The sequence below is a fragment of the Cryptomeria japonica genome, chromosome 3 (assembly GCF_030272615.1).
Source record: "Cryptomeria japonica chromosome 3, Sugi_1.0, whole genome shotgun sequence".
Taxonomy (NCBI): domain Eukaryota; kingdom Viridiplantae; phylum Streptophyta; class Pinopsida; order Cupressales; family Cupressaceae; genus Cryptomeria; species Cryptomeria japonica.
Genome location: NC_081407.1, coordinates 610,393,828 through 610,465,916, shown reverse-complemented (window position 1 = coordinate 610,465,916; position 72,089 = coordinate 610,393,828). Strand labels below are relative to the sequence as shown.

Sequence of the window (72,089 nt, the reverse complement as noted above, 5' to 3'; positions counted from 1 at the left end):
AAATTAAATGAATAGTCAAATATGAAATAATAAATGCAAATTAGACAACCCATAAGCTCAATTTTAGAATTAAAAATTAGAGTTTTTTTGAATTTAGCCTCTAAAATTTTGAAATTAATTTGAAAATTAAACTTGTAAATATAAATTTGAATTTGAAATGCATAAACACTCAGATATGAGAACATCAATTAGAAAATTAAAGTGTAAGATGTCAGGCTCACCAAAAACAATTGTGAAAATATTAGGGTTTCCACCATTAGATGTATGAAAACTACTAACATTTAGACTTAGGGACCATTAAATTAAAGGAATAAACCTAATAGATCCAACCACAAATGAATAAGGATGGGGTTAGAGAATTATTATTAGATTCACTTTGGGGATGGTCCTCTTTTAAGTTGAATTGTGAAAATGTTGAAATTAGATTAAATGTGTTGGAATTGAAGTGAGAATGCATTAATAGTGAGTTATAGTCATTAATTCAAGCCATGAACCTATATCTGAGCAATGTAAGAGGGTTTGGATCTATTCTCAGAGGGAGATCTTGAAATGTTGAGACTAGAATGCAGAGCACTCTAGTCCTCTGGACTTTACACTGTCCAAAGGGGAACTTGTTCATCTCTGTGAATAAAGCGACAACCAAATGTCATAGATCTCTACTTATTCTTGTACACACCAGAGAAGGGAAATAGGTTAGGAATAGGGGTTTTCCTTAGGTCAAACCCCGATTTGGGAATTAAACATGAAATAGAAATGAAATGTAATTGAATTGCAGTAATAATGATCTCCTTTTGAGTGAAATGTTGAATAATGTCTAAAAATACTAATGTTATACCTTTTAATGGAGTTTTGTTTGTCTCCACAAGGAATTAGGATTTCATGAAGTCTTCATAAACATAGAACATGAATGTCAACTCCAATGCTTGAAAAAATATTGATTGCTTGAATTGACTACATTAATCCCTTATGTGGTTATCAAAATGTGATGCATCCATAACTGGTGAAACCCTCAAAGAGAATCAACTGACTTATGCAAGAAGAGTAACACAACCAAAGCAACAAGAAAACATAACAAGATTGCATAAACATATCATATTATTTATTTAGAACTTCCAGCAATCGTCCAACTATCCTTATATAATCATCACAAAACATCCAACAATTAACCAGTTACATGCAGGCTATCATCTAGATATAATCCACCAGGACTCTAAGAATCAACCAGATCACAAAATGCGAATCTTAATCCTTATTCTCAATTCTACTTCCTCTACCCATGCAAATGACTACATAATAACATATTTATACCCACTGAAACATATCTGAGTCAACCTCACAAGATTATATTTACCAATGCAGGAAAATGTAACGTGTAACTAGGTCGACCCTAAGTATTAAAGAAATATTTCTAGAAAATAACAACCAAGAGATGTGTTTCATCAGAAAGATCGACCACATGCTAAAGAACATTGGAAAAGACTTGAAATAGATCCACACACCAAGAATCGTGCTAGTAATGTGTTAGGATTCCCATAGATACTGAGAGGGGGGGGGGGTGAATCAATATCTAACCGGTTATTAGATTTTCTTAACTTAAAACATGTAGAACATATTAATATTGAATACTGGTAAACAAGAAATAATGCAATCAACAAAGATAACAACAACCACATGAAAAACACACCATAACATAGTAGTTTAATGAGGAAACCCAGTGTGGGAAAAACCTTGGTGGGATTTGTGACCCACAATATTCACTTACTGGCCAATAAGAGAATATTACTCCTACAAGAGGGGCCTGCACATGCAGGAAGGCCAAGTGCCTAGAGCTCACTGCTCAATTACAAAAATGGGAAGTCTCACTGACTTACAAAATGGATTATATAAATCCAATGTCTTGTACTACTTCAAAATAGCATCTACTATGCCAGATCCAGTACCGGTTTATAGCTCTGCTTCGTACATAAACCCTTAACCTATAATTCGCATAATAGGTCTGCCTTATTTTGCCTATATATTTTCTTCCCTCTTATTCAAAATGTTCTACAATGATCTCTTATATATAAGAGTCATTTTACAACTTGCCAAGTCGACTTACAATGATTTTACAATAATAAATAAAATATGTTACAAACAAAATTCCTGTCAGCTTTTGTGCTGGTATGCTTCCTTTTTCTGCTAGTGGTCTATGTGCCAGTGTAAAGTCTGTCTTTGCTAGTGCTAGTGAATTATCTTTGCCGGTGTCATAGGATTGTAAGCTTGCCATCAATGAAAAAACCCTCAATCACCTAAAATATCTCATTGGAGTGTGCATTTTCCAACAATCTCCCTCTTTGGCATTAATGGCAACACTAATTGAGAAAAATTTAAAAGTGTATCCAAAAATTGAAGTCCAAAAATTGTTACCAAAAATGTGTGCTCCCCCTGAGCAGATGATCCCTAAGTTATTGGATTTTTCTCATACCACTACTCCCCCTTTGGCATCAATGACAAAGGTTGTCAAAGTGTCAATAGAGTGTGGTTTCCTGCTTCATCCTTGTAACCAGTTGGTTACAATCTGAAAAAGATCTACCAAAACCAGATTCAAGCTCTCAATGAACTTTTTGTTGTCTTTTATTGTGGCCTCTATCCTCTAAACTATACCGGTGAGGTGTTGCATTTGCTCTGCTGGTGTTTTCTGTCCTTGAACCAAGGCATCGGATATTTATTTCCTTAAGGAGGTGAGATAGTCCAATTTTGGACTAAGTCTCCATTTAAGATCTTTAGCCTTTCCTTTTATTCTTCCTTTGTCTCTTTCCAATTTTAGTAGTTCTTCCTCAAAACTTGTTATTTTCTGCTCAAAAATTGATAATGAATTAGATGAATTGATGAAATTGTTAGCTAGTTGATCTATTTCTTCTTGTATCTTGCTAATTTTCTTATCTATATCAACTATCAAAAAGTTAGTTTTACATGTATCCCTGTACAAAGTTTTGAATTCCTTCAATGTGCTACATAGTTCTGGTAGAAGTGTGTCGAATTGCCTTGTACACTTCTTTATTTCTTCCTCAAAAGAATTGTGTTTTTCCTTGTCTAATCTCTCCTTGAATGCTTCCTCTTTTATTTGTTCAACTGTCATAGTGTTTTCAGTAATATACTTAGACAAAGTGTCAAGTTGACTCAAAGAATCTTTATTATCTACATTACATTTTGGTGCTATCATTTTCAAAATTGGAATGGTGTCATCTATTGCCTTGTAAGCCTATGAGCTACAATCTGTTATCTTCTTTATGGAATCCAAAAGAACTTATCTTACATTAGTTGGTTTGAATTTTGTACTTGAAGAGCCAACACTCTGTATTTCACCAATGGGAGCAATATCCTTGCTTATGGTGACCTTTGGTAGGTTAGTTTATGTTTCCATTTCTTTAAGAAAAGGTTTGGTTTTCTCAGTTGATGCCGGTAGCATTGTCTTTGTATGAACCTATTGCAGTGATGGAGCTTGTTGCTCTGCTTGTTGCTCTATGTTATCATCTGCCAATTTACCTTTTGTACCATCAGTTACCGGTTGCTCATTAGCCATATCTATCTTCTTAGTTGTATCCTTGTCTACCACCATATTGACCTTTTGAGTATCAATGTCCACTGTGTACAATACCTCAGAGTGAGGATTGGTGTCCTCATGTGGTATGTCCATACTCTCACTATCTGGTTGATTATCAGTAGTCACTACTAGTGGAGTATTAAGAGGTGGCGGGGATAAGTTATCTTTTATTTTGATGCTAAGTGGTCCACCAACCTTGCCTTTTCCCTTACCCTTATCCTTCTGATATACTTTGATGTGTTTGGGTTTTCTATATTCTTCCTACTTTTCCTTCTCTATAAGGAATATGTCGCATGCATTGCCAGTTTCCTCTGCAACCTCATTTACTCTACCAACCATAAGTGCTACATGCCAGTGTGCAGTTGAAAATACTAATCGGTTAGCCTCTAAGATCAGATCATCTATCTCTTTTGGTGATTTGATAGGATAAACAACAAGTAGTTTTTCAATTTTCATTTTCTTATCAAGTTCTACAATAGCTTGCCTTCTAGCTTCAAGTCTTTTAAATATTTCTGCCAGTAATTCATCTACAACTTGCATTAGAAATTTCTTGTAAATGTCGAGGTGTAGAATTACATTGTCTTCAACTTTCTCCTTGTCATCAACTAATAATGAATCATATAATTTATTGATGTTTTTTAGTTGTCCATCCTCTGTTATTTCATCTAGTAGTTTGTCAATTGGAGCAATGTTTTGTTGAGACTTCTTTTTTGGTGTTAACTTCTTCTTCTTAGGAGTTATCTTCTTAGCCAGGGGCCTTACTGCCTGTTGTTTCTATCTAGTTCTTCTAGGAGAAGGTGTGGATACTAGTGAAGGTTCTCTTTTCCTCACAACTCTTTTAAATGTAGCTGGCATGTCACTTTCAGAAGAAGTTGCTACCGGTGAAAGGTGAGTTTCTAGCTGTTGCGCTTCTAACTCATCTTCAGTGATACCAGTTTGTTTAAGTACATCTTCTTTGATAGCCTTTGCTTGCCTAGATCCTCTTCTTACTGTTGCTTCTACCTTCTTTACCCTTTTCTTAGATTGAATTTGATTCTTAATAGCCTCAACACTGTTAAATACCTCTTCTTTAGGTTCCTTGGGTGCTTCCAGAAGGGCTTTTGCGTATGTTTCAATTATGTTGTCATCAGTTTCATAACCCATTTCAGTAACCCAAATGGTTCTTAGGACAACTGCCTCCATCCAAATCTCATCCTTCTTAATAACAAAGCATATTTCATCCTTATACTTATTTACATTTTCTTGTGAAAGTCTGACTCTAGTATTCATCTGGGCCTTCAATGCCTAAAAGTACTCATTTATATTCTTTTCTTTGTTTTCACCCATGTTATTTAGTAAATCAAACAATTGTTTGCCTACCGATATATCAAAACCAAGATTCTTATTACCGATATAGGGCACCTTGTTTTGTTAAGTGCAACATTAAACAAGCAAGTAGGTTTCCAAATCTAAATGCCCCCTTTTTGTCTTAAGCAAGTAGGTTTCCAAATCTAAATGTCCCCTTTTTGTCTTTCTTAATTTTTTCAAGATTATCAATAAGCTCATCTTTCAACCATTCACACACATCTATTTTTGCATTATCTTTGATCATATCATAGGTACTTTTTATGCATAGGCTAGAGACTGAGTTTAACCTATTTGCATGTGTGGTTTTGTAGCCTAGAATCATGCTAATGAATCTGACATTGATGTTAGTTACATCATTTACTCTTAAAGATCTCTTGTCAGATGATGCACTTGTTAGGTTAGTCACTAGGTCATTTGAGACCTTCTTTGTTTTATCAGGCCTGTTATCGGTGGAGGGTAACCCTGTCACAGCCTTTACTGCCTCTTTAGTAATTTTGTGAACTGAGTCTAACCAGAAGAATTCACCATGAACCCTTCTTAAAACTATCCTTATAACATCCTTAGGGAAATCTGGAATACTGAGAATTTCAGTGAATCCTGGGGTTTCAACTATTTTGTGTTCAGGTTTCACATTACTAGAATCGTCACAAATTACAGTCTTATAGATGCTCTTGATTTCCTCACCACCTAATTCTTCTATGTGACAATGAGTGTACATTCTAGGGTCTTCTGCAAAAACTACTCCTTTGGGAATTTGAGAAAATGCACCAACATTATCATCCTTCTTAGCAATTTTGGGAACTAAATGAAATACGGATCTAGGGCATTTAATCACTTCAACTACAGTAGGGTTTGCTATGAATTCAGGAATAGATGAAGAAGCCATGGATATAAATACCTTTATCTACCTTAGGAAAGATTGTTTGTTGAATTGCTTTTCTTCTTTGCTCAAAATGTCTTTGCTCAGGAATTTTCATGCTCTTTGATTGTTTGAATGCTTGGTGAAATGAAATTGGAGCCAAAACACTAGTTTATAATGTTATTTTTGCCAACCACCACATTTAATGCTTGTCGGTTAAGTAATGACTTAACTTATCTGCTGGTATAGAAGTAATTTTAACTTCTCACCATCAACCGAGGGAATAATAGCATGTTTCACATTTGATTGCTAAACCCTCAAGGAAATTTCTTTAGTTAGATGAAGAGTCTCCTACCGGTGGAGGAGTATTCCTATCAACATTTAGTTCTGATTTTTTTATCCATTGTTTTGAGAATTCCTGCTTTACTTCTTCAACTTTTTCTTTACCTTTCAAACTAGGGCCTTTGTTATTTACTGGTGAGGACTTGCTTCTACAAAATTTTGCAATATGTCCAAACTTGTTATAGGCATAACAAGTCACATTATTTTTCTGAATAGTTTTTCCATATCCTATGCCAGTTTGTGTTCTGCATTGATTAGATAAGTGTCCAAATCTTCCACAAACATAACATCTTACATTCATTCTACAATTCTCAAAATTATGACCAACTTTATTGCATTTTGAACATTGACCGATGGGTGTATTGGTATTCTGATAATTTCTAGATCTACATTAATTTTCTCTATGACCATACTTGTTACAGTTAAAGCATTTGCCATTAAATTTGGAAGCAGTAGGTTGTCTTACTAGTTTACCATGACCCTGTGTGTTTGCAGCACTAGAGCTTTCACCAGTTTCAAATCCAAGACCATTAGTGTCACCATTAGGTTTCTGATTCTTCAACAAGTCACCAAGTTCTTCTGAGCTTTTCTTGAATTTTTCTTTATGTTGATTTGCAGCAGCCAGTTCTCCTTCCAAGATACCTTTTTTTCTCATGAGTTCATTTGAGTCATTCTATGCATGCATCAGATCTATCTTCAACATATCATTTTCATAACTAAGTCTTGTGTTTTCATGTGTAGCTTCATTCAGTCTTCTAGTCAAGCCTTCTTCATTCTTCTTTCTATCTTCAATTTCTTTACAAAATCTCATAGTCATATCCTGCATCTCATTCTTTGTTGTCATGTTTTCTTGTTTCAGCTTATTCATCAGATCACTAAGAGTTTCCTTTTCATCATTCTCATTTTGCATCTTTTCACAAAGTTCTCTTCTCTTGTTTCTTGAAATGGTAAGATTTTCTTGAAGTGCTTGAATAATATCCTATGCAACTTTTAGATCATCTTCAAGTTTGATATTTTTCATTTTTTTTTATATCATAGTTTGAGAGAGCTGCTTCAAATTGCTTCATCAAGTTTTGCATCTCTACCAGTGTCAAGATCTTCCTCAAGCTGTTAAGCTTCTAAAAATAGAGGACCAAGCTTTGATACCAATTGTTAGGATTCCCACAGATACTGAGAGGGGGGGGGGGTGAATCAGTATCTAACCAGTTATTAGATTTTCTTAACTTAAAACATGTAAAACATATTAATACTGAATACCGGTAAACAAGAAATAATGCAATAAACAAAGATAACAGTAACCACATGAAAAACACACCATAACACAATAGTTTAATGAGGAAACCTAGTTTGGGAAAAACCTCAGTGGGATTTGTGACCCACAATATTCACTTACTGGCCAATAAGAGAATATTACTCCTACAAGAGGGACCTGCACATGTAGGAAGGCCAATTGCTTAGAGCTCAGTACTCAATTACAAAATGGGAAGTCTCACTGACTTACAAAATGGATTATATAAATCCAATGTCTTGTACTGCTTCAAAATAACATCTACTATGCTAGATCCAATACCGGTTTATAGCTCTACTTTGTACATAAACCCTTAACCTATAATTCGCATAATAGGTCTACCTTATTTCACCTATATATTTTCTTCCTTCTTACTCAAAATGTTCTACAATGATCTCTTATATATAAGAGTCATTTTACAACTTGCCTAGTCGGCTTACAATGATTTTACAATAATAAACAAAATATGTTACAAACAAAATTCTTGTCGGCTTCTGTGCCAGTATGCTTCCTTTTGTTGTCGGTAGTCTTTGTGCTGGTGTAGAGTCTATCTTTAATGCTACTGGTGAATTGTCTTTGTCGATGTCATAGGATTTTAAGGTTTCCATCAATGACAAAACCTTCAATCACCTACAATATCTCATTAGAGTGTGCATTTGCCAACATAATGAAGGAAAACTAATTAGCAAGCTCAAGAAGAGTCCCAGAACCTAGAAATAGTTAATGAAAAGTGATAAATGATCAGAAAAGAAGCCAAATGAATTGAAAACCTAGAATTAAGCACATGAACCCACCTCAAAACTGTAAATAAGATCTGCCAGGAAAAGAAAGCAACTACCAGTACCAACCGATAAGATCACAAAAAATTGCATAAAGAACTAGACAAGAACAAAACCGAAAGGAAATATTTTTGGTTGATCCAAGATTGCTCATTGACTGGGGATCATGGTACTGCATCAGAAAACATAGGTAGAAAAATATTTTCCATGAGAGGCAACTCATGAACATATAAAAGGATTCTGAATAAAGACCCCATGCTCATTTCTGAGCCAAACATCTTCTTTATCTACCAACCTCTGCTTTAGCTCCTTTGGCGCTTGAGATAGCTTTGATAACTCAATGATGTGAAAATAGTACCAAACCGGTACTGAGAGGGGAGGGGTGAATCAGTACAGACAAAAATATAGTCCTAAACTGGTTTGACAACAAACACTTCAAATTACTGGTAGACAGTGACACCAGTTTGAAATAGAGTGCAACCGGTAAAGATAAGAATGTCTTAGACAAGCATTAACCGGTTACTCACTTAGCTCTTCACTCAACTTGAGACTACACTACCATTTCACCCTTATGCATAAACAAGTAATCTATCATGAGATCATAATAACAACTAGTTCAACATGTTTTATTGACAGACATAAAACACAGAACCATCATATGCTTGATAAACAATAGCAAAGCATCACAAGATAAAAACATCACACATGACACACATATTTTTCATGTGGAAACCCAACTAGGAAAAACCACGATGGGGATGAATACCCACAAGCTATTTTTTGAACTCTTTAGAGGTTTGCTCTATTAGGAGCCTTGTCCAGTTAGAGACATTACAATAGGTTTTGCTAAGAACAGATCCTGTTAGAGATCACATGGTTAAGGGATGGCTACAATACCCAATTGAGGGTTAAACCCTATTAAAGGTTACCTTGTTAGAGGATTTCAAGAACTCAATAGCTAAAGGACTTCGAACTCAGTTGCTTAGAGTTACCCTATTAAAGGATTTACAACAAGCCAGTTAAGGCTACCCTGTTAAGGGATTTTCCAACTATTGAGGTGGTTAGAGATCAACAGGTATTGCAATGATCTGGTAACAACACTCAATGCCAATGTAGATCCACTTAAACTCCTCTTTACCTTCTACACTTACACTTTGCAGGTATCACTTCTATCCTTTTGGTCTAGTAAGAATCACATATCCCTTCTCTTGGATACTTACACACAACTTTTGCCAACAACCCTAGAAAGACTCACAACATTGACCTTATAGGAAAATAGTTGGGTCAGTAGCATAAACCCTAAACCCTAAACCTAATAGGTTAAGGAATTCAAATGGTTCAATCCTGACCATTGAGCGTACTGCATTAATCTCCATCATTTGTTTTCCACTGATTTCATGGCGGCTGGTAACCCATCACATGTTATCACCGTTTTACAGTCTTCACACATTCCTAAGATAGATAAGCAAGATCTTCTTCATGCAAGATCCTTCATGCACACAAGGTTTACATGGCAGCATGATCTATTCTTTGCTATCATGTTAACTCATTGCACAAAGTCACCGGCTGAGCCACACAGGCTTGAAGCACTTCAACTAGAAACCCTAAAGTTGAGACTACAAACTGGTAGTCATATAATGCTTCCATGTGTCGGTTCCCATAACCATATGCTGGTTCACCTTGAACAAGCACACCACTTCACTTTGGCACAAATGCTAGCTCACAATGTTATACTGGTTCTTCACATATGCCAGTTCACATCTCTTCAACATATTGACATCAATGACATCATACAATGTCATTGTGTCCTCATACCGGTTCACATAATGCCAACAATCTCCCCTTTGGCATTGATGGCAATATACAAAGATATCTCTCTGCTTCACATCTCCCCCAATTTCTGCAAATATCTTCTCTTGTTCACATCTTCTCCCCCTTTGACAACAATGCCAAAGTGGAGGCACAAGCTTCCCTATTCCATTATGTTGCTCCCCCTGAGGAGCAACATCCTTCAACACATCAATCCAAAATAAATTTGACTATGCAATACCTGACTGGTGTGGAGCATATGCTTTTAGTTCACCTCCTGAGGGGGCAGTACCCCTAATTCACCTCTGAAGTATGTAAATGTAGACTTTGGGAGAGGCTTAGTGAATATGTTTGCTAACTGCTCCTTACTGGAAACATGCTCCGGTGCAATCCCTTTGTTCTGAACCTTTTCCCTCAAGAAATGATACTTAAGCTCAAAGTGCTTTGTTCTAGAATGTAAAACCAGATTCTTGGAGATATTAATTGCACTAGTATTGTAACAAAATATACTTACCAGTTCAGATATAGGAACTTTGAAGCCATTCAATACATGCTTCATCCAAATTGTCTGAGTGTAGTTCATGAAAGCTGCAACATACTCTGCTTTTTACTCATCCGTGAGACCAGTCTACCACCAAGGAAGAATGCACTACCAGTTGTGCTCTTCTGATCATCTACATTACCAGCCCAATCAGCATCTGTGAACACTTTCAGGTTAAAATCATTATTGTATGGATACCATAACCCATAGTCAATAGTTCCTTTTAGATACCTAAGAATCCATTTGACTGCAACCAAGTGGGATTCTCTTGGAATTTTCTGGAACCTTGCAGTAATTCCAACTGCATGTGCAATATCTAGTCTGCTATGCACTACATAATGCAATTTACCAATCATTGATCAGTATTCCATCTCATCAACCAACATAGAGTCATCCTCTTTGGATAGTTTGCAACTGGTCACCATCGGTGTACCAACCGGTTTGCAATCTTCCATGCCAAAGGACTTCAACACTTCTTTGACATACTTGGACTGAGTGATAAAGATTCCATCTCTCATCTGTTGGATCTACAGTCCAATGAAGAACTTAATCTCCCCTATGAGTGGCATCTCAAACTCTTTCTTCATCTCATCTGCAAACTCATGACTCATCTTGTCATCTCCACCAAAGATAATGTCATCAACAAATACCTCACAGATTAGGATCTAACCTCCTCCAGACTTCAAGTAGATATTGCTATCTAAATTTGTTCTCTCAAATCCAATCTTCACAAGATGGGAATGCAGGTGTTCATACCATGCTCCAGGTGCCTGTTTTAGACCATATAAGGCTTTATGTAGCCTACACACCATGTCACTATCTTCAGATAGGGAAAACCCATCTAGTTTCTCTATATACACCTCCTCTTCAAGTACACCATTTAGGAATGTAGATTTTACCTCCATTTGATATACTTTGAAGCCTTTAAAAGTTGCATATGCAAGAAGCATACGAACTCCTTCCAATCTAGCTACAGGAGAAAAGGTTTCTCCATAGTCTTCTCCTTCTTCTTGGGCATATCCTTTGCACACCAATCTAGATTTGTTTCTAATCACTATGCCATCCTCATTTAGCTTATTATTGAAGACCCATTTGGTACCAACGATATTTTTGTGCTTCGGTCTAAGTACCAAGGACCATGTACCATTTTTCTCTATCTAGTCCAGTTCCTCTTCCATTGCCTTGATCCAGTCTTCATCCTTATGTGCCTCTTTGAATGTTTTAGGCTTGAATTTAGAAATCATACATGAGTTTTCTTTGACTTTTCTTCTTGTAAGGATTCCTGCATCCTTATCTCCTATGATCTGGTTAGGTTCATGATTCAGCTTGGTATATCGAGGATTGGTCTTGATAGATTCCTCTTTCTTTTCTTCTTCATCCTCATCTCCATCAGTATTAGCATCTACATCTGTCCATGTAGGAACACTGTTACTGGTACTTGGTTGACTGACAACTAGTTCCCAGAAGGTTGCAACCGGTTCACTTACCACCTACTCACTATCAGTTTCCTCAGTTTTCTCAGAGCTTTCATCAACTCTTACATTGATGCTTTCCATAATTCTCTAAGTCCTATTGTTGAAGCACTTAAGAGATTTTCTCTTGGTGGAATATCCTAAGAATATTCCCTCATCACATTTCACATCAAATTTGCTCTGGTGTTCACTCCTCTTGATGTAACATTTGCTACCAAAGACTCTAAAGTAGCTAACCATAGGTGTCTTACCGGTCCAATACTCATAAGGAGTTTTATCCTTACCTTTCTTGATGATTACCCGGTTCATTGTGTAGACTACAGTGCTCACCGCTTCTCTCCAAAAGGTGTGAGCTACCTTTCCTTGAATCAACATGGTTCTAGCTACTTGAAACACAATTTGGTTATTCCTCTCTGCTAGGCCATTCTACTATGGAGTCCGGGGGGTAGACAATTGCCTCTTGATGCCATGTTCTTCATAGTACTTGTTGAATTCACCGGAAGTGAATTCCCCTCCTTGATCAATTCTTAGGCACTTGATCCTTTTACCACTTTCCTTCTCCACTAATGCTCTAAAAGCTTTAAAATTTACAAAGGCTTCAGACTTGTCTTTCAAGAATGTGACCCACATCATTCTTGAGCAGTTATCAGTGAGAATCATGAAGTACCTATCACCCTGCACACTCCTAGTTTTCATAGGACCACACAAATCAATATGCACAAGATCAAGTAAGTTGTTAGCAGTGAAAGATTTACCTTTAAAGGCTGAGGAAGACATTTTCCCCAATTGACACTCTCTGCACAAGGTATTATCCGATTTTCTTAGTACTGGCAACCCTCTAACTGCCTTGATCTTACTAGCCTTTACAATGTTATCAAAGTTTACATGGCAGAGTCTCCTATGCCATATCTAGCTATCATCAAATTTAGCCATAAGACATGTACTTATATTTGCATTCAGATGAAATAGGTTACCTTTGGTCTGCATGTCGGTGGCCACCAATTCACCATCTTTTCCTTTGATTCTGCAAACTCCATTCTTGAATTCCAAAGTGAGGCCACTGTCATTCAGCTGGGCAACACTTAGAAGGTTGTGTCTGAGACCATCAACCCAGTACACATTGTCAGCACTACTATTTCCATTCAAAGAGATGGACCCTCTACCTTTGACCATGCATGGTGCATCATTGCCAAAGCGAACCACACCACCATCATACTCCTCCAAGGATAGAAACTTTCTCCGGTCACCAGTCATATGGTGAGAACAACCACTATCAATGATCCACTCATTAGCATTATCAAACTGAGAGACAAGAGCCTTCTTGTCTGACACATCTTCTTTGACAACAACAAACATAATATCCTCATTTTCTTCATCCTCTGATTCTTCATCTATGACACCTTCATCAACTGCCACAAAATAGTTTCTCTAGTTTCCTCCTTTGAATTTCTTGAACCTTTCTAGTTTGTCCTTGTTGTCGCCATTAGGACAGTTTACAACAATATGTCCTTTCCAGTTGCAAGAAAAGCATTTCAGAGGTAGCTTACCTTTGTATTTTCTGGTTCCTTTAGGAAGTTTCCTGGCAAGGAGAGCTTCAAATGCCATCAAAATCTCCTCATCATCCATTTCTCTACTCTGTCTTGGTTCACCACTAGTGCTAGCTTCTTTTCCTTTTTTGGATGGTATATCAGAAGCTTTAAAAGTTGATTCAGTCTTTTAAACAATGCCATCAAAACTATTTAGCTCATAGGCTATCAACTTTTCTATGATGGAGTCCAAGGATACCTTAGTCTTGTCTATTGATCTCAGCTCCTGAATAGCAGCAACCCTTATTGCATAGACTGACAATAGGGATCTCAGGACTTTGCTTACCATAGTGGAGTCTTCTATTTTACCACCTGCACTCTTGATATCTCCAACAATAGTTTTGATTCTTATTCCATACTATTGAATGTCTCACCTTCAACCATCTACATATCTTCAAACTTCCCTCTCAGGCTTTCTTCCTTAGCCTGTTTTACATGTTCATCACCACCATAGATATTTTCAAGAGTATCCCATACCTCTTTGGGATTTACCTTGTCCTGAACATCAATAAACTCAATGTCAGATAAACTACTAGTTAGGGCTTCCATGACTTGCCCATTTCCCTAAATCTCTCTCTTTTGGTCATCGGTGAGAGTACCAATAGGAGCAACATAGACATTCTCAACATAGCTCCAATGTTGAGCACCCATGCTTCTGATGAAAATCTTCATTCTGTCTTTTCATATAGTAAAATTTTCCCTGTTAAACTTTGGACCTTCCCTCTTCATCATTTGAATGGGATCTTTACCTCAAGCAGTCAAGCTTATAACACAGAGGACCTGGTGGATGCTCTAATACCAATTGATAACTCAATGATGAGAAAATAGTACCAAACCGGTACTGAGAGGGGGGGTGAATTAGTACAGACAAAAATACAATCCTAAACTGGTTTGATAGTAGACACTTCAAATGACTGGCAGACAGTGACACCAATTTGAAATAGAGTGCAACCGCTAAAGCTAAGAATGTCCGAGACAAGCATTAACTGGTTACTCACCTAGCTCTTCACCCAACTTGAGACTACACTACCATTTCACCTTTATGCATAAATAGGTAATCTATCATTAGATCATAATAACAACTATTTCAACATATTTTATTGATAGGCATAAAACACAGAACCATCATATGCTTGACAAACAATAGCAAAGCATCACAAGATAAAAACATCACACATGACACATATTTTTTACGTGGAAACCCAACTTGAAAAAAACACGATGGGGATGAATACCCACAAGCTATTTTTTGAACTCTTTGGAAGTCCACTCTGTTAGGAGCCTTGTCCAGTTAGAAACATTACAATAGGTTCTACTAAGAACCAACCCTATTAAAGATCACCCAGTTAAGGGATGGCTACAATACCCGATTAAGGGTTAAACCCTATTAAAGGTTACCTTGTTAGAGGATTTCAAGAACTCAATAGCTAAAGGACTTTGAACTTAGTGTCTTAGAGTTACCCTGTTAAAGGATTTATAGGAAGTCGGTTAAGGCTACCTTGTTAAGGGATTTTCCAACTGTTGAGGTGGTTAGAGATCATAAGGTATTACAATTATTTGGTAACAGCACTCAATGCCAATGCAGATCCACTTAAGCTCCTCTTTACCTTCTGCACTTACACTCTGTAGGTATCACTTCTCTCCTTTTGGTCTGGCAAGAATCATGTATCCCTTCTCTTGGATACTCACATACAACTTTTTCTAACAACCCTAGAAAGAGTCACAACATCAACCTTATAGGAAAATAGTTGGGTCAGTAGCATAAACCCTAAACCCTAAACCTAATAGGTTAAGGAATTCAAACGGTTCAATCCTGACCGTTGAGCATACTGCATTAATCTCCATCATTTGTTTTCCACTGATTTCATGGTGGTTGATGACCCATCACACGTTATCACCATTTTACAGTCTTTGCACATTCCCAAGATAGATAGGCAAGATCTTCTTCATGCAAGATCCTTCACGCACACAAGGCTTATGTGGAAACATGATCTGTTCTTTGTTATCATGTTAACTCATCGCACAAAGTCACCAATTGAGCCACACAGGCTTGAGGCACTTCAACTAAAAACCCTAAAGTTGAGACTAACAATTGGTAGTTATACAATGCTTCCATGTGCTAGTTCCCATAACCATATGCCATTTCATAGTGTTATACTAGTTCTTCACATATGTTGATTCACACCTCTTTAACATATTGACATCAATGACAACATACAATGTCATTATATCCTCATACCAGTTCACATAATGCCAACAGGCTTCTCTAACCTCTGACTTGCTTTGTTTCTCTTTCTTTGCTTCAAATCTATACATTGTCTCTATTTACTTCTATCTTTCTTCTACAACTCTAATTTATTTCTACCACAAGACTTCATTCGGTTCCATTTATCCATCAAGCTCATCTGTCATATCCTTCTGCAAACTCATGTCACCCCCCCATATAACCTCTGCAAGTAGTTCTATCAGATCTTTCTTCAAACCTTCTAGTATAAACACTATCACCAGTTTCTCAATACTGCAACTTTTCTCAAGACTCAAATTCTTCACCTCCTTCTCTTTCTCCTTCAAATAAATCAATGTGAACTTCTTCCCATCCTTCTCAATAGCGACTAGGTTTCTTCTACAATCATGAATAGCTCCTCTATCAATTTGCCAAGGTTTTCCCAACAAGACATGACAAGCACTCATAGATAAAACATCACACAAGACCTCATCCTTGAAATGCCCAATATTAAAATTCACCAAACACTACTCCTTTATCTCTACCTTTTGATCTTATTACAACTAACGTACCTAATAAGGACAATGATGCCAAGCCTCTTCAATCCAAGCTTCACAACCATCTCCTCAGATACCAAATTTTTAGTACTTCCACTATCTACAATAACCTTGAAACACTTACCACCTAATTTACACACAATCCAGAAAAGACTCTTCCTCTCAGTAGATCCAGTATCCTTTCTTCTGAACATAAGGGATTCTCCTTTCTCTAGTACATAGTCAGATTTGGTACCTTCACCTTCGAATTCCTCATTTTCCACAAAACTTCCTGCCATTACCTCCTTACATTCATAAAATCTATGTTCAATTTCTCCACACTTGAAACATTTGACAGGAAATTCTCTACCAGTACTGCCAGTGCCTTTCCTCTATATCTTTTACTTCAGTTCTTTACTCCACTTAGGTTTTGATTCATCTTCCTTAATCATTTTCTACTTCTCTGCACTCATCGGTCCCTTGAATATCCTTCCCTCTCTTTAGTTGTCTTCTTCTCATCTTCTCCTCAGCCTTCAAAACATACTAGTAAGCTTCCTCAACTGTGGAAACTCTCAATATACTCATCTCATCCTAAATGTTAAAAGAAAGTCCATTTATGTACCTCACCACCTTTTCTTTGTCCATCTCTTTATGTCTAGATCTAATCACCACCTTGTAGAATTCTTCAGTATATTCCTTCAGAGTCATGTTTCTATGTTTCAGGTTCTGCAACTTCTTGAACAACTCTTGTTCATAGTCTTCTAGTATGAACTTGGCCTTCAATATTGCAACCATCCGTCTCCACTAGGTGATGGTCACTTCACCATTCTCCACTCTATTTTTCTACAAATCTTTCCACCATAACACAACATGCTCTTTCAACTTAGTCTGTGCAAACAAGACTCTCTGTGGGTCCTTAACATCCTCAAACTCTCTCATCCAACTCTCTGATCCAATTGATCAAATCCCTAGGGTTCAGATTTCTGAAAAAGTTGGAAAATTCAACTTTATGAACTTTACTCGCTTGCGCCACTGCTCTTAGGAATATTTCCTCTCTTTCATCTTCTATTCCTTCAACTTCATCAAAATCTTCACCAGCTTCCTCATACTCATCCTCAAAATAAGGTTTCCTTCACAAACAAGCCAAAGCATTTTGGATTTCATTCCTCACTTCATTCTTAAAGTCTTCCATCATCTGCTCTAACCTTTGGGGATTTTTCCTTCTAGGTGACATCTCCTCTTCCACTCCAGTGAACTGCCTCAACTTGGTGATCTATTGAACACATGCACAACCTGCCTCCAATCGACAATTTGTCTAGCCAAAGGAATGCCTCAATGTTTGCAAACAATTCTTCCACCAGCTAGTCCATAACCAACTCTGATACCACTTGATGCAACCATAACTTGTAAAACCCTCAAAGAGAACCAACTGGCTTATGAAGAAAGAGTAAGACAATAAAAATAGTAATAAAATATAAAAAATATTGCATAAATAGATCATATTATTGCTTTATAACTTTTGGAAATCATCTGGCTATCATCATATAATCATCAAAGAACATCTGACAATTAACGAGTTACATGCAAGCTATCAGCCAAATACAATCCACTGAGACTCTAAGAATCAACCAGATCAAAAAATATGAATCTCAATCCTTATTCTCAATTCTAATTCCTCTATCCCTACAAATGATTACATAATAATATGTATACCCATCGGAATATATCTGGGTTGTCCTCATAAGAAATTACAATTACCAATGCAGGAAAATGAAATCTGTAACTAGGTCGGCCCTAAGAATAACAACCAAGAGATTTGGTTCAACAAGAAGATCAAAGACACACCAAAGAACATTGAACAAGACCTGAAATAGATCCACACACAAAGAATTACATCTGTAATGAAGGAAAACCAACCTGGTAAGCACAAGAATTGTCTTCAAACCCTGAAACAGTCATCTGGAAGTGATAACTAACTGGAAAAGAACCCAAATGAACTTAAAATATGGAATTAAGAACATGAACCCACCTAGAAACTAAAAATAAGATCTTTCATGAAAAGCAAGTAACTACTGGTACCAATTGGTAAGAACACAAAAAACTTCATAAAAAACTAGACAAGAACAAAACTGAAAGGAAATATTTTTGGTTGATGCAAGATTTCTCATCAACCGGGGATGCTCCTGCATCAAAATGAGAGGGTATACCTCCTTTTATACATGCTTGTTGTAAGAAAATTTAATTTTCCAACATGATCTAACACGTGATAAAGATTTCACCTCAAATGATGTTACTAATGAGGGGCCCCAAAATGGGCCCTAATTTGGAGGAACAAAGTGCTAGGTTCTAGTCCTAACTAATCTGGGATGAAGAAAACATGGGCAAGAGATGTGAATTTTAAAAATTATGAGATATTTGCATGGTGTGAGAAAAATTAGGGCTCCAATTAGGCCTTGGGACAAGAATGTCCAAGTGAGGGCCCAAATGAGGACAAAATTATAAGGAAGTACAATTTAGGATGCTACAGTTATAATCAACATACATGTGTAGTTCATAGAAGATGAAACATGATATGGAAGCTTGGATAAAATAACCAATATTGTATCTAGCTTACCACATGAAGTAAAAGAATATTTTATACAACAGTTACTCCTTGAAATGTGACTATTTTCACACCTACTCAAGCTCAAAAAAGTGGTGAAATGATACCTTCATCAAGTTCAAGGATAGCCCCACATGCTCAAACAAATAGTTCACTAAAGGTGCAACAAAAACCATCCTAAATTGGTACTATTTTTGTGGGACCATCAGGTCATCATTCTACAAGTTCAAGTGACATGTCAAACCCTAGACTAGAAAGCTTAAGGAGATAAAAAGTTAGAAGTTTAAGAGACATTTATTAACTAAAATAAGCTGAAAAAAACAAAGGCCAAAATTCTCTTTTTGCTTTATATTCACATTTAGATGACCCACTTCATTTTAAAAAATCAATTCAAGGAGCGAAGTGGGTTTACAAAAAAAAATTGAATGTAAATTGTAATGTTCAAAAGCATAAATTAACGCTTGTAACCAAAGATTATTCACAACTTGTAGTACACTAAAATGAGACATTTGCACTGGTAGCCCATTTAAACAATGTGAAGATAGTATTATCTATATAGAAGATCAAAAAAATGGGAAGTTTATCAAATAGATGTGAAATTAGCATTATTAAATGGTTTATTAGAAGAGATTTATGCAGATTATCCACCTTGGTATGATATTTTGGGCCATGAAAATAAAGTTTATAAACTCCTAAAGGTTCTATATGGACTTAAGAAAGCCTCAAGAGCTTGGTATAGTAGAATTAATTCATTTCTTTTACAAAATGGCTTTAATAGGTGCAATAGTAAGGCCACATTGTATACCAACATAAATGAGCAAGGTGAAATAGTAATTGTTTGTTTATATGTGAATGACTTTATATTCATGGTTGATTTATCAATTGACATGCTCAAAACAATGATGAAGAAAGAAGTTGAGATAACTAATTTGGGTTTAATGAGGTACTTTCTTGGTATAGAGGTAAATCAAAATGAGAAAGGTATTACTCAATTTACAATGAAAGTATGCGAGTTACATTTTGAAAAGGTCTAGTATAATCAATTGCAAAGAAGTTGCAACACCAATTGTGACAAGTTTGAAATTAAGAAAGGATGATAAGGGATCTAAGGTTGTATCGAATTTGTTTTAAAAAAAATTATTGGTAGTCTTATGTATTTAATAGCCACAAGGACAAACATAATGTTTGTTGTTTGTCTTATTTCAAGGCTCGTGGAGTATCCAAAAGTTTATCATTGTCAAGTAGGAAGAATAATTTTGAAATATGTTAGTGGAATACTCTATTGAAGGTAAAATGTTTAAATGTTGATAGAATAAACTTATAGTGATGTTGTAGGTAATATAGAATAGAAAGACCACTTCAAGCTATGTTTTCCAAGTTGGGGCACACGTAGTTTCATGGGCTTCAAAGAAACAACAATTTTTTAGTCTCTTATCTCTTGAAGAAGAGTATGTAGCAGGTATAGGGGCAACTTGTCATGTAATACGAAAGAAAATAATGATAAAATAACTAAGGAATGAACAAAGATAGGTTTCAAAGATCTATTGTGACAACAATTGGCTATTACATTGTCAAAGTGTTGAAGTTATGAACTCTAATCTAGGATCAATGCCTTTTACAACTTTTGCAAATAGAGAAAGGATATGAATCACCAAGAAATGATATATTATTGTTAAGAGATTAAAATCTATGTACATATTCTCTTCTTATAAAGGCACAAGTGAGAATGAGAGCACAAATTAGGTTCGAGGCTAGGTATAACCACCCTACATAATTTACTAAATGCATAAGTAATATTAAACTCTACCTAATCACCTTGAAAAGAGTAATAAGACTATGTGCCTAAGTTTGACTTAAGCATGTAAATAGGTAAAAGCCCATTTAATCCAACACCCCCCCTTAAGTGCAACTTAGGGTGAAGTATGCAAAATGATATGGGTCACAACAACAAATGCCATGTTAGGTACCGATGTACAACTAATTATGCAACTAGAATCTCTTATAAAGAAAGAAAAGGAGAAAAAATCATGGGATAAAATATCTGTATAAAATATTTTAGAAAGCCTCTTTTTGGCATGCACAAAATCTTGATCAATGATTCTCTGCTATCCTTTTGCATAGAAAACTCAAAACACTGCATGTGTTAGAGGAAGAAAAATGTAGAGGATAGCACAGTTAATATTCAATGAGAAGCTACCACTATTAATCTATGTTGAGGTTTGTGAGTCATGTACAGGTGTCAAGACTATTGGAATGAAAGCTTTCTTGTAGAATGGGATAAAAGTACATCTCACACAAATTAATATAGTATATAGAATAATCCAAAGTATAGACCTTATAGTCAATTGTCGCCACTTCGCAAATCAAGAAATAGGGTCATTATTTGCATGTTGCATTTCAAACTGTAGAAGATACAAATATCATTTGCATGCTGCATTTTAGAATGTAGAAGATAGACATTTTCTAGAGATATTTTTTTAGGAAGTGTTGTTGTTTTGTTTGCAGAGGTTTTAAAATGAAGTGCATAGAAGGTGCAACTGAATTTTGGCATAAGGAGATATAGCTTAAGGTTTGCAAATGCCATGAAGTAAAGAAAATTAATGACTTACCTTGTATCTAGAGGGTTATTAAAATAGCCAAAGATAACAAGAAGGTTATTAAAAGGCTCAAGTGCAACTGCAAGCTTTGGCTGCAGTTGCAAATAATTCTAATCTCTCTAGCAACTGCCCTTATAATCAAAGTCCAATTAAATGTAGAATAATTAAGGTGCAACTTTCACATTTTTTTTGGAAAATAACCCATATAGAAATGTGTACTGCATATCCAGTGGAATTAGAAATGTACTTTTTAGCACATATCAAATCTTCACCTTAGATTCTTCATGATCTTTTTGCATAGAAAATACTCCTCCAATTAGAGGACTTTATGCTTGTCATTTTGATGAAGAGTTGCATTGGTACAAATGTTAACTTGCTCTTGAAGAAAATATTGAATTGTCGGTTAAATGACTAGAGTAGACTGATGAGTTTTGATCATTTAATTAGGCGACATGAAGAGTTGCATGCCAGCATAGAGAGTTATGATTCTTTGGAAAGGAAAAAAGGCGAAAAGGAATATTTAGAACTTTTAACTTTAGAGCTTCGATGTTTTTCTAAACTTGTTCAAGAACAATATCAGAAATGGAATGCCCATATGTAGATGCTTCCTGTGTGTTCATAAGATATAGGTTTAATGACACCGAGTGGAGAATATTTTAGGAAGGATGTGTTTATAGTAGCACAAATAATTGCTTTGTACCTAGAGGGACTTTCAAATCGAATGAGGTAGCTAATGGTATTTTCAAAGGCCATTTGCAACTGCAAATGGCCTTTCCTTGGTTGCCTACATTTTCCCCCTCATCTCCTGAAGCCTAAGAGAAAGAGGGAGCAGGGAGGAGAACAATGAAGACAGGGAAGAGTTGGTTCTAGCAAAGAGCCTGTTTAGTTAAAATTGATAACTAAAGTCAAACCCTTGTTCTGATTACAATACCCATCTCTGCAGCTCATATGGTAGTTTTTATGGACCTCATCCACTAGTTTTTTTAGGTAGAATCTTGCATCTATAAACCTACTTCTCTAGTTTTTATAGTTAGAATCTTGCATCCATAAAGTTATCATCAATGCGATGGTGGCACAACTCAAGAAGTTGAATTTCAATAGTATTTTATTCTTCACCATGGTCCATGATAGTTTTAGTCATATGGTTTAATAAGTTATCTTGTTCTATTGTAGGTTTCATATTGGGAATATATCATTTCCATGCATATAAAAAAAGCATATATCAAATGAGAACATGGCAATTGTATACAACCTAAAGCTTGTTGCATTCGTTACTCTTATAAAAGGAATTCCATGAATGTAATCAAAATAATTTTTTGGAGGGAATCTTGGTCTCTTTGGAAAAGGGTATAGTAGTATTGTCTAAGTTAGAATGTGGAGTCTTCCACAATGAAGAATGTATATACCCCTTCAACAATATTAATTAGTTTATGATCTATCATGACAATTACTACATATATAGTCTATAGAATGAACTTCTTGATATCACATGAATAATAATGTCAATGGTTTTGTTATTTATCTTTGCAAATATCTTGTGAAAGTGAAATTTTGTTTGTGGATTTATGTACTTGTATAAAAAATTAGAAAAAAACCTATATATATACTATTAATATATATTGCGCAAGGAAACTTATGGTAAGTATACACTTAATGAGACATTTATATTGAAGTTGATTGAATGCCTTTAAATTAGACACTAGGGTATTACCATATTTTCATATTACATGTTCAAGTTGGAAACACTGAGGTGGGAGTGATGGACATGCCAATTATACTTAGGGAAATCAAAACCATAGACAACATTTGTAGGTGAAGTCACAGATAAACAGCTAGGGGGGTCTTGGTGAATGGCCACCCATACATAATGCATGTGATCAAGATAATGCTAGGGTTGGAGTTTATGATGGCGTATCATAGGCAAAGGGTTAGTTTGGACATTCCATCCTTTTTTCTTTCCATGGTGTTATATGTCAAGGTTTCCAAGGAGTGGGAAAACAAATCTCACCGAGATGGTGTTCGAGCATGCATATTTGCGCTACATTGATGTGATCATCGACAATGTGGATGAGAACCTCCTCATTCCCCTCCAACATAAATATTACATTGGAAGGGTTTTTAAATTTCTAATTGTGCAAACACAAGATGCACAATTGTTGCAAGTATGAAAGGAGTGATATACTATGCAGTATCAATTTCTGCATGTATGTAGTCAAAATAAAGGAACCCAAGGAGTACAATTAGAATTGGGAATACCTGACCATTAAAGGGTTGGTAGATGAAGATGAAATTGATGAGGATGCAAATGAGATTGTAGGGGTGCTAGAGCTGGGTAGTGGAGAGGAATAGATTGAGGATGACAAATATGGTGTGGAGGAAATTGCAGCAGGCGAAGCTCATGCTAACTGCGGACAAGATTTCCCACTCATCTTACAAGCCAAGAAAGTCAGGGAGGAACATAAATTTGTGGAGGCGGCAAGGTGGACTGGGAATGTCTCCTAGCCCTAAAGTATGGTGTAGATGCTTCATTCTATTTTGATGCTTGAATTTTGTATTTTGGTTTATGGGTTGTTATGGGTGATCATTATAAATGCTACTGGGAATGTATTTTCAGCTACAAGACAAATATTATTGTATCTTTTTCTAAAATCTTAATATAATGGGTGTTGGACCTACCTAGCTATTCACTTATCAAAAACATTTGTTCACATGATTTATTTTGGTGAATCTTTCATTATTTTGGGGGAACGGGAATATATTATAATGGATGTTGGCCTTGCGAAACTATTTACTGTTAAGGTTTATCAGATTGTCACTTTTTTGGACCTACCGATAAGTAATATGATATTTAATTGATTTAAAGCTTCAAAAGAGATTACAAAAATATTGGAGTCATCAAATAACCTCCATCCAATATATCTATCTATACCAGTCACGACCAAAGACAACTCTAAAACAAACCCTAATACCCACCTCCCATCCTCTTCTTATGAGCTCTCTGCATCTCACCTTTAGCTCATCCTCTTGCTAGTGAACAAAGGGTAGTGGGTCTACAGGCTCCACCAACCCTTCAAAAATGATGAAACCCACTCCTGGAATAACCCACTCCCAAATTGAATCCATCCCTCCTAGGCATTCCGCAACAATTAAATTTTGTGAGGCCCTCTTCACCTTGTCTGCATCCTCTTCAAATTCTAATCCCCATGCTCTGCCATCAATTTGGTGTCTAAGATTTGTTCTACAATCAATCTACAGGATTCAACATTAATTACACCTCTATAAGTACAAATGAGGCACTTTTTGATTTTAAATTTATTCATTACTTGGATTTAAATACTAGAATAATTTATTCACTTGTAATATTAAACTACATTAAATTTTATCTTTAATTTTCTTTTGGCTATCCATAAATGAGTTGAAAGTGCTAGTTAACTATAAGTCTGTAATTAATTAATCAATCAACTTAATGACCATTGGATGATCACAGATCAATGACATAAGTTCTATTTCGGCCTAAAGTTCTAAAGGACAAAGGTTTCTTCAAAACATCCCCAAAATAGAGATAGGTCTGAGCATTGTCTAATTAACTATTATAAATTGTATACTTATTTAACAAGGAGCATGGATTGGGCCAAACCTTTGTTAGATAGTTCAAATAACTAGAAGACAACTAAGAAGGGCGGGTGAATTAGCTGTCTCAGATTATCAGAACCTTAAGTAATTTAAAACTTTAATACTAGAACCCAAAGCATTAATACCAAAATACTTAAACTAAATACCGGAATAGCAAATAAACTAATTAAGCATAAACAACAATCAGAGAATAAATACCATCCACATGACACCAAGATTTATATGTGGAAAACCCTATAAAGGGAAAAACCACGGTGGGAAGCCTACCCATAGTCAAATAATACTTTTGCAGTAAGTATGTGAATTACGGTTGAGGGGCCTACACTTGCAGGAAGGTCAATAGCCTAGAGTGCACTGTTCATCACAAAAGGAGTCTCACTTACTACATAGAAATCCAAACTACAATCTGGGGAAATGAATGAACTGGAAAAGATATCATCTCCTATGTGTGAGTATAGTTCAAGTTAAGCTCAATACCAGAGGACTAAATCCTCTTACATAAACCCAACTTGATCTCCAATGATCTTCCAAATCCTCTACTTGAATGATATTACATTATTTGCTCATTACATCCTCACATATATTCCCTTTCCTATTACATGATTATCTACAATGAGATCTCACATCATATATATACAAACCCTCGACCATAAACAATCAGATTGGCCACTAGACAATAAACCAATTACATAATTACAAAACATGTCGGTCTACGACGAAAAAAATAATATCCAACCCATAAGACATCCCAGAAACACATCAAGAAGTCTAATCCACACGTTACATTAAGCAAGTCCATAACCTAGATACATCGAGACCCAAATTAGGTCCACACGCTAAAGAAATGATCTTGAGAAACCAAGTCTCAAAAATGATCACCATCATCATCCTGAATCCATACCAGAAGCCACACCAACACCACTTATGCATATCATCAAAGATCTTCATCAAAGCTCTTTGGGTGAAACCCTCGCCAAAACCACAAACCAAGCTTTCTAGCAAACAAAATAGCATCCGATCACTAGACCAAAGCCAACTGATTGAATATGAACATGAATAGCATAAATAAGAAAATTCCATAACCCAAATATACTAGAGCATACCGGATCATATCAGATACAATTCAACCAAAAAACACACAACCTAACGGGACCAGAAGGGTGCCAGTAAAACATCCAAAACAACTAGTGTTGCCATCTTTGATAAAACATCAATGCAACACAATTAATTCCTCCAAAGGGCCAACAATCTCCCTCTTTTGCATTAATGGCAAGACTAGATGTGAAAAACATCCAAGTGCCAAGAAATGCCAACACAAGTCTCCCCCAATAGAAGACAACAAACAATCTCCCACTCAAAGACATAGCAATGAATTTCTAAAACAAAGACCAAACTACCCCTGTGAATGATATCTTTGTAAAGCTTTGTTTTTCACATAAATATCTCTCCCCCTTTGACATCAATGCCAAAAATATGACATAAATAGCAAAGAAAAAACATAAACCACTGAATCATAACGCTAACTAATCCCCATGAGAAGTAGAGTCCCCACATAAGTGCTAGACTAAATAATATCTCTGATAATGCATACTAGACTGATGCCAAAAGGCATCAATCAGTTCTTTGTCAGAGGGGCAAAAAACCCTAACCTGTCTCTCCAGTACTCAAATGATTCTTTAGGAAAAGTTTTAGTGAAAATATCTGCAACCTATTCTTTAGTGTTCACATAAACTAGTCTAACTTCATTTTCTTCTACCTTCTCCTTCAAAAAGTTATACTTGATAGCTATGTGCTCTGTCTTAGAATGAAATATTGGATTCTTTGATATGTCAATAGCAATAGAGTTTTTCCATTCAATAACTACCAGTCTAGTGCAATACACTTTGATATCCTTCAACATTTGCTTCATCCATAGAACCTATGTATAGTTAGTAGCAGTAGAAACATACTCAGCTTCAATAGTAGATAAAGAAGTACATGATTGTTTCTTGTTGATCCATGAAACTAACTTCTTTCCAAGAAAGAAAGCTCCACTGAAAGTAATTTTTTGGTCATCAACATCTCCAGCCCAATCAGCATCTGTATATGCACATAAAGTAAAGTCATCATCCTTAGGGTACCACAAACCATATTCAAATGTACCTTGCAAGTATATAACATTCTTTTCACCACACTCTCATGATTTTCTCTAGGATCACTTTGATATCTTGATGCAATACAAATAACATTTATTATGTCAAGCCTAGTCTAAGTCAAATAAAGCAAACCTCCAATCATCGATTTGTATCTTGAAGGATTTACCGGTGTAGAAACATATTTCCTTGTCAGTTTATCACTTGTAACCATATGAGTACTTACCAGTTTAGAGTCTCCCATACCAAATTTCTTCAACAATTCCCTAGCATACTTAGTTTGATAGATGAAAATACCTTTATTAGTCTAACTAATCTGCAAACCTAAGAAAAATTTCATTTCCCCAATCATAGACATTTCAAATTCTTTCTCCATATTCTTAGAAAATTTTATGCAAAACTTATCTTCACCTCCAAAAATGATGTCATCAACAAATACTTCAATAATCAATATATCATCATCAGTGACCTCATCATATAAATTATTGTCAGCATTAGCCTTAGTAAAACCAAGCTTCAAAAGATATTTATCCAACCTTGCATACCAAGCTCTAGGTGCCTATTTCAATCCATATAAAGCTTTCCTTAACCTGCAAACCATGTTTTTATCATCTGAAAGTGAAAAACCATCAGGTTGCTCAATATAAACTTCATCATCAAGATCCCCATTAAAAAATGCACACTTGACATCCGTTTGATAAACCTTATAGTTCTTATGTACAACATAGGCAAGAAATAATCTTACAGCTTCAATCCTAGCTATAGGTGCAAAAGTCTCTCCATAATCAATTCCTTCCTTTGGAGAATATCCTTTACAAACCAATCTAGCCTTATTCCCTACAAATTGACCATCTTCATTCAATTTATTCCTAAAAACCCCTTTAGTTTCAATAACATTCTTATTTTTAGGCCGGGGAACTAAAATCCATGTGTTATTCTTCTCAATTTGATCTAATTCTTCTTCCATAGCTTTCAACCAACATTCATCTTTACATGCTTCAATTACTCATACCAGTTCAACTTGAGAAATTAAACATACCTCATTAGTTACCAATCTTCTTCTTGTCATCACTCCATTTTTCTTATGCCCAATGATCTGATCTTTTGAATGATTCAATCTCACATACCTCAGAGTCTTCTGACTCTTTGTTCCTCTTCCTGGTTCTTCTATTACTATTGAATTTTCTGATACTTCTAGAATAACTAGTTCAACATTTTGTTTCAATAAAGGTGTTATCAGTTCAGTTATGATCATTTCTACTACCGTTTCTTGCTCATAAACTCTGATTTGACCTTTACTCAGCTCATCCACCTTGACATTAGCACTCTCCACAATTCTCTGCAATCTATTGTTATAACATTTATATGTTTTTCTTTCATTAGAATAACCAAGAAATATTTCTTCATCACATCTAGGATGAAATTTGCCAATGATATCATCTCTCCTGATATAACATTTACTACCAAATATTCTGAAATACTTAACTATAGGTGTATTGCCAGACCATAATTCATAAGGTGTCTTACCGGTTTCTCCTTTGATGTGTACTATGTTGAGTGTATAAATTGTTGTGCTCACTGCTTCTCTCCAATAGATATGAGGTAGACTAGATTTCATCATCATTGTTCTAGCAACATCCAAGATAGTTATGTTCTTCCCTTCCACAACTCTATTTTGCTGAGGTGTCTAGTGAGTAAAAAATTGTCTCCTTATACCATGCTTCTCACAAAACTTATTAAACTCATCGGATGTGAATTCTCCACCATGATCTTGTTGGTATTTTGGTATGGTTTTGTCATTGATGTCAACACTTACTGAAAACAAGCACTTTGGAGATCCAACAACATTCACTGGCAAGCAAGTAAACAATGCAACAATTACTGGTATATGGTTCACCGACAGGATATAATGTTCACCGGTACATAGAGTGATATGGAAGACACTTGGTAATATCGAAGACATCATATGGACACTTTGTTTTAAAGAATTAATTATTGGTATATTCATATTTGCATATTTGCTTTTACCGACAAATAGGTCTAGGTTATCTAGGGTTACACCGGCAGGTTTATCTTTTCCAGATCAGCATGGCACGCTATGGAAATGATTTATTAGTATTGTAAATGCATTAAGCCAACATGTTCAATCGGTTATTGCATTGGATATTATATTGTTTGTAAAATATTTTTATTGTAATATCTTATAGAGCCGACCTACTAAAATTGGTCTTAGGGTATGGTATAAATGTAAGATCTTATTTGTAAGATCAAGTGTGGAATACGAAAAAAGAATTGTGTGAAGGTAAATGCGAGATCAAGCAGAGGAATACACGAAGACATCATTTGAAGGTGAAGTTAGGTTTTTGTAGCAGCATATCAACATTACACCGGTACTGAATCCAGCATATGAAGATGCTATTTTTTGCAGTACATTCTTATTGGATTTAACCATCCAACTGTAGTCAGTGTGACTCTCATTTTGTGATTGAGTAGTGAGCTCTAGGCTATTGGCCTTTCTGCATGTGCAGACCCCATTTATGTACACTTACTATCTGCAGTAGTATCATCTAATTGTGGGTAAGGTTTCCCACCATGGTTTTTCCCCTTACAGGGTTTCCACGTACAAATATTGGTGTCATGTGTTTTGGATGACTTTATGTTTATGTTTCATGAATTAATCCTTACCAGTATAGCAATTTACTATTAACATTGTCTACTAGCATACTTAACTAGTTTACCGGTATTAAGCATTAAGTTGGTTAATTAGTTTTTGGTTTGAATTTATTAGAAAACTGATTCACCCCCCCCCCCCTCTCAGTTGTCTCTAGGACCTAACAATTGGTATCAGAGCTTAGTCGTATTTTGCAGAAGTTTAACAACTTGAGAAGATTCAATGTCTACTAATTATTTCAAAAAGGACAGTCCTAAACTTGATGGAACCAACTATGGGATATGGAAGATCAGAATGGAGACACATCTAAATTGCATTGGTAAAGACATCTAGGAAGTTACAAAGAATGGTTATACTACTACTGTAGCTGGTCAGACTGCTCCAACTACCTTAGCTAAAGATTAAGAAAATGATTGCAAAGCAAGAGAAGCACTTTTGAGCGCATTATCAGATCAACAAATCATGGGATTATCAGATAGGTCTACTGCTAAAGCTATTTGGGATCATTTGGAAACATTGAATGAATGAGATTCCACAGTCAAAATTGCAAAACTTGAAAGCTTCCGAGTCAGGTATGAACATCTGAAAAATGGAAGAAGATGAAAGGATTTCTGCTTTTATGGAAAGAGTAAATAAAATTATTTTGGGTATTAAATGTTGTGGAAGAAATTTAAGTGAGGATGAAATTATTTCAAAAATATTAAGAGGTTTGCCACCGACATATAAAATGAAGGTTACTGCTATAAATGAGTTGAGAACAATGCCTAATACATCAGTAACTAGGGATACATTGATTGGAAAACTTTCTGCCTTTGAAATTGAGGAATTTGGTCATGTTGCTACTATAAAGATAGATCTGGCCTTTAAAGCATCAACATCATTTGCTCCATCATTTGAAAAGTTAGATTGGAGAGCCTTTTATGTAAGAGAACTTGAAGAAACCAGGAAGGAGAATGAAGAGCTTGAAAAACTTGAAGCATTATTTGCAAGAAAAATGCCAAAAGGTCCAATTGGAAGTAAGTATGAAGGTAAAGCACCCTTTAAATGTTTTAACTACAATAAGATTGGTCATATGGCTTCAAGATGCCTTGATAGACATGCTAGACTAAGAGAAGAAGCTAGAAGAACATACAAGCCTAATCCTAATTATCAAAGATACAGATTTAAGAAGAACAAAGACAAATCTTGTTATATTGCTGATGAAGGTGTGACTGATGATTCTGATGAGGATCGAGTAGACAATGCATGGGTTTTTGTTGCTATAACAGAAGATCAACCAGCACCTGCTATTCAACCGGTAGAACAAGCCATAGCAGCTAAAGTTGAAACAAAGGATGAATGGATCATTGACTCAGGATGCTCACATCATATGACAGGAGACAAAGGTAAATTCTTGAACTTTCAAGAATACAATGGAGGTTTAGTAAGATTTGGAGATGACAAAGCCTGTTCAATCAAAGGTAATGGTTCAATATCTCTTGATGGTAAGCATAAAAGTGACAATGTCTACCATGTTGAAGGATTCAAGCATAATCTTTTAAGTGTTGGTCAATTAGTTGAAAAGGGATTTCAGTTACAATTTAAAAATGCAAAATGCAAAATCATGAATAGAACTGGTTTGGAAATTGCAACCGGTAATCATACTAGAGGTAATATATTTCATTTGAATAACAGTGAAAAGGCATGGTTAATTGCACATATAGATGAAAGTTGGTTATGGCATAAGAGACTATGTCATGTAAACTTTGATTGCATGGTAAAAATCAGTACTTCTAAGGCAGTTAGAGATCTACCTAAAATTGTGAAATCTCAGAATACAATTTGTAAGGAATGTCAATATGGAAAACAAGTTAGAGCTAGTTTCAAAAAGTATTCTAGAAAAATCCAATAATGCTCTTGATTTGATTCACACTGATTTATGTGGTCCAGCTAGAACTAGAAGCTTACAAGGTGATAGATATTTCATGCTAATTATTGATGATTATTCTAGAATGTGTTGGGTTACTTTTCTCAGAGAAAAATCAGAAGCACTTGGAAAGTTCAAACTATTCAAAGCAATGGTTGAGAATGAAACCGGTAAGAAAATCAAATGTTTAAGATCAAATCAAGGCGGAGAATTCACATCTAAGGACTCTAATAAATTCTGTGAAGTGAATGGAATCAGAAGAAAGTTATCAGCACCTCAGACACCACAGCAGAATGGAGTTGTTGAAAGGAAAAATAGAACTATCTTGGATGCAACAAGAAGTATGTTATCAGAAGTAAATCTACCACATGTGTATTGGAGAGAGGCAGTTAGCACTGCTGTCTATACATTCAACAAAGTTCACATCAAAGGTGAAACTGGTAATACCCCTCATGAACTATGGTTTGGTAATACTCCTACTCTTAAGTATTTCAGAATTTTTGGAAGTAAATGTTATATTAGAAGAGATGAGTATATTGGCAAATTTGATCCTAGAAGTGATGAAGGAATATTTCTTGGTTATTCATCTAAGAGAAAGACATATAGATGTTTTAACAAGAGATTGTAGAAAATTGTTGAGAGTACAAATGTAAAGATTGATGAACAATTCAGAGGAACTTCAAGGTATATAGACTCTGAACCGGAAACAAAAATTATGACAAATGAACCTACACTGAATCCAATGGTACAGAATGAAGATCCAGTTACCCTGGTATCATCAGAGGATTCCATAGTAATTGAAGAACACCAACAAACTAAGACACCCCAGTATGTAAGATTGAATCATTCTAAAGATCAAATAATTGGAAACAAATTTAAAGGAGTTATGACAAGAGGAAGATTGGAAAATGAAGAGGTATGTCTTATTTCTCAAATTGAGCCATCATCTATCAATGAGGTATGTGAAGATAAATTTTGGATTAAAGCTATGGAAGAAGAATTAGGACAAATTGAGAAAAATAATACTTGGACATTAGTTCCTGGCCTAAAGATAAAAATGTAATTGGAACCAAATGGGTATTTAGAAACAAACTTAATGAAGATGGTAAGGTTGTCAGAAATAAAGCAAGACTAGTGTGTAAGGGATATTCTCAGAAAGAAGGAGTTGATTACAATGAAACCTTTGCACCGGTAGCTAGAATTGAGGCAGTTAGATTATTCTTGGCTTTTGTAGCTCACAAGGATTACAAAGTTTATCAAATGGATATTAAATGTGCATTTTTGAATGGAGATCTTGAAGAAGAAGTATACATTGAACAACCTGATGGATTTTCTTTAACATATGACAATGATATGGTTTGCAGGTTAAGAAAAGCTCTGTATGGATTGAAACAAGCCCCAAGAGCTTGGTATGCAAGGTTGGATAAGTATCTTTTGAAGATTGGTTTTACTAAAGGAAATGCAGATAACAATTTATATTACAAAATAACTAATGATGACATCTTGATTATGGAAGTTTTTGTTGATGATATAATCTTTGGAGGAGAAGATGGATTATGTAAGGAATTTTCTCTTAAAATGCAGCAAGAATTTGAAATGTCTTTGATTGGAGTAATAAAATTCTTTTTAGGTTTGCAGATTTCATAGACTAATAAAGGTATATTTTTGAGTCAATCCAAGTACTTGAAAGAACTACTAAAGAAATTTTGGATGGAGAATTCTAAACTGGTAAGCACACCTATGACTACAAATGACAAGTTATCTCAAAGGGATGAATCTACACCTGTTAATCCAACTAGATACAAATCTATGATAGGAGGTTTACTGTATTTGACACAAACCAGACCTATATCATGAATACAGTATGTATTGTTTCTAGATTTCAAAGCAATCCTAAAGAAAATCATGAATCAGCAGTAAAAAGGATTTTCTGGTACTTACAAGGCACAACAAATCTTGGATTATGGTATCCTAGAGATGGAAATTTTGACCTATGTGCATACACAGATGCAAATTGGGTAGGAGATGTGGATGATAGAAAAAGAACCACTGGAGGAGCATTCTTTCTTAGAAAGAGATTAGTTTCTTGGTTGAGTAAGAAACAGAGTTGTACATCTTTATCAACAACAGAATCAGATAATGTTGCAGCAGCAACTAATTGTACATAGGTACTATGGCTTAAGCAAATGTTGAAAGACATAAAGGTGAAATGCAAGGAACCTATTACTATATATTGTGATAACACTGCAGCAATTGATATATCTAAGAATCCGATATCACATTCTAAAACAAAACATTTTTCTATCAAACTAAATTTTCTAAGGGAAAAAGTTGAAGAAAAGGAGATAAAATTGGTTTATGTGAACACTAAAGGATAGCTTGTATATATTTTCACAAAACCTTTGCCTAAGGAGACCTTTGAATATTTTAGAGATCAACTTGGAGTCATACCACCAGTGGTAGAGACTTAGACAGTTGATGTTTGTCATCAACCGGCAGAATTAAAAAACCAAATCTTATTCCGGTATTTGATGAGGAAGCTACTTCTCAGGGGGAGTAGTTGGTATTTTGTATGAACTTGATTTTTGTAACTTTGGCATTTGATGTCAAACTGGGAGAGATATCTATGGAAAAACACATTATCTTTTTGGGGAGAGATTTTGAAAAACACAATTGAGGAAACTCATGTTTCTCTTAGGGGGAGAGATTGTTGTTTAAGGGAGATTGTTTGGTTTTTTGGTATTTGGCATTTCTGTTTTGGCACTTTGATGGTTTTTCCATCTTGTGTTTCCATCAATGCCAAAGGGGGAGATTGTTGGTATTTTGGTATGGTTTTGTCATTGATGTCAACACCTACTAAAAACAAGCACTTTGGAGATCTAGCAACATTCACCGGCAAGCAAGTAAACAGTGCAACAGTTACTAGTATATGGTTCACCGGTAGGATATAATGTTCACCGGTACCTGAAATGATATGGAAGACACTTGGTAATGTCGAAGACATTGTGTGGACACTTTTTTTTGAAGAATTAATCATTAGTATATTCATATTTACATATTTGCTTTTATCGGCAAATAGGTCTAGGTTATCTAGGGTTACATCGGTAGGTTTATCTTTTCTAGATCAGCATGGCATGCTATGGAAATGATTTATTAGTGTTGTAAATGCATTAAGCCGACATGTTCAATCGGTTATTGCATCGGATATTATATTGTTTGTAAAATGTTTTTATTGTAATATCTTATAGAGCTGACCTACTAAAATTGGTCTTAGGGTATGGTATAAATGTAAGATCTTATTTGTAAGATCAAGTGTGGAATGCGAAAAAGAATTGTGTGAAGGTATATGCGAGATCAAGCAGAGGAATACATGAAGACATCATTTGGAGGTGAAGTTAGGTTTTAGTAGAAGCATATCAGCATTACACCGGTACTGAATCCAGCATATGAAGATGCTATTTTGTGCAATACATTCTTATTGGATTTAACCATCCAACTGTAGTTAGTGTGACTCTCATTTTGTGATTGAGCAATGAGCTCTAGGTTGTTGGCCTTTCTGCATGTGCAGACCCCATTTATGTACACTTACTATCTACAGTAGTATCATCTTATTGTGGGTATGGTTTCCCACCGTGGTTTTTCCCTTTACAGGTTTTCCACATACAAATATTGGTGTCATGTGTTGTGGATGACTTTATGTTTATGTTTCATGAATTAATTCTTACCGATATAGCAATTTACTATTAACATTGTCTACCGGTATACTTAACTGGTTTACCGGTATTAAGCATTAAGTTGGTTAATTAGCTTTTGGTTTGAATTTATTAGACAACTGATTCACCCCCCCTACCCCTCTCAGTTGTCTCTGGGACCTAACAATTGTCTCCTTATACCATGCTTCTCACAAAACTTATTAAACTCATCGGATGTGAATTCTCCACTATGATCTGACCTCAAACATTTAATCTTCAATCCTGTCTGAGTTTCCACTTTAGCCTTAAAGATTTTAAACTTTTCAAAAGCCTCAGATTTCACCCTTATAAAAGTAACCCACATCATTCTAGAATAATCATCAATGATTAGCATAAAATATTTATCACCTTGAAAATTTTTAACTCTAGCAGGGCCACACAAATTAATATGAATAAGATAAAGAACATCATTAGATTTATCTTGTATACTCTCAAAGGAGGTTCTGACTTGTTTTCCCATTTGACATTCTTTACATACCGGATTATAGGGATTCACAATCTTCAATAAATCTCCAACTACCTTAGTTGAACTGATCTTTACAATACAATCAAAATTCACATGACATATCCTTTTATGTCATAGCCAACTCTCATCAATTTTTGCAATCAAACATATCTTCTCACCGAAATTCAAATGAAATATATTACCTTTTGTTTGTGTATTGGTTGCAATCTCTAAACCAGATCAATTAATGATTTTGCATTTTGCATCCTTGAACTATAATTGAATTCCTTTATCCACCAATTTTCCTACACTCAAAAGAGTATGCTTGAAACATTCAAAAAAATAAACATTATCAGTATTGTGCTTACAATCCGATGATATAGTTCCTATTTCGTTGATCATACATGCTTTTTCATCTCCAAATCTAACCAGATCGCCATCAAATTCTTACAAAGATAGAAACTTCCTTTTATATCCAGTCATATGATATGAACAACTACTGTCAATTACCCATTCATCCTTATCTTCAATTTTAGCGGAAAGTGCCTTCTCTTCAAGTACATTGTCTTCCAGTGTTGGAACATCTTCCTTGATACCCAGGAACACCCTTTCCTTTCCATTGTTGAAACCACTAGTAGATTCTTTTGCCAGTTCATCATCATAATCAATCACACCTTCCTCATCTGCTATGCAGCATGATTTATCTTTGTTTTCCTGTACTTATACTTGTTCTGATATCTAGGGTTAAGCTTAAAAGATCTTCTAACTCTTTTTTCAAATCTCAAATTCCTTTCAGAACATCTAGATGCAAAATGACCAATCTTATTACATGCAAAACATTTAAAAGGTTCTTTTCCTTCATACTTACTTCCTACCGGTGCTTTAGGTACTCCTCTAGCAAATAGGGCTTCAAGTTGCTCAAATTCTTCATCTTCTCTCTTCATATGATCTGATTCCTTTGCATATAAAGCTTTTCCAATCTTTCTTGCTGATTGATGATGCAAATGCATGAAAGGCAAGTTCAGACTTCATAGCTCCAGAAGGTCCAAATTCTTCAAGCTCAAAAGCAAATAATTTTCCAACCAAGGTATCTCTATAGAAAGAAGTATTAACCATTGTTCTCATTTCATTAATTGTAGTAGCCTTCATCTTGTAAGATGGTGGTAGGGCTCTCTGAACTTCAGAAATAATTTCATCTTCACTTAGAGTTCCACCACAATATTGAATTCCTATAACAATCTCATTTACCCTCTCTGTGAATGTAGTAATCCTTTCATCTTCTTCCATCTTCAAGTTTTCATATCTCACTCGGTAACCATCAAGTTTAGCAATCTTCACAGTAGGGTCACCTTCATTAAGAGTCTCCAACTTATCCCATATAGCCTTTGCAGATGATTTGTCAGTCAATCCCATTATTTGCTGATCAAAAAGTACACGCAAGAGGGCTTCTCTTTCTCTACAATCATTCTCAAGCTCCTTATCCAATTTTTCCAGAGGAGGGTTGCTAGATGTTGAATTATGAGGTGTAACACTATTCTCTGTGAGCTCCCAAATCTCCTTGCCAAGACATCTCAGATGAGTCTCCATAAGAATCTTCCATACCCTATAATTTGTTCCATCAAGCCTAGGAATATCTCTCGAAAAGATAGCTCTAAATAAACTAGATGAACTTGAACTGTTAGTTGCCATAGGATCTTCCTCAGGCGGTTAAGCTTTCTACAGAGAGGACCAGAGCTCTGATGCCAATTGTTAGACAATTCAAATAACTAGAAGACAACTGACAGGGGCGGTGTATCAGTTGTCTCAGATTACCAGAACCTTAAGCAATTTAAAATTTTAATACTGGAACCCAAAACATTAATAACAGAATGCTTAAACCAAATACTAGAATAGAAGATAAACCAATTAAGCATAAACAATAATCAGAGAATAAATACCATCCACATGACACCAATATTTATACGTGGAAAACTCAGTAAAGGGAAAAACCATGGTGGGAAGCCTACCCACAGTCAGATAATACTTCTGTAGTAAGTATGTGAATTACAATTGAGGGACCTGGACTTGCAGGAAGGCCAATAGCCTAGAGCACACTTCTTATCACAAAAGGAGTCTCACTGACTACATAGAAATCCAGACTACAATCTTGAGAAATGAATGAACTCCAAAAGATAGCATCTCCTATGCCTGAGTACATTTCTGGTTAAACCCAACAACGAAGGACTAAATCCTCTTACATAAACCCAACTCGATCTCCAATGATTGATCGAATCCTCTGCCTAAATGATATTACAGTATTTTCTCATTACATCCTCACATATATTCCCTTTCTTATTACATAATTATCTACAATGAGATCTTACATCATATATATACAAACCCTCGACCATAAACAATCAGGTTGGCCACTAGACAATAAACCAATTACATAATTAGAAAACATATCGGCATAAGACCAAACAAATAATATCCAACCCATAAGACATCCCAGAAACACATCGAGAGGTGCAATCCACATGTTACATTAAGTCGGTCCATAACCTAGATACACCGGGACCCAAATTAGGTCCACACACACTAAAGAAATGATCTCCAGCAACCAAGTGTCAAACATGATCACCATCAGTATCCTGAATCCATACCAAAATCCACACCAACACCACTTATGCATATCATCAAAGATCTTCATCAAAGCTCGGTCGGTGCAACCTTCGCGGGAACCACAAACCAAGATTTCTAGTAGACAGGATAGCATCCGATCACCAGACCAAAACCAACTGACTGGACATGAAAATTAATAGCATGAATAAGCCAATTCCATAACCCAAACATACTGGAGCATACTGGATCCAATGCAACAAAAATCTACACAACCTACTAGGACCAGAAGGGTGTTGGTAAAGCATCCAAAATAGCTAGTGTTGACATCAATGACAAAACATCAATGCAATACATAATCAATTCCCTCAAATGGCCAACAACCTTTCCAATGTGTCCTTTGACCTCCAGAATGCATAATCTTATTGGTCCACTTAAGAAGAGCCCGACGTCAGCAGGGCTTATGTGCCATGTGTGCAGCGGGGCTGCAAAGTTAAGGTGAAAGAGCATATTGATCTAAATGGGCAGTCGCGCTGAGATCTGGACCGTTGATATGAAAGGAAGTACACTATGGGGTAAAATATGAAATTCATTAATTTTAATTTTTATTATATTTATATTGTTAGTGTGATTCTCACCATGGTTTTTCCCAAACTAGGTTTTCCAGGAAAAAATTATGGTTTTCTTGTGTTTGGTGTTTTCTTGTTTCATCTTGCATTGATGTTTAATATGTTAATGATAATTGGTAAGTACTTGTGATTAAAGAAGTTTAGGATTTGGTTTAGATTAATTCAACCCCCTCTCAATCTTGTGGCATTTTCAACATAAAGGTTAGATCATAATCCATAGCATCGTATTCACAAGAATATGGATTAAAATTATTACATATAGGCATCATAAATACATCCATAATCATCTATAACATCATAGTATAAAAATGTATACATATGTAACTATCGCATAATAGGTACATACATCTATGTATGCTAAATAGTGACCTATTTGTAAACCATAAAGATCCAACCACTAACCCTAGATCTACAAACTAATTCAACAATTAACCAATAGAGAACTAAAAATACATCAAATAAAATGAAATAAACAAAGTATAATTTTATTCATTACTTAGATTTAAATATTAAATTAATCATTCAACTCAATGACCGTTGGATGATCATAGATCAATGACATAAGCTCTATTTCGGTCCGAAGTTCAGAAGGACCAAGGTTTCTTCAAAAAGTCGCCGAAATAGAGACATGTTTGAGCATTGTCTAATAATTAATGAACTGTTATAAATTGTATACTTAATTAACTCTAAAGGTTTTAATAAATGAACAAATGAATAATTTTAATAATAGAAAGAACAAAAACCAACCAATTTTAACCACAAATTTTCCCTCTTAGAAAGCTACTGACATTAAGGGAGATAGGTGTCATGGAGGGTGGAGATTCATCTCCACTTCCAAGGCAGGGGATTGGTTAGCATCAACCATCCATAATTGTTTTCCCTCGAGGATATGCTTTGGTTCAGACAATTGCACGCACCAATCTAGCAAATGTATTTACCACTGAAAAAGTAAATTCCAGTAAGAAAACGGGTTACAACAACTAAATTCACAACGCAAATCCAACATAGCACAAAAATTACCACCGTTGCCGACTTAGGTACAATCTGATACATCTCGATATTTTAATAGCCACCATATATAAAAAGAAGACTCAGAGCAATAGCAATGTGGGATTAATATTCAATAAAACCTGTCAAAACAAAGAACTAAAAATGGGGAGCAAGCGAGCTATCGCGTGCCTCAACCGAACAACACCATCCCAGATCCATTGGGAATGCAATAAATAGAAAGCTATCTCTTGACACAATAGTCCATTGTTGTAACTGCCCAGATTCACGGGCTAATGTAATAGTGAGTGGAGCAACCTTAAGAACAATAAGTCCACTTATCAAACTGATATACCCTCGTAATGTAACGTAGATCAATTGAAAGGAAAACGTCGATTGGATAAAAAAGCTGACTAGAAGGAATGTGAAGATGAGCAGATGTGGAAATGATGCAATCAATGATAAACCCGATTTATTTTGCACAAAATATGGGACTGAAACCATAAAATGCTTGATCACAAATTAGTGAAATGCAAAACTAAGATAAAAATCTCATCATCCAAGAAGCAATATCGACCAAACCAAAACAAATGTGTAGGCAAATAAAAACAAATGCAATCACAAGATAATATACAGTACGCCTATGAGAAAAATAAAAATGGTGTTCAAGCATACTTATAATCATCACGCGGTTATCATGAGAAACTACAGGCTGAAGAAGCTGATTCAAAGGTAGGTTCTCGTGCACAAACCATCGAACAAAACTGTAGCAGCGATCAACAATAAATTGATCCACAAATCCAAACGATAACACCGACAAGAAAGATGTTGGCCACAACAAGGATAAGACCTTAGCAAGAATTGACTACCAAAATAAAATGTGGGCTGTCCAATATCAAATAAGTGCCAAAAAAAACTTTATACGGACCAATAATATCACTGACCATGAATGAGAATGGTGGGTCACGGTAAATGATAACCCATCATATGGTGCAATAATTAATTAAACTACTTCCAAATCACAAAAAAATATAGCTACTCAAAGTCAATGTAGAATGCCAAAAAAAATGCACTCCACCCCCGCATAAAATTAACTCCATGATCAGAGAAAGAACACCAAGCACAATTCCAAATGCATCGGCTCTATGTTTGACTAAACCACCAACCATCGAACAATGAAAGCACCGATGTCAGCATAAAGACAACTAGCGTACTAGAGCTTTATACAAGCTAAAACGATGTGGGTAATGCAATCATGAGCCACAACTATATGCGAAAAACTGCCTCCAAACTATAAAAAATGCCATCCAAAAAAAAATAACAAGGACACCACAAATAAAGTATTAATCAACAATAATGTATAACCCCAACACTACTACACAGAAGGGGCATTTGAGATGTTTATTTAAGATAATATATTAATATTGTCTTAAATACATATTTAAAATGTAACATGTATTTTTTATTGTTTAATTGTATTAAATTAAGACAATAGAAAAAAACTTTCCTTGAAATAAAATTATTTTTCCTCATTTACTTCAAACTCAACTCATCAACGCATGTCTCTGCTCGACCGACGGTAGGAGCATAACTTTTCTGCAACTCTTGCTATCATTGTATTCCATGATCTAAGACTACATCTCTTTGAGGTTCTCAGTCCATAATCATCATTTGGTAATTCCTTGTTTCACGGCGTACGTTATCAATGGCGCGATCGCGGGAAGGAATGGAGGGGTTCTATTTAACCTGCAAAACCTGCCCATATTTTCCCATCCGGCTAGCGGAGGCAGGAGCTATGGGGGAAGCAGGAACCGGGAGCAGAGGTGGGGATGCAATAGAACAAGTAGCAATTGGTCCTGAAGCCATAGCCCAATCTGGGTCGAACCCATTTTTTCAAGGGGTTTAGAGATCAATGCCATAGCCCAAGGTGGGTCGAATCCATTTTTAGAGGTTTTCCACATTTGCATGCGAAAACAAAGAATTTGTACCCTGTGGAATGCTTTGGTTGTTGTTGCTAACGTGGAGACACTATTGGCAGGGCCCTCCTTCCAGATTCATCTGCACCTGGAAATCCTCACCTCACAATGTAGTAGTTCAGCTTCACATGGCCAGGACAATGCAACTGTGAATGTAGAAATCTCTAGGTCTTCTGAAACCCTAGCCACATAGTACACTGCAGGTAAAGTGGTCCCTTTTGAACTTCCTGATGATTTGATTGAGCTTATTTCTGAATGGAAAGTTAAAACTATTGTCTTGTTCTTTCTCAAGGGAGTCCCTGGATTCTTTTAAATGAACCCATAATAACTAGGAATGGGTTATAGAGAGTGTTTGGGGATTTGGAAGAGATAAAACAAACAATTTCTACTCGATGGAATGCTTTGGCTGCTGCTGCTAACGTGGAGACACTGTTGGCAGCGCCCTCCTTCCAGATTCAGGAGGAGATAAAATGAGATTACTTTACCTTCTTGTGTCTCAATGGTTGACATGGTTGATTCTGGAGCTGCTGAAGTGGAGGCATCTTGGGTTTTGACATTTTAATTTGTTGGGGGCAGGGTCGGTTGGGAAGACTCGTGAGGTCCTTTTAGATGCATAGATTCTATGTTTTCAAAGCCGATAATTAGAATGGGCATTGGATTTGATGTGGTCCCTCTTGGTGTTGTCAGTTTCTGGTTTGCTTCGATCCCTAGCCTTTTTTTCATGCTTTTTGTCTTAATCTTCAGGTGCGTTTCTTATGATTCCACATTTGCATACGCGTGTGCCAGAGCATTTCCAACTTTAATATCTGGCAGAAATTCATTTTCTGCAACTCTTTCTATCATCGTATTCCATGATACTACATCTCTATGAGGTTTTCTTATCAAACAATTTAAGTGCATTGTCTGTGATTCCATTATTTCACATGTATGTCTAGCGGGCAGTTGGAACTTACAACATCGGATAAAGATTATTCATTCAATGAGAGATAGACCAAATGTAATTAACTTTTCATCCTAATGACAAATAAATAATTCTATTTTCTCCTCTTACGTGCACCAAGACAATGGCTAGGGTTGTTTAATCTGGCTTTACGCCTGTCAAATGCATTTTCTTGAAAGTTTTTAAAGCCTATCCAACAAATTAATTTGTGCACCTTCTGCAACCATTTCATTCGTCAAGATGACATGTCTTCCAGGCATTTTGTTAAACAATCCACGTGCTATCTTTGTAGATACATACTGGGTAATCTTCTTGCAAGAACCTGGAATGGTCGTGTTTTCTGCAGCTTTGATGTTTCTTTATTCTCAAGACCTCTAACTCAGGTAACATTTTCCCTCGCAAACACTCATTTTGTAGTGTTCCAGGTTAAAGGTTTTTCTCTATTACTACTGAGGGAAGAAGAGATGTAGAAAATGAGCCAATTGGTGCTATCCAGAGGACAACTTGAAATGATTGTCAATCACCTGGCTTCAGTGATAAAACTGAGCTTAAGATGGCAAGGGCAATATTATGTGATCAAGAAAATGAATATTACCAAAGGCAGAGGATGCCAAATCTACATTCATGGCTTTGTAAACAAACAAACCAACAATGTTTAGAATATTCCTGCAAAAGAAAACAAGTTGGGAATTCCTTTACCCTACAAGGTCTTTGATCTACTACTTGTAATTTGCACTGGGTGTTGATATTAGTCCATGGGCACTAGCAACCATCGCGAATCCCCAGCTAAACTCTACCAATGCAAAAGACACAGTAAAAACACAAGTGAATACCACTAAAGATTCCTCCACATGCCAGTTGAAGCAGGGTAGAGAAGCCATGCAAACTAAATGATGGTCTCTTTGGTAAAAATAAATTTGTCATGATGTAAACTGCACGATTTAATAACTTAGAAGTGAGTTATTATTTCTTACATCTAGCATATTGTGTGTAGTGGTGTGAATGTCTATACAACACTTGCTGGAGCAAGTGGTGCTTTCTATGGCCCTCTACATGGAGGGGCGAATGAGGTATAGCTGGGTTATCTTGGACTTGTAGTATTGTGTTAATCTTTGGAATCTTCGATAATCCAACTACCATTGATTTTATTCTTTCATAACATGTCTTGAACCTTCATGAAAGATATATATCCATCCTTATTGATGTCATACACTTTGATGCCTCATGAAGCAGTATCTGTCACTTTGCAATTCACAAACGAAAATCCTGACTTCTCACTTGGAGAATTACATTGAGAGGCAGCCATGACTCCATATCCTCCCCCTTTTACGTGCAGGTGACATCCCTTCTTAACAACTATTCTGTCACCTTCCATGACGTAATTGATTTTCTCTAAACATTAAGTTATAGAAAAAGACCAGAGTTTACCTTGTAAAGTGACCTCCCACTCCCAAATATGAAGTCTACATAGCCTTGGATGAAACAGTTGAGAAAATAATATAGACAAAGACACTATGTTTTGAATAAGGATACAAAGGGACATTACAAATTGTTATGAAGAGCATGCTTTCTGATGAGCTAATAGTCCCTATTCAAAATTCCATTAGAAGAGAGAATCTTTATCACTATAATTTTACAAGCATTTTTAAACTTTAGAACGACTTCCCAACTGCCCATGAAAATTCCATTATTATTTAAAAGGTCCAAGTAGGAATCTAAAAGCCTTGATGACCATTGTTTTCTCTCTTATGTTTTCATGTATTAATAGCTATCTTGTCAATTTTGGGGGTTTGGTGGTTTCCTTTGGATGTAGTTTGTGGCTATTGAATTTATGGTCATTTTTTATAAATCTTAAATATTTTCCTTACACAAGTAAACTGAAAGGAACTGGAACAAGTTAAGAAACCTAAAAGACAAGAAAAAAAAATTGAAAATTTGAAAATTTTACCTACTAGCATGTGAGAGAACTTTATATGTATGTGTTCCATGCTTTCGAAGTTTTATTCCAATATGTATGAAATCTATTTCACTAGATAACCATCTATCACAATATTAGACCAAACACTTTTTAGAAGATAATACTATTGGGAAACCGATTTCGCAAAAAAAAAAAAGAATTTACCATCCAACTGTTTTCCTTGTCAATTGCTATACAAAACAATTTCAAATGGGATTGAACTTGCTACCTTCTAGAGTTTCCTATTAAAACCTCTTTTCTTGTATGGTCATCCTTGAACTTCCTTAATGCTAACACTATTTATAATTCCTAAAACTATAGATAATGTAAGTTTGTAAATAATATTGAAGAAAAACTCTCTTTGAAATTTCAGGTTTTGTGCCAATTTTCTAGCTGCTCCTATGAAAAACCTAGTTATAAATTTTCTTGATGATGATTAGAATACACTTAACATGATCAAAATATTTTGAGTACTAGGGATGCCTTAAGATTAGTGTACATAGTAGGTTCATAGAAGATCATGAAAAGAGAAAGGGAAGAAAGACTGGAGATAAATAGAACACAAAAAATAAGAGAAGAGAGAAGGGTTTGTATCATTGTCCCTAGTGGCTAACTGAAGTTGATGGTATGTTAACAACAAGTAGGCATCAATCAAGGGAGTTGAAAAACTTGAAATGTGATGGCAATAGCTACACAATGAAAAATAGGATTGAAAATTTTGCATGTGAGAAATAAATATCTGGCAAGATCACAAAGATTGAATTACAGTCTAGTTCTTTTGAAACTCGGATCGAGAAACCAAAATATAAAGTAATCAAATTCCAAATATATAACAAATCAAATATTGTCAGGACTGATAAAGAACGCTAGAAACAACATTTTGAAATAGATCTACCATGAGGAATAGTCCAATGGGCTTACTCTAGTACTAGGGTAGAGCGATTATCATAATGATGATCTAGGATTGAGCATGCATTCTCCCTATGTTATTGTGCACAACATATGGGAGGCCATATCATAGAGGCTAGATGCAAGTCCTAGGAAAATTTCAGAGAATGAACACCTCATTCATGCTATCAATAACCATTTGGAGGAACAGACACCCCTTGAATGTAACCAAATTTCAGCAGAAAAGAAGTCCATAAACATTGCATCCAACCAAAAGGTTCCCTTAGAAGGTGTGTAGACACCTAAATGTTTCCGTAGTATACTCTTAACCTAATTTATCTCTAGCAATACTGCCTTACTATTTTTTGAAACGGACTGCAGTAACACCCAACCATTTTACAGTTTGGGATATTGTGAAACCAATTCGTGTGGCCTGTAATAGCATCATTAATTACTGTATCATGACAAGACATTCCAGACCCAACGGATATATTCAAGAACTTTTAATGAATACATATTTTTCCTTTTGAAATATAGAGAAAACATTGCATAGACGGTGCTAACAGTAAAACATGAAAGCAATCGCAATGTACTGTGCTAAAGATATTAAGCGAGTAGGAACTGTTTAGATCTGGAAAGACACATTCAACATGGATTTCACTCTAATCAAATCTAAACAAATCTTGGTAATAATGACATATGAAAGAGCTAATCTTACATAGATGGTTTATGATGAAAAGGATTCCACAATTAACATGCACAACCTGTCAAAGGAGCTCAAAACAACTTACAAATCCAAGATCAAACAAAAGTAAAACCCTTCAATTGTAAGTAATGTAAACTTTTTCAGAAAATAAGACACGATAAAATTCTCTGATCTGGTAACCACTTTGGAAAATCATTTATAGAGCATGTGTATGATGAATTTATATTTCCAAGCTCGAAGTGCATAGATCAAAACTGAATGAGCTTCTTCTGGGTTCATAAACATAAATGATAACCTTTAGTGATTGAGATCTTGCGTAGGAAACTAATATCTACAAATAGGGCAGGTATGATAGCCCCTATAGGAGTATTAGACTACCCAGCATTACATGACTATATCTTACCAAAATATTATTCTTGTCATTACATAGCATGATTACATGATTGCATCCTACCAAAACTTCGTTCTTGCTGTTAAATAGCATATTTACAAAACATTTTTCTTGTTGTTACATAGCATTCTTACATGACTGTATCTTACTAGAACATTGACTTTAAAATATAGATAGAGAGTAAAGTCTTGTGTAGTATATCTAAATGTATCTGAAACTGATTAAAGCAACAAAAACACATATTACATTAGGTCAAAGACTGCTTATGAATTTATGATTTCGCTATAGTGATCAAGGGTCCCCCATCCTAATGGGGGGTCAATATTTGAGAACTCAATGTTGGATCTGTGTGGCGGAAAAAGTGACACTAAGCAAACATGCCCTAATCTCACTTTCAATCACACACTTGTGGAATACGAAAGAGCCTAGAGGTATCACACAATTGGCTACTTCTTTTTGTGGAAGAGAGAGCCACGGGCTACCTATTAGGATTTCTATTCCTTTGTTGCAAATGATAGATAGAATGATGCAAGTTCAATTCTTAACCCCAAAGTGCAAGTATGAACTAGTAACAAGATTGCAGAATTAAGATTAAACAATGGAAAATTGTAAACACAAGGACAAGACAAAAATGCAGATGTGTACCCAGAGTTAAAATCTGAGTGAAAATGTTCGGGACGAGGGCGCGAGTGCCACTGTCCTGATTCTGCTCCTGAAACTACTGTTTTGCAACCTGAAAAGTTGTCGGAAAAATGCTAAAACTTCCTGTCTGATAGAAGGACCAGGGCGCCCAGCGCCCCTATCCTGGCAGGACCAAGGCACCCCACGCCCCTGTCCTGGTCTTCTGGGTTGGAATTTGGTGTGAAGTTCTGTCTCAGTCTGCTTCCGTCGGATCTACAACTTGCGGCGTCGTCCGAATCCTGAAACCTACACTTATATCTGAAAAGGTATGGTGGGCAGCTATATAGGGTTTTGCCTTAGTCAAACCCCCGCTTTGGTGATTTCCATCTCCACGAATAGCCAAGTTGTATTGTAAAAGTAATGTGTGTGCAGACCTTGTGTGTGTGCAAGATCCTAAAATGCAAATAAGCAAACTAGAGCAACCTAGAAAGTAAACCCTAATTGCTTGTAAATGATAATGTAAATACCCCAAATCAAGATGTAGAGTGATCTAAAGCATGAATGCAAATGATGTAATGAAGCTTATGCAAAGACATGAAAATATCATGAAATCATACCCAAGCCCAAGGGAGGGGTACAAGCCAATCTTCAGTCGGTGATCCCTTATTGCTCTTTAATGCCTTCAAAGCCCTAAATGGATGAATGAAATTGATGAATGCTTGATGGATGGATGCTGAATGTTGTTGAAGTCTTCAAAGATCTGCTCTTTCGCTGCATAGAAGGTCCTTGAAACCAAAATTCTGATCCTTTCAAATGAAGAAACAGAGCTCTTATATATGAAACCCTAGGTCTTAATTTCAACTTTTGGCTGACGTAGAGATTGAATCTCCTGCCAATTTCTTGGGGTTAAGCTTTATTTTATGATTGGATCGTGCTCCTAAAATTTCGAGAAAAATGTTCGGGACCGTGTGCACTCCGGGTGCCATGGTCCCGACAACTTTTCACCAAATTTTTAGGGTCGTCAGATATGATGATTTTAGAGAGAATCCCGAAGTTACAGGTGATTTTGAGATGTTTTGACCCCTAAAATCAAGCCCCCAAGTTCAAAATAGGACCTAATTAGGGTTTTTGATTAAATGATGTATTGGAAGAATAAAATGAAAGGGGCACACTTTAATGAAAGGGCCCAACTTTATGATGTGGGAGATGATAAAATAGAACCTTAGACCTAATTAATTTAATTAATTAAGTGCTAAAGGGGAAATGCAATGCAAAATGTAAAATGCGCCAAGGCGGGTGCTAAACTAGGTTTGAAATTGTACCACTTTAGCAAGTGCGTACAATTTACGACGCTACATTTAGCCCCAACTTTAGCGGTCATATGAACACTATGTGCATATGCAAGCTAAAGTACAGAAAAGTAAACATTATTTGAAAAAAGATATATCCATAAGTCTATCGAACGAAGCCTCCAGTGGTATCTGCAGTACATAGTTAGGAACCGCACCCTACAAAACACATGTTAGATCACAAAATCACCTAATGCTTACTAAGGAAGGTGATGAAAATTCGAGGGTAGCTATATGCCCCCCTCTGTTTCGGCTTGCTAATTTTAGTGAGTTGAAACAGGGTATCATGTTTACCACTTCAAATTGTTAAAGAATATTGATGACAAGTGCTCACAAGAAGATTTGATATGAGATCAAAAACTAATGGAGAATCACTTGGTAAGAAAGAGGACTAAATCTCAATTCCAACACAATAAAGAGTTTGAGGATTTGAGAGTTCTCTAACGCAAGATGAAGGATGTCAATGGAAACAAAATGCAAAGAGAAGAAAAGAAAGGAAAAAAGCATGAATACACACATTGGTGATCCATGAGAAGAATAGTGAGAGAGAAAACATGGACTTCTCACCCCTAGATCTTGTCTAGGTGATCCATGGGAAAAAGGACATGGAAAACTAGCCCCTAGAGTCTGTCTAGGTGATCCATGTAAGGGAGGAGAGTGAGAAAGTCTAGCCTTATGCTGCTAGTTCCACTCAACCTCATGCATGTGTGTGTAAGTGAGGTTAGAAGCACCTCATAGGAGTCTATGCCCGAGTATGCTACAACCTGTATATGTATAGTACAAAAGCATGACATCTCGCTCTAAGAGTCTGTGCTCTAGTTCAGAGAATAATCACCTTGCATAAAAGAAAAATGGAGACATCTCGCTCTAAGAGTCTGTGCTCTGGTTTCGAGAAGTGAAAGTAATTCTTAATGAAGGATGATGCTCTTTTTAACCCAATTGGGAGAGTGAATTCATTATGGATGTATTTTACCAAGTGCAAAAGAGGTTGTAGTCAAGGACTTACACCTCTTGTAAGAGAGAATCCTTGAACAAACAACAACAAATGCATACAAGAAATCAAGTAATAAAGTTCACACCATCCACAAAACAGGAAAAAGTGGATCCTTAGATAAAAATAAGGAAAGATCATTGCCTCTCAAGGATAAGGACAATGAGAAGGACTTACACAATCTTCCAGGGAGAGATTTAGACATAAACAAAATGTACTACATACTCACCTGGGTTCATGCAAGCAAGGCATTAGTGTATGTAAAATGCTCCTCACAAGAAGTGGGTAGGAAGAGAATACACATCTTCTCCCATATCTAGGAAAAGAGAATTCTAAAGCAAAGATGATCAGTATTTCCACACTATTACCCCATAGGAACAAGAGATAACATAGAAAAATTAGGCTATTATGTTGCTTCAAAAATATGATTGCACTTGAAATTGTACCATCATGAATGACAATGAGCCTTAGTAGATGAGCTACCAATGTCACATAATGATGAGCAACATAATAGCCATTAATGTTATTTAAAGACATGATAGATTGAATGAGGTATTTGAATATGACATGTTGAATTCTCAACTATAAGTGAGATCAAAAACATGTATAAAATGATAAAAATTGAAGAAGGATAGTTACAAGAAATCTTAGAAGAAAGATGAGTGTAATTTATTAGAGCCTTATCCCTGGAGGAAAGGACTTTATGATGAATAGGAGATAAAGATTCATAAGTGGATTTAGAGATTTGAGGGGAGTCATAAAGAGATTTGTTCATCGCCAAGATTTCCTTATGAGGGGAATAGGAGTTGATAGAAGTAGAAGATGATTTAGTTGAAGTGAGATCATCATCACTACTAAATATAGCATTCACATTGAGAGATGGTCTTTTAGATGCTTTGGTGGGCTTAGAAAGATTATATCCAAGTCCAAATGAATATTCATGCATGTTATGTTCTAAAGGAACTTTAATTCCTTGTTCATTTGCGCCACAACCATTTCCACTATAGCCACTCTTAGCCAAAATATGAAAACCATGACCATAACGATTAGCCATTTCAGAAAGAAAAGGTGGTTTTTCATAAGACAAAGAATCAAATTCTTCAGAATTAGAGGTGTGAGGAGAAGAAGTTTGAGAAGCAGCCACAAAATTATTGCTCATAGGTTCAGGTAAGACTGATTGATCTCTAGTTTCTTCCTTCTTTTTAACTTTAAACTCTCTAGGAGGAACCCTATACTCACCTACAAAGGTGGGATTGAAATCAAGAGATCCCCAATCATCTTTTGCGAGAACCTTCTCAGGATCAAAAGCCTTTTCATGTGTAGATTCAAGTTGAGAAGAATCTTCTTCAGGAACTTCAGACTCATCCAAAGAATTTTGATTATCAGAGGGTAATGATTCATCCATAGGTATCTTGTTTAATGAGTCATCACTAGAAGAGGAAGGCTTAGAAGAACTCCCTTTGGAGGTAGATGTTTGCAAACAAGCTTGAAAATTAGTATCACCTATCAAGGTATATCTCTTATTATTATAAATAAATTTAACTTGTCTATGCAATGTAGAGGGGACAACTTGCATACTGTGAATCCAAGGTCTCCCTAATAACAAGTTGTATGTTAGATTTCCCAACATAACATGGATAGGAGTAGGCAAAGTAATAGGTCCCACTGTGATGGGTAAGGTGATAATACCTAATGAAGACTTAGCCACATTATCAAAGCCTCGAATGGGACGAGAGTCAGGCTCAATAAGGGATGTATCCACATTCATCTTATGCAATAGATTAATGCTACACACATTAAGGCGAGAACCATTATCTACCAGTGTTCATCTTATAGCAGTGTCATTTATGATAACCACAATCATCAAGGGATCATATTGATGTTGAATTTCACTAGTAGGCAACTCATCTTGAGTAAACACAATTTGAGCTTTAGGATTCATCACAGAGTTAACCAAAGACACTATATTACTAGATGTATTAGGTGGAGGAACATTCAAATCTTTCAAGGCATCTTGTAACATTCCATGATGAGTGGAAGAAGTTTGGATCAAATCCCAAAGGGATATCTTAGCAGGAGTAGTTTTAAGTTGTTCTATGAGATCATATTCCTTACCAAGAACTTGTGAAATCGGTGGAGCTTGCGGAAGAATTGGTTGAGGATTAGGAAGAGAAACTGGAGTTACAGGAGGAGGATTAGGCTGCCTATTATTTCTAGTATTATAGGTATGAGCAACCGCATTATAACTCTCTCTAGTCAGTTGCTTAGCATACTCATAAGGGCTCTTAGTAGAATAACCTCCTTGCACAGTAATAATAGGTTTCTTAGGAGTGCAAAAAGAATCATTAGCATAACCACCTTGGACCACTAAGATAGGCTTATTTAAAGGTTGAGAATTTTGAGAAGGATAGGCACCTTGGACAGTGAAGAGAGGTTTGTTAGGTGTTTCATTCACACGTATCAAATTAATTGAGGATGGTTTAGAGGGATGAACAAAAGTGTTGGAAGAATTATTGATAGTCTTCTCTTGCACTAAAATCTTATCATGGATTAAATCAATTTTAGGAGAGGGACAAGGGGTAGGCATTGATGTTCCAGTAGGAAGAGTAATACTAGGAAAGGTCATATCATCCTCTATCATCAAAGGACCTTCATGGGGAATAAACTCTCTAGGAGAAGGATCAACATTACTCTCTAAAGTCTCACTTTTGAGGTGGAGATCTTTGAAAGAGATGTTAACCATCTTGTTTTGAACTAGGGTTTCCTTATGAGTAGAACCAAGTTGAGGAGAGGGAGATGCTTTATTTTTAGAGGGAGAATGATTGAGATTCAAGGAAGGTGAGAAACTATCAAGGGAGTTTTCAATCTTGATTTCATCTCCTTTGGCTAGGGGTAGAGAATAATCTATACCTTCTTCTAATGGTTCATCCCAAATAGTGAGGTTGTTGAAAGGAATGTTTGAAGTATTGTCAATTTCGGGAGAGGAGATAACATTGTTTATTAATTCCTCATCCTTAGGAGGGATAGCATCAATAGATGTGTTAAACTCATCCTCTTTCCTCAAAATATGTTCAATATGATCTTTAGGGGAGAGAGAATTAAGGAAATTGCTTTTTATTTCATCTTCTTTCTCTAAGGGATGCTTATGGGTAAGACAAACTTTAAGAGAAGGGTAAGCATTTATCATTAATTCATCATCTCTAGTGGGAATTTTGTTGGAAAATGAAATGCCATCACTAGTAAATGTAGGGATAATGTCATCTTCTTGCACAAAAGGATCCTCATGAAGGGAACGTTTTTTAGGAGCCACAAAGTCATCAAGGGCATCATCCAACAAACCATGATCATATCTATTAAAAGGTTTATCTTCTGATTCAAAAGGAGATATCTCTTCATAGAGGGGATCATTGAAAACAACCATGTTACTAGATTTAGTGGAAGAGTTGATAGGAATGTACCCTTGAGAGGAATCATTTGACTTATCTTTCTCATCACAACGGAATGGCATAGTAACAATGTTTATGAGTTTTTGGTAAAATGAAGGTTTGGTATCTTTAGGTTTCAAAAACTCATCTAAAGCTTCATCTAACTCATAATCATCACAAATATGAACATCTTGCAAATAAAAATCTGACATTTTGGAATAAAAATTGCACACAATGCAAAGAAACAAAACTCACTCTTTCTTTTCCTCCTTTTTTTTTTTTTTTTTTTTGGAAAATGAAACTTAAATGAAACACGCTAAATCTAGATTTAGATCTAACAAACGTAATGCAAGAGAAAGCAATAATAAGATTCACGTCAGGTTCACCAAAATGTGTGTGGGAAAAAGTGACACTAAGCAAACATGCCCTAATCTCACTTTCAATCACACACTTGTGGAATACGAAAGAGCCTAGAGGTATCACACAATTGGCTACTTCTTTTTGTGGAAGAGAGAGCCATGGGCTACCTATTAGGATTTCTATTCCTTTGTTGCAAATGATAGATAGAATGATGCAAGTTCAATTCTTAAGCCCAAAGTGCAAGTATGAACTAGTAACAAGATTGCAGAATTAAGATTAAACAATGGAAAATTGTAAACACAAGGACAAGACAAGACTGCAGATGTGTACCCAGAGTTAAAATCTGAGTGAAAATGTTCGAGACGAGGGCGCGGGCACCACTGTCCTGATTCTTCTCCTGAAACTGTTGTTTTGCAACCTGAAAAACTGTCGGAAAAATGCTGAAACTTGCTATCTGACAGAAGGACTAGGGCGCCCAGCGCCCCTGTCTTGGCAGGACCAGGGTGCCCCACGCCCCTGTCCTGTTCTTCTGGGTTGGAATTTGGTGTGAAGTTCTGTCTCAGTCTGCTTCCGTCAGATCTGCAACTTGCGGCGTCGTCCGAATCCCGAAACCTACACTTATATCTGAAAAGGTATGGTGGGCAGCTATATAGGGTTTTGCCTTAGTCAAACCCCCGCTTTGGTGATTTCCACCTCCACCAATAGCAAGTTGTATTGTAAAAGTAATGTGTGTGCAGACCTTGTGTGTGTGCAAGATCCTAAAATGCAAATAAACAAACTAGAGCAACCTAGAAAGTAAACCCTAATTGCTTGTAAATGATAATGTAAATGCCCCAAATCAAGATGTAGAGTGATCTAAAGCATGAATGCAAATGATGTAATGAAGCTTATGCAAAGACATAAAAACATCATGAAATCATACCCAACCCCAAGGGAGGGGTACAAGCCAATCTTCAGTCGGTGATCCCTTATTGCTCTTCAATGCCTTCAAAGCCCTAAATGGATGAATGAAATTGATGAATGCTTGATGGATGGATGCTGAATGTTGTTGAAGTCTTCAAAGATCTGCTCTTTCGCTGCATAGAAGGTCCTTGAAACCAAAATTCTGATCCTTTCAAATGAAGAAAGAGAGCTCTTATATATGAAACCCTAGGTCTTAATTTCAACTTTTGGCCAACCTAGAGATTGAATCTCCCGCCAATTTCTTGGGGTTAAGCTTTATTTTATGATTGGATCGCGCTCCTAAAATTTTGGGAAAAATGTCCGGGATCGTGTGCACTCCGGGCGCCATGGTCCCGACAAATTTTCACCAAATTTTTAGGGCCATCGGATATGATGATTTTAGAGAGCATCCCGAAGTTACAAGTGATTTCGAGATGTTTTGACCCCCGAAATCAAGCCCCCAAGTTCAAAATAGGACCTAATTAGGGTTTTTGATTAAATGATGTATTGGAAGAATAAAATGAAAGGGGTACACTTTAATGAAAGGGCCCAACTTTATGATGTGGGAGATGATAAAATAGAACCTTAGACCTAATTAATTTAATTAATTAAGTGCTAAAGGGGAAATACAATGCAAAATGTAAAATGCGCCAAGGCAGGTGCTAAACTAGGTTTGAAATTGTACCACTTTAGCAAGTGCGTACAATTTACGATGCTATAGGATCTTGAACTTCAACATCATGGTCTTCAGTGTCATTATTGTGGACTCTGGCTTCTCCTTTTTCATCATCCCCTTTTTTTGTGCTATAGAGGAGACTCTTTGTCATAAGTCCAACAAAAACACATATTGCATCAAGTCAGAGTGCTTAACATGTTCCATTTTTTTTTGTAAATTTGGCATCATTATTATGTAATGAAACATTCACAACCTGTACTTACCAAATTTGCAAAAGAAAACCTTTTGACCTTAGGAAGCACACACAATGTTTGATAAAATGTGTAAGAGGAGGAATGCATGATTTTGGTAAAAATTTAGAGGGGTTCTTACAAAGTTGGCTAAGATACACCCCTTTATGTATTCTTTTCAGTAACCATTGAAATTTCATGCATACAGAATAAATATACAGGTTGTCTATGCAAAAACAATACCACAAACAAATATATAATTCTGTTTGAGGATTTTGCTCATTTATTTCAACACCACAAACAAATATACAAATTTCGCCAATAGAGTTACTAGCAACACCGACAACATATGTTGCACAATGGGTTCATGATACACCCATGCATTCTCAAAGCTCATTCGGCATGAATTTATAATTTTCAAAATGTGTTTGTCTATGGAGTATGACATTGGATCTTTTAAAATGCTAACTTTGTAGCTACCCCTAATATGTAAGAAAATATATATCATATTCTCTGATAACTAATTTTTTTTTTTGGAATAATTTACACGTAGTTGATTACTGGTGTTAAATTGTGTATTTGAATTTATCTTAAATTTATCTATGGTCTTTGTAAATCATGTTGATGTGTGTGCTTGGGTAAAGGAATTGGTTTACTTATGTGTCATATAATCATTACTTAGGCTGTTTGATGAATGTATAATAGGTATTCTTTGTATTTTCTCTATATTTTGCTACTCATTCTCTAATTAAATTTAAATCCACATGTTTTAGGTTATTCTACCTCAACAATTCTACTAGGCTATTTTTATGGTGTTTATATGAAATGACTAACCAGCTATTTATGTTTTTTTTTTCTTGCAGTATCATTTTAATGAAATAAAACACTAACCTAGGATTAATTAGGTAGTAAATAGAATAATAGATTGTATTTCTTGAGATGAGACTATGTTGCTTATATCATGCACACTGTTACATAGATCTTGCTCTTTGTTGTGTTTTGAAGACTTAAGGGCCTTGTGATAACTGTCATTAACTCATTTATGTGATTTTTTGGTTATTCTGAAAACTTTGTCAGCTTTACTGCTTTGAGACCCAAAATTATAAACTATGATGGAGATTTCAAATAATAGTTTATCAACAATGATTTAAATGGAGAACATGAATGACTAGAGTTCTCTAAGAAATATTAACCTGATAAATTGCTAGGAAATGAGAGTTAGCAATCACACAATTGATTACAACAGAGATTCACCCCATAGAGTTTGGATCCCAGGAAAAAAGTTCCAGCAAAATGTCTAACTCTTGAACATTCTGTAGCAAAGCCTACATTGAAATTTCCTATACCATCTTGAACATTCTGTAGCAACCCCATGTCTAACTCTATTTGGAAACATATTATTCCTTCATTGAAAGTGTTTCTTGAATTGTACACATTGTTGCTGTAGAATATGTCCAATTCTTTTACCAATCACTCCTAGTAGGCTACTGAGTTGCTCTAGCATTGAGCTACTTGTTTGTACGTTTGGAATGGATTTGTATCCAATTCTCCCTTAAGACATGTTTATGTCCCACCTTGTCCAGATCAGCTAGAAATTTTTAAGTTTTGAGCCGAATAATTTTTAAGTAGAGATAGTAATGGGTTCAACAAGTTTTGAGCCTTCTAAGCCTTCTTAGATAGGCGGTAGGAATACATTCTTATTATAGTTTGAGAGGCTAGTTTGTATCATGCCTTCATTATTCTATATCAAATGTTGTTCAAGCGAAAGCATCCTTCTTTCCATTGTATAGATAAAAAAAGGCTTTGGTAATAAGTTATTAATAACTTTCTAAATGTGTGTTTGCAGTTGTATATATATATATATGGTTTTTCATGTTTCACATGATACTTGGTAGACATTCTTTTTTAGATCAGATTTCATCTAGAGAACATAGGATACATGTCCTCTTGCTCCAAGTGTGCCCCGATACTATTAATGTACACTGTTCCTTACCTGATTTCATGAGTATTGGCTTTTGACTATTGACCTACTATTATTTATGTTTAATAATATAAGCATCGATACAACGAGGTCTACTTTGGAGTCTCACTACCCAAGCCCAAGAGAGGTTATTTCTAGTTTTGTGTATCTCACCTTAAAGCCATGTTTTCAAAGTTTCGCATTTCTTAAGCTGTAACATATCTTGCACCTAAGGGTCATGTTCTCTTCAAAAAGAAGTAATACTCGAGTTATAAGTCATACTCTTATTATTGATAGTACATGGTGCATTTAGGGAAATAACACATCATCATCATCTGAATATTCAGATGAACGAGCAGCAAGACATACTCCAGTGACAAATGAATACTTCAACAAAATGATATATTACACTTGCAATAGGTACCAAAATAGGAAACTAAAGAATCAACGACTTGTTGGCATCCATAGATTGAACTATGGGGTTTATATAGAACATTGATTGAAAAAACTAAGTGAAAACTCTAAAATTTAACAGAAGAGGACAATTGTATGGTGGAAGGGGTTGTATTGGATGAATCAATAGATGGAAGATCATTTTGCTTTGATATTTTCTGGTTGTTCGCAAACCAACAGTTATATAGGTCATAGTGGATAGTCTGGAGCTTACAAAATAGCCATGGGATGGTGTTCAAAAAATAGCTTCTAGCCCAACAATCTCAATAGCACTTTGTATACACCTCTACACCTTTGTATACAATAAAAAGATAAAATTTTAATTTTTTTCAGGTGCAGAAAGATGTCAATATGTTTTGTTGCACCTTATAGTTTTCCAGGGTGCACCTTGTGACAAGAATTGCAACTATGCTGATTATAAACTTAAGAAGCATTTAAGGTAGGAGCAATTCATAAAGCATCAATTGTTTATTATAGAAATGAACCGTGGCTAAACCTAGACCAAATATGAATTGGGACACAGTACAATGGTTATTGAATGATATGTACAGCTAGCCTAGTGCCTTCAAATTTTTAATTGCACTATTGGACTAGGGATCATTAAATAGCAGCTACCATTTTGTTGCAGATGGCAAGTCCCCCTAATCAATCAAACATTTTTGTATCAGTTTGTCTCCCTGTGACATGATTTTCTATCCAGATGGCATGAATTTTCAACTTCTAAAATTTGTCTTTGACTTGGGAGTTATACGATAATTTAACCAAGTCCAACAGTATGGCTATCTATTCAGATGGCGTGGTTGTGGAGATGTAGTTATCTTATGGCTAATGTAAAGACCTAATAGTTTGTTGTTTTATACTCAAAATGAAGATTTAAGTACTAAACAGAAATTTGATAGCTTTTCATACCATTTGTCGTTTGTTGTCCAAATGATACCATGAATAGTTGTAGGTGTAGATGATGTCTTCAAAGGCATAGACCTATAGATATATGGCTCATAATAAATTTGATGTATTTGTGCATAACGTATTAGTAGTAGTGATAGATAATTGCTGGACTCCAGGGCCTGAACCACAGCCTTCTTGATTCATCCAAATACATAACAGATTCACCTAAATAGAGGACATGTATAATAGTAAGGATGACGTTATCAGCTCTGAGGTCCATGTGTCAATAAATAGTCTTGAAAAGACATATTGATAGTTTGAAGCTTGAAATTTTGATAGCACAAAACCTCATTTTGCAAGACATTCACTCTGATTATTGGAAGGATATTTTAATGATGCTTAACTCTTAGGAAGATAGATTTGTTGTTGAATAATCTGAAAATGCTTCTAAGGATTCTAAAATAGAAACTTTGAAAAATAGGGTATGTATGTGAATGCAGACAACTACTGACTATCAAGCAGTTCAAAATGTTGTGGTAGACATGTAGGCAGATTTCATCTAACTAATCACAATTGATAGGTGTAAAGTCAAATTTCAGAAATGTTTGCTAGTGTCCTCCTTGGTTGTGCCAAAACGGGAGCTTTGAATAAGGTATGAACATGCATCAAAGCATAATGGTAGGGAGAATTTGGTAGGGAGGATAGCATTTCTGTAGACACTATAAAAAAAAACTCAAAATACAAAAGCCCTAAGAAAACACAAAGTCCTCATCTTTTTTTATTGAAACAAAACTTGGAAGGAATCATTGACCAGAATACAAATCTTAGGAAGAGAGTGATTTAACCTAGCTATCGTTCTATGTTTCAATTCCTCACCATCAAGCTGCTTTCTCTAAACTTATTAGAGAAATCTTCCAAGTTACTATTTAAGATAACTAACTTTGGGATTTGTCAAACAAATCTAACTAAAATATCACCGAAACAATATGACCTTTACTATCTTTTTCCCCAAGTCTAATCCGTAGGCCTCCATATTTATATCAGAATCAAAATTAGAATAGATGAATTACTAGACGAAGAGGTTTTCAATATATTTTTTCTGGGCACACATATTTTCCCTGTCAACTAGAACCCTTGTGAGATGCCAATATTTGAAGACAATTTTGAACTCTGAAAATTCGTAAGAAGGGCTGGCAGCATTTATACAATCTGAAAATCTTAAGCAATCATTTTTTTTTAACTCCTCTTAAGATAGTGCTTGATATTTTAAGAAATGGTCTAGAATTTTCAGAGGCACAAACAATAGCTACTACTTTATTGATATTTAACTTTTGTCGCAAAAAAAATGAAACTCCCAATCCAAAACTGGCTGTTCAGAAAAACTAAAGCAACAATGGGAAACTAGGTCGTTAGAAAATAGGGAGAAAAAATACAAATGTTAATGAATAAAAATATCACTCAATTGTAAATAAGATTTCAGTCTTAAAGTACCAAATTTTGTGGAAAATCACCCGAAAAAAGCAGTGCAGAGTTCCTGATTCTGGGTTTGTATCCACTAATGCCTTCAATCAATCTTTCTTTGTAGCAAGTAGAATGCACCGTAATGAAAATGTTGTTTTTTAAACCTGAAAATTTGATAAAATCTATAAGAGTATTTAATAAATAAGTAAATTATATTAATGAAATGAGATCTTTTAACTAACTTCCAGTGAGACCTTGTTTTAATGAAGCTGGCTCGGATTTCTTAGAATGATGCTACTACACTTATGGTGTGTGGGAAGTGATGAAAGGTTTGTTAGCATTGCATATGTTATGTCCTTTTATGTGTACTATGTATTATCAACTCATAGGTAGTATAGATGATTGTCTACCTTGATCAATTATGATGACTATTCATGAAGCATTGAAACAATGATTTTGGACTGTTCACAGTCCTTTCACAGTCACTGTCTACAACATTACCCTATACAAATTTTCTCTAATTACTTAGAAATAAAATCTATAATGGGTGCTATATTTGTAGCTTTTACATTCCAAAGCATTGGTTAGGTGTGTTTATTTTTCAAAATTTCAATTCAGCACACTTGCAGGGTGACAATGTTTGACATGGATCTTTTGAAGGCAATTACCGTTGTTCTTTGTTCTCTTGAGAAGTCTGTTGAATAGACCATTGGGCGGTTTATGACTTTCAAGGCTTAAGGCAGAATGCTTCTTGGGAGACCATATTTTATAGATATCTTTTGTTTCTATGGTCTATTTATATTTGTCTATGGTTGTTTAATGTGGATAAGGATAGAAGAGCACCCAAAATCTACATATATGATCTCATAGCATTCTTCCATGGATTATGATTGTGATTATGATTGTCTTTATCTATAATCTCAATATTTTTAGAATATACAAAACTTTTTCTAGTGGCCATGGGTGCTATATGCATATGTTCTCTAATCAATATTTTCTTATTTTTATGTCATTTTCTATTTTTTTAAGAATGTGGTCATGGATGCTACCAATTCTTGTATGGGGGATCCTCCGATCTTAAATGGTTTGATTGATATGTAAAAAAATGGACAAGGGCAACAAATTACTATGATGGTGCATGAGGTAAGCTTGAAATTTGTCCTTTGTATGCTAAATTATCTTATGTTCCCTATTATACTATGCTAATTTGTGTTTGTGGAATGTAGGCCATCTTGAAAGTAACTCCATCGAGCATGAATCTTATTGGCATAAAGGATCTAGTTGTGCCCTCTACTACATCTATAGTTTTACCAGACGTAAGATTCAATAATATGTTTGTGTGGGTTTGATTTCATTATTGTCACCTATTATACCATCCTAATATTTATAAGTGTTCCTTATAGGATATTTCAAGGATTACTCCAACAAACACTAGTGTTCTTGATGTGGGTTCAGTCAAAATTCTCCCGCCAATGACCGAACAAGTTTCCTTGAGGAGTCTCATAGATTCACAATCAAGAATACTAAGGCTCCTATCAGATACTCCTGAAAATTTTCCAATCAGACAAGAAATACTTGTACAAATTTAGTTATGGGAAAGGGCATTGTTGGAGAGTGCAGAGCCTAGCTCAGTTGAACAAGTAAAATTAATTATAGATTTCATTTTCATGATTTAACAATTAATATTTTTTTATTGTGTTTTATTTTCTTTAAACACTATGATTAGAACTTTATTATGATTGGTCATTAACCTTTCCTCAATTATTGTCCTCTTCATTTATAGCATTGTAGATACTTTGGTCACTACAACTTAAGATGAACTATCTTTGTTACATGTAACATCCTCTAGATACTTCTTCCTAGGTATCAATCACAAAGATGGAATGAACACAATCAGAACTATGAATTCTTGCGCACCAATCCCAACAAAACAAACAAAATCAGAACTACAAATATTGTCAAAAAATCTTTCTTTGTTGTTTGACCTTGATTCTTGTTCACTCCTACAACTTGAACAATGATGTATCCAAGAATGTCTTGGATCATCTTCATACTACTAACTGCTTAGAAATAGTTTCATATTTTGGTTGGGTTTCTGACAATTTCACAATCTCACTGAAAATAAAGGAAATAAATGACAAAGTGATTGATGCACCTATAGGAGCATCTACCTCAACCCCTAAGACTACAACAATATCCTCAGTGACTACAAATGGAACACAAGAAGTTACAATCTTGCTCACCTTAGAAGGAAATGCCTTGAAGGATGAAGTGGGATTAAAAAAATTTCACTTTATTTTTCATCATGCAAAACAATTATTTGGAAATACGATTCAAATGGATTGGAGGAAGAAATCCAATGCTAAGAAAGAGGGTCTCTTTAAAGATGTCATAATAGCATTTGGAAATCCTGGTTTTAATAAGGATATTATTCTTGATATTGCACGGAAATACATGCACTCTAAATGAGATAATTTAAAGTCGAAGCTGACAAAAGACTTGAGATATCCACGTCTAGCTTGGATTACAGACCAAGTGACATGGGATGAACTTATGAAAGATGCCAAATTTAAGAGGAAATCCCATAATAATCCAAACTATAGGCCATCTATATAAGGAGGATCTAAAAGATGCCTTCAAGATACAACAAAAGCAACCAAAGATAGGGTGTCAAGTATTGGATCCCATAAATTAGGATCTAGTGGGTATAATAGCATTCATGGTGGTTTGGTGAGTGAATATTTTCATCTACTATATTTTCTATTTCATAAGAAGTCATGAAAAACTTCAGAGTTAATTGTATCTTATGATTCATTATACCTTATAAATTTGGTTATGTTTGTTAATGTAGGTTCACCAATTTCAAAAGGAAGCTTCAGAGGAGGACCTAAAATATTCTTTATTACATGGTTCCAAGGCCTACGACAACATTTGGTAGATCGAGGGGAGATTCTAGTGAGTGGTCATGATTCTGAGGTAAGTTCTTTATAATATTATATGACATGCAATAATTTAACTAGAGGTATTAAGTTATTTAAAAAAGTTAAATTGTGTTGTGTAGAGGAAGCCCAACAATCAAACTTATCAGGTAGTGAGCATGAAGAGGAGCTAGAGGATCATGATGAATTGTTTGTTTCACATAATGATTTGATTGTCATTCCTGAAACTCGATAGGAAACCATCCTTGAATTTCAACAAGTGGGAGACAACAATATTGAGGAGGGTGTTCAATTTGATGAACTATCCATACCCACAATTAGAAAAGTGCCTCGTAAAAAGAGGACACAAAGCAAGAGGATGTTATTGTTCAATTTCCATTGCTACTATAAACCTAATTTATATATCATCATATTTTTTTAATTAATACTTGTGAATTTATTTACTCTCAAGCTCTTCCTTAAGAACATGTGTTGTTGGTTGTTTCTTAAATAATTATCATTTTTTATTAGGAAAGCAATTCTATTTGTTGCATTCCTTATTGTCTACAAAGAGCTTGAAATAGATTCCACCAGGATTTGAGGATTCTTTTTCTCTGTTTCCTGGGTCCTTTCTTGTTAGATTTCACATTGCTTTTGCAGTATTTACTGATTTCTTTTTAGTTTTTGTTATTATTATTGTTTTGGTGGTGTTTTGTTTTTCTTGTAGGAATGGATGTCTTGAATATAGATTGGAATAACATTGATGGTAAATTTGTGATGGATGAGTTTTATGAAAATATTCGTGTACTTAATGGTTGGACTTCTTGGCATTGGAGGAACCTATGGATGATGATGCCTGGTTTTACAAGCCTGGTATGGTTTTTCAATCTATGTAATAAATTGTTTGAGTTATTTTATTTTGTGAAAGAATATTTAGTAGTAGATTGGATGTAGCTGCATCAAGATTCATATTTTTTAATGAAAACAAAAAAAATGGGTCCAACGTGTGTTTGAAAAGTAAGGGTTTTTGTTTATATTGCAAGCATGGAATAAAGTAGTTGAGATTTGTTTGGGTTGATAGACCAGGCTATATAATTTTCTATATGACAACTTCATTCTAGCTTCCTATTCTTCCACACCGACTATTCGACTTTCTTAGAAACAAGAAAACTAGCTCACAAGTATGTATTATATACTTTCGAGACACTACATTGTCTTTTGTTCATGATTTTTTTGTTTTCTGTATTGAACTCCGATTTCTTGTAATGGCTAAGTGGGATACTTTGTCCACCAGAAACCTGGTGTAAGAAGTAGCACACATTGAAAATGGGTCGCATCCTAGAAATTGCATATCTCTTCTCCATTTAATTGTAAGTCTCTAAACTAAATCACAAGCATTATTTGTTTATTTGTTAGCAAACGAGGACTGAAAATAGGATGTGGTTGTTTTGGTGGTTTTATCGGTTATCCTTGCAAGGTACAAAGTCATTGCAATAAGTTATAGGAAAGTTTGGCTTTTACTATTTGATATGTGATTGAAAAATTTGAGATGGGTTTAAGTTGCATAGCTAAGATGTTATTCAAAAATTTTCATCGGTCTGTATTGTTAACTTATCTCTAGTCATTCTCATAAGATTCGAACATACATAGTGTGCCACTGTCGATGCATAGCCACTACATAGTGATGGCGAGCATATGTGTAAATTTTGAAAGAGGTTTTAAATTACATAGCCCATCATATTCAACATAAAAGTGGGTGTGTTTTTAAGTATAGGAAATGAAAATTCTATTACTTATTTCATTTATTCATTGTTGTTGTTTAGATTGCCCATCATGTGTTGCTGGCCAAGTGTTGGACCCATTGATACTTGATGGTGGTCATTGTAGCTATGTTAGACCTCTACTTCTTGTTATCAAATTATTATATGTTCAACTATCCAATTACACCGTAAGGATGGAAATAAACTTTACAATAAATTTTGTTGCTTCTTTGGATGTGTCTCCCACTCAGGTAAGTCTTTATTTTTGAGAAGTTGTTTTTAGCATAACTTTCTTGGTCTTTCCTTTAAGGGGTTACTTTATTTTATGTTGTTTTATCCTTTTAATGAATCTTTTTAGAATATTGTTTTACTCATGTAGTTTTAATACTATCTTAGGTGGATCCTATAGCAAGATGGGGTGGAAATGTTATTGTAAAAAATGTGGATGCCCCTGTCCATATTTGTCAAAAAATGTGGCTGCTTGGGTTTCAGTCATGACCATATTTGTACTATTTCTCCTTCCTAAGACAAAGAATGTGCCAATTGAAGAAAATGATATTGGTTGTGGAAGAAATATTTGAGAGATGTTGATTTAACTGATGATGAAGCAGGAGATGCCTATCCCAAACATGAAAGTGGGTGGTTTTGCATTCAGATCAACTATACTTTTTTCTTCTAATAGTTTGCCTTTCTTAACTCCATGGTTTCAACTACATAACCTTCTAGTTCTTATTGCTATTGCGATACTCTTCTTCTTCTTCTTCTTCTTCTTCTTCTTCTTCTTCATATTGATGTCTACTCAGAGGTTGTTGTGTATATACTAAGCCAAAGCCTCCTCCAGGATTGTAAGCTGCTAAAAATGGATTGTAAGATGCTAAAAATAGCTCTATCTAGTTATGTGAATTTTGATTTTATTGTGCTCATCTATACTTGTCAAAAATATGGATGCCCATGTCCACTGTCCATTGAGTTAGTAATATTGAAGTATTTGGTTTGTGGCCATAAGGCAACTATGCATTTATGTGAAGACACTACTACCTTCTCCTGTAAAGAACCTTGTGGTAACCTCATGCTGTGAAGACTCTGCTACCATTTCCTATTTACTATATCCAATATTCTCTGGAGAAACACCACATCATTATGTAATATACAAAACATTAAAAATAAATATAATTATTATTGTATTTCTTGTTAATAAGTTTGTTATGGTATTTTGTTCAAAATAATTTAAATATTGAAAATAATTACATTTAATCTTCTGTTGCTATTTGGAAACATTGAAGGTTGAAACCTACACAAAAAAATATTTAAAAGAAATTGTTTATTTTTTGAATACATTTTGAATGAAAACTACACAATGTTTTTAAAAAATAAATTGTTTATTTTTTTAATATTGTCTCTAGAGAGACAATATGTCTTTAAATCCCAACTTTTGTCTCTAAAGAGACAAAAGTGAAATCGTCTCTACAAAGACAAAAACAACTTTTATTTTAATTTGTCTTTATAGAGACAATTTTAAAGATGATAATTTAAGATACTCGGTTAAAAACATTTTTTAAGACAATAATAAACTTTCTTTTGTCTCAAGTTGAGACAATTTGCTCAAAAATTGTCTTAAATATTGTCTTAAAACACCCCTCTATGTAATAGTGCAAAAATCAACCATCAATTGCAATAAAGCTTGCTAGATAAAGATCACTTCCAGATAATGTAAACCAATTGTAAATACCAAGCATAACGCTTAAGCAACTGATTGTAGATGCACCAAATAGTAATAACAAAAAATTCAAATTAGCGAATTTAAACATATGCAATGCTGAATTGAATGGCATAGTTGTGTAGCTATTCAAAAAATTGCCTCATGGAATGAAAGCCACAGATGTGTAGGTGCGAATAGGCTGATAGGCCAGCATTGAAAGGCAATGACAAGGTAGATGAAATGTCACAACTAATAGCAATGAACTTTTTTTGTAGAAATAATTACATAGCTAATCAAGCCGCTAGATCTCAACAGGGTTTGGTGAAGGGTCTCAATGGGAAAATATGTTTATGCTTTGATATCATGTTGGAGTTATGAACTCTGATTTAGGGTCAATAAATGTTACAACTTTCATGAATAGAGAAAATAAATAAATCACTAAGAAATCATGTATTATTGTTGAAAATATGTATAGGTACTCTGTTTATAAATACATGAGCAAGAAGGAGAGAACCAATGAGGTGTGAGGTAGGTAAAACCACTCTACACAATTTACTAAATGCATAGGTAATATAATCTCTTCTTACTCATCTAGAAAAGCATAATAGGACAATTTGTTTAATTTGGACATAAAAACGTAAATAGGTAAAGGCCTATTTACTCCAACACAAACAATCCAAATAAGTAAACATATTGACACAAGGTATCATTTCATCAAGGAGCTAATCACTAATAAAGAAATCTTTTTGAAACATTGCAAATTAAATGAACAATTTCAAGACATATTCACCAAACCATTGGCAATGGAAAGTTCTTTGTATCAACAAAATAAATTAGGAATGATAGTAGAAATTTTCATTAAGGGGGGGTGTTGAAGACTAATCACAACTACTCCTATTTTCTAAACTTTGTAGACATTTTTGTCCCACCATTACAGTCCTTTCAGTCTTCCTCCATTTTGGATGTGAATAAGATAATTTTGAATTAAAAAAAACTTGATTTCAATCTCTTTCTAATTTTCCTACACTAGATGGACATTTAAATTAAAATGAATTTTATGTTATTGTTTATTATTGTTGGCATGACTTATATTTATGAAATAGAGACATTTGTTATTTTGGTTACGTATGAAAAGAAGTATGTAGAAGCTTTTGTATTGTTGTAGTAGTATTAGGAGCAACCAAGAACAAGGGACATTATTTTTATTTTCGAAGCAATAGAAGAACAATAGTTCTGGGTTTAACGGATGCATATGCACAATCAAATTTTGTTATATTGAAATATATATGTATATATAATATCTTTTTGTTCAACTCTATTTTTTACTTGTGTTTTTGTTCTTTATTTTGTCTTTATAGACTCCTCTACCTCTTACAATCACTTTATATCTATGTAGACACTAAAAACTGGTGGACACCTATGTCTCCTATTTTTTTAAATATCATGTGCATATTGCCTCTTAGGTTTAATAAATTAATTAAACCACCTTTTACTAACAATTCTTTTAAGCCCTAAATAAATAAATTAAATTATTTATTTATTTGTCTCCTTTGTCCATTAATTAAATAAATTTATTTTATTTACTTAAAAAATTCATAAATATGAGCAATAAATTAATAAATCATATTTATCTTCCTCCAAAATAATAATAAGTAATAAATTTTATTTATTAACTCATCTTTATCTTCCTTTTTTGAGGAGATAATTAATAAATATTATTTTATTAATTATCTCTATTTATCCTCTCATGTGAGGATATTTCCTATTTTTCTTAAAAAAAATTATTCTTTTGTTTTATCCTCTTATACATGGAGATATTTAATAATTTTTCATTATTAAACTCATAAAATCTTCCTAATTATCAAATTTGGAAACTAATCTCTTTCATTGATTTTCAAAAATCAATCTTTTTGGCAATATCTCTTTAATTTTAAATTTAAAATAAAAAAAAGAGGTATGCATCTTCAAAAATCTATTTTTTTCTTGTGAGGAGATAATTAATAAATCTTATCTTATAAGAGGATATTTATTTATTTTTTTAATTCTTCTATTTATCATTTCGAATGAAGAAATTTAATAATTTTTAATTATTAAAATCTTCATGATATTTTTAACTTGCTTATTTGGTATTTATGAGAAGATAATTAAAGATTTTATTATTTATTCTCATAATATCTTCTCATTTGCTTTTTTCTATCTTCATCCTTCCTCAATTGGCAGCTCTATCATGCACTCAATTAGGTTCGTCCATCTAACCAAAAACCTTTTCAATCTTAGCCATTCAATCAATCCCAATTTTTCTATAAATTGAGCTCTCATTGCTAATCATTTAACAACCACACTTTGAGTATCCTTATGGTGTGAATTTCAATTTGCTTTCGTAATCACCTTTCCATCAATTGCTTTCAATACACTTGCTTTGTAGGTGAGAGCCACAAATATTAAAAGGAGAAAGAAGAACAATGGAGGTCAATGGAGGAGACATCTATGTTTTCAATGGTTTTCATTTTATATTTTATTTTTCACCCTTCTATTGATTGAATTAGGAATTTTTATCATTGCAATTTAGCTTTCATAGTTGGCTAATTTATATTGTTTTCATAGTTGGCTAATTTATATTGTTTTGACATATTCCCAATTTCCTAGTTACAATCTATAACTAAATTGAATTTTTTTTTGTGTGTCCTAAATATTAGGTTATCTCAAACAAAAAATTGAAGGAGAATTAAATGCAAAGTTTACAAGGAACTAAGAATCTTGTAACAATAGGTTTGGATCAAGTATGAGGGATTTTGAGTATTCAAAATGATGTTGGAAATTATAATCCCAACTACTCACTGTCTTTCTTGTTAGACATTTTTACACTTCGTGTTCTCCATTTGTAGGCATAAATCTTCCAATTGAAGACAAGAATTGAAAGTCAATTTTTGCAAGATTTTATTTTATTTCATTCAACTTGCTAGTCATCCTAGTTGCATATTTCACATGGATTATAGGTAGTCCAAAATATAATATTTAATTTTATTTCTCTCTTTACACCATTTACCCTCAAATTCCTATATAATTTTTGAGTATGTATTATAATATTCACTCTTTTTAGAGTCCAACTATGTAGAGTTCTTAGAAGTATCTCAAGAAAGTTATCAAGACTCAATGTAAGAGCTATAAGTTGAAAGATTATATGTGTATGAAGATATAATTTACATTTCAGAAGATAGATGTAATGGTGGAAGAGTCAATCTCAAGTATATTATTTTATTTGATTTAATATAAAACTTCATGTGCGATTTCTCCATATATTTCATTTTATCCTCCATTTTTCAATCTACCAAGTGGTACCAAAGCCATATCAGTCATTATCCATAGGAGTAGAAGATTGTGGGAATCAAAAGGCTATTCCTAATTTATATAATAAGGAAAGATAAATTTCATGGAGTGGTGTAGCCTAAAAATAGAGAAGCTACAAGAGAAAGGCATGATGTAAGGAGGATCTTTGATCTATGTAGATTTTCCATAGTCAACTATATTATAAAAGGAGAATTACCAAATTATTGAAGTTAGTGCTAAATTCATCATGTATATGGAAGGTTATGTTATTATAAGGATATATGTTGATATCAAAAAATGGTTGATTCGATGATATGATTATTGAGGAGATGGTATTTGTTAATCCCTATAGCTAGTGATCACCAATAAAAATCCAAAGAAAGTTTCAATTTTATCAAGTAGAACACTATCAAAAAATATTTATGTGCAAAAATGAGAGAAAGTTGTACAAAGGTTGTAAGCGTTGGAAAGGAGTTGTAATGGTCAATTTTTTTGAATATATAAGCTATTTATTTTGAAGGAGAAGCCAAGGGTTGAAATGATTGCTTACCACTTAGAGTATAAAGCCACCAGTTTATTTTCTAAAGACAAGTCTAGTCACTAATATTGTAGTTGTATTCTTAAGTAGAAAAAGCTATAAGTATTATTGTGTAAACAATATTATGGATTTACGACAAATAAAGAAGAAAAGAGATTTTGAATTAGTACCAGTTGATCATAGATACATTTAGTCCCATTTGAGAAATTTGTTAGTCATTTCATAGTATGTAAATGTTTCATATATAAGATCCAAAGATGGCTAAAAGTTGTTAGTTAATGAATTGTTGTAGAAGTAAATCCAAATCATAGATGCAGCTATGATAATTAAAGCCCACCAAAGTTAAAAGAAGAAGTAAAGTTACTGCCCAAGTGGAATGGGGAATGGAGATCATTGTAATTTTATGGAAGAACACCCCCTGATAGAACGAGAGTGTTCTAGAAATAGCCAAGAGGATCCAAAGCCATAGTTAAATAGAACATAGGAGTCACAATTCTCAACTCACCTATGATTCTAAAGAAAATGTGATCACTATTTTTAGTTTTGAAAAGTGTGAAGTATGCATGAAGAAAGTTTTTTGATGATAATAAGTAAAATATTCAAACTTTGCAAAATTTTAGAAGAAGACTGCAAATTGTTTTAAGTAAGGAGAAGTATTTGTCTACAAAATTTGGATGATTTCATAGTATGTTTTGTATTTTCCATTTTTAAGTTGGTTCTATAGTTTAGAAAGCTTTAGGAGCTTGTATGGATAAGTCTCTAGGTTGTGAGAGAACATAGAAGAAGAGAAGCCTCTATTACAAGTCATACATAAAATTTGTAGAACAAGCTAAGCAAGAGGATTCGATTCAAAAGATCAAAAGATCAAAAAAGGATACTAGGTGTTTTTTGTGAATAGTTAAGTGAATTTATCGATGGATAAAAGAACAATATGTTTGAATATTGTAAAAGTAATGTTTGAGGCCAGTAGAGCCCACTTAATCTAGGATCCTTGAGCGCCCATAGTGTGACTCAATGAGAGGTATTGAGAAAAATGTGGTTCACACTTGAACCTACAATGGATTGGTAACAAAATAAGTCAGTGACCATGTTTAGAGAATCCAAACAAAATCATGGGATTTCCTAGGTCCGATCTCTAGAGTTGAATGATTTTAGATGTTGAAGAATGAATGAAGGGGACTAAGAAAGAAATCAAAATTCTTATTTGTGAGTAAGGGGGTGTTTTGGACATTATATTTAAAACTACACACTTCCTTTCCTATTATGTAGTTATATCCTCTATATACTCCATTATGTAGGCATATATCCCAACACT

General features: G+C 34.8%; 2 long non-coding RNA genes across 4 annotated transcripts; both read left to right on the top strand.

Moving 5' to 3' along the window:
* Positions 1–41,880: 41,880 nt before the first annotated feature.
* Positions 41,881–63,914, top strand: LOC131049399 (uncharacterized). 3 transcript variants are annotated; one of them, XR_009372060.1, is made up of 7 exons: positions 41,881–42,245; positions 42,357–42,497; positions 61,562–61,675; positions 61,759–61,848; positions 61,936–62,172; positions 63,384–63,508; positions 63,594–63,914. It is a non-coding gene; the product is annotated as an uncharacterized LOC131049399 (long non-coding RNA). The 3 variants fall into 3 exon arrangements; XR_009372061.1 differs by lacking the exon at positions 61,562–61,675; XR_009372059.1 differs by having other exon boundaries at positions 61,562–61,848.
* Positions 63,915–64,334: 420 nt separating this feature from the next.
* Positions 64,335–66,124, top strand: LOC131874656 (uncharacterized). Its single transcript, XR_009372062.1, has 2 exons — positions 64,335–65,461; positions 65,607–66,124. It is a non-coding gene; the product is annotated as an uncharacterized LOC131874656 (long non-coding RNA).
* The last annotated feature ends 5,965 nt before the right edge of the window (positions 66,125–72,089 follow it).